This window comes from Saccostrea echinata, unplaced genomic scaffold (assembly GCF_033153115.1).
Source record: "Saccostrea echinata isolate AGI-Se365-2 ecotype Australia unplaced genomic scaffold, CSIRO_AGI_Sech_v1 ptg000054l, whole genome shotgun sequence".
Lineage (NCBI taxonomy): Eukaryota > Metazoa > Mollusca > Bivalvia > Ostreida > Ostreidae > Saccostrea > Saccostrea echinata.
Genome location: NW_026889803.1, coordinates 35765893 through 35837981, shown reverse-complemented (window position 1 = coordinate 35837981; position 72089 = coordinate 35765893). Strand labels below are relative to the sequence as shown.

Here is a 72089-nt window from a genome sequence, read left to right as displayed (position 1 = left end):
ACCTGTTGCTGAGATATTGAAATGCTCTAAATGATGTTTTTTTTAACATTACACTGTAGGCGGGATCAGTCATATTTACATTCTTTGTTGATGTTTGACAATTACCGAATTGACGAAGTTAAATCTGGAGTGTGAATAAAGGAAAATTACATCATGGAAGTCTGCGCAAGATACATCAAAATAACAAGTAAAAGGTATATTATTTACTGACTGTGTTCTCGGGCAAAATGCATTTTGTTCTATATAACAGTTCCCATGTAACTCTATATGAAAAAGGGTCTATCATTTTGACTTTTCTGGCAACTGTTGGAGTGGAACTGTTAAAATCAACTGTACAAAAAGACGTTGACTGATGTGATGTCATATGGCACTTAAACAGGTTATAATGTACGTCATTTGGTTTAAAAAAAAAATTGTCAATGTATGCTTCGCAGCTGCATAGGAGGAGGAAATTTAGGCCATTTTAGATAAAAAGTGACTACAAAAATGTTAAAAACTGGTGTGAAAACTGAATAAAACACTCTCAGTGATTGTTTACTAACCTGTGCCAGTCTATCCATTTCTTATCTGTGAAAAAATCATGCAGTGAGGTGATTGAAATGCATAAAAAGTCTGCTATCAGCTTGAGAATAAGATACACGCAGAAGTATATACATGTATGCTTAAAAATCTATGATATGGAATACCAATCTAAATTATTTGGAAAAGTACATGATGTTGTCAATAATATATGGTAAATGATGCAGGGTTTTAGACCACAAATGATGTTTTCTTTGTTGCAATGGTACAAATTTTAAAAATCATTATTTATTACAGTAACAAATTCTAATTTAAAGTTTTTATTATATGGGTTTGACAAAACAATTGCTGACAGGGGTCTCAAGCAACGGCTGATCTGTCGGACCGGTGTGCAAACTGTTGCCCCCAACCTTCAGTCTTGGGCAACACTTTGCACACTGGTCCAACAGATCAACTACTGCCCTCAACCCCAGTCAACAATTAACTGTATATTGCCGACCCCTCAAACCAAACTGTTTGCCTTTGGCCTAATAGACTCAGGCAAACAACAGTTTGATTCTTGGGTCCAATAAAACCCATGTTGTCCTTGAACCCGGTCAATGAATGTATGTTACTGAATTAGTATGCAAACCTGTAAATTTTACAGCACCATTGAATTCAAAGAAATATCATTCAATGTATTAGTATCGAAGCATAATTATAGGACAAGAATGTTTAAAAATTTCAAAATATGGCATTTGCCTTATGAGATATGATTAATAAAAATACATTATTGTATATACATGTATATTAAAAATGTATACTTGTATTCTTACGTTCTTACAATTTTTAAAAGTCTTGTACACCAAATATCATTTAAATACTCTGCCTGACAATACATGTAGTACCTGTGCCAGGTTACACTCCACTTTTCCTAGAAAGTCATCATCAGTCAGCTCACTGGTTGCATTGTCTAAATCATAAACTTCTATTTTTACTTTCTGAATTTCTTCAAAAAAGTATTCCACAGTGAAAGGCGTAGCAAATTTGGGATCATGGCAATTTTTGATATGCTCTGTTCTTCCAATCTAAATACAAGTTTTAAACATAGGTAATTAAAGATTACAAAGCTCACCTCAAATGTTTATATCTATAAGTAAGGCAAATCTCACACCATATTTTTCCTAGTTAGTGTGCATCCCGAGATTAATATCTATGCAAGTTTGGTTTAAGAAAGATTTCTAGTTCCTTGGGAATAGACCTGCTTCAAAAACTTAAACCTGATCACTCATCCAGAAAATGTAGGTCAGTTAAAGCATTCGAAGCAAGTCTGATAACGTGCATCCATAGATGCATCATCCATGCAAGTTTAATCATAACAGGCCATATAGTTATATACTAGAGGTGTAATGATACAGCAATACATCGATCGTATTGATCGCAAGGGTTCACGATACGCGTATCATATCGCCATGCATGTATCGTGATACAGTACAAGATAATTTTCATTATTTTGTTTGGAACTTCTACATACAACCTAACAAATTTTAATGTTTTAAAATGGCTGAAAAAAAGGTAGCAAAAAAAAAAAAAATACAATGTCAAGAATTATTATCTTTGGTCAGGGGTATCAAGATATTCTTTTTACATTTTCTATAACTGTGGAGGTTAGCAAAGAATAATATGTTAAGATAACGGTTAATTCAATTGTTGACAGCTGTATCATGATACATGTTGTATTGCATGACCGTATCCTGATGTGTATTGTATCACTAGGTACCTTGCAATACTCAGGCCTATTATATACCTATTCCAAAAATATTACCCAGGTCACTTATCTGGAAAATGTGGGTCAGATCCAGCATCTGAAGCAAGTCTTTTAGTGTCCATCCCTAGATACATCATCCATGCTAGTTTGGTTCTGGTAGGGCTAATATTCAATCATCAGGAAATTAAAGGTCAGAGCCAGCATCTGAAGCAGGTTAGGTAGTGTCCATCATTAGATGCATCATCTATGCAAGTTTGGTCCAGGTAGGGCCTATAGTTCCTTGGAAATGGACTTGCATCAAAGACCTTAACCTGGTCATTCATCTGAAAAATGCAAGATTCAGATTCAGCATCCAAAGCAAGTCTGGTAGTGTCCATCTTTAAATGCATCATCCATGCAGGTTTGGTCCAGGTAGGGCTTATGGTTCCTTGGAAATGGACCTGCTCCAAAAACTTTAACATGGTAACTCAACTGGAAAATGTAGGTCAGATCCAGCATCTGAAGTAAGTTTTAATGTATCCATCCTTAGGATGCATCATCCACACAAGCTTGGTCCAGGTAGGACTTATAGTTACTTCAGAATGGACCTACTCCAAAAACTTTAATCTGGTCACTCATCTGGAAATTCTAGGTCAGATACAGCATCCAAAGCAATCTGGTACTGCCCATCCCTAGATGCATCATCAATGAAAGTTTGGTCCAGGTTGGGCTTATATAGTTACTTGGGAATGAACCTGCTCTAAAAACTTTAATCTGATCACTCATCTGGAAAATGTAGGTCAGATACAGCATCCAAAACACACAGGTCTGGCAGTGTCCATCCCTAGACATCCCTAGATGCATTACTCATGCAAGTTTGGTCCAGTAGGGCTTACAGTTCCTTGGGATTGGACCTGCTCCAAAAACTTAAATATGGTCACTCATCTGGGAAATGTAGGTCAGATCCAGCATCTGAAACAAATCAGGTAGTGTCCATTGTTACATGCATCATCTATGCAAGTTTGGTCCAGGTAGGGCTTATAGTAACTTGGGAAAGGACTTGCTCCTAAAAGTTAAACTGGGATGCCACAGCTAACACCAACATCGATGCCGACGGTATAGCATAAGCTCATCTCAACTTCATCAAGGTGAGCCTAAAAGGCTGTTGGCCACAATGCTCATGGTCAATAGTATCCTTTCTTTAATTAACTCGGTATAATCTTTTCTGAAATGTGTTCATTATAAGAGAGTTTTACTGTGCATGTAGATCTATACAAGATTTAAAAACATATCTTAAGCCCCACCCTCATCTTACTGGCCAACCTTCACCACCCATTTGTTTTATGTTGAAAACTGAATATATGTCATTTATAGAGGTAAATCTGATAAATTTTATAAATGCCCAGCCTGTGTCCTTAGCATAAACATATTTCCTTACAATATGTTTTTGAAATACTCTACCTCTCGCCATGAGTTACTTTCCCTGGGCTGCATGTACAAAACAGCACAAGGATCAGATTTAGAGAACTCATCCTTTTTCTTCAGTCCAGTACATTCCACTCTCAACTCAACTTTAGAAACAGGACCACCTTGGTTCATTTCTCAATACTGCTCAGTTATCTACAATAATTATGCATATTATTTTAGTTTTAAAGGACATAGACACAGATCTGAAGTTAATATTTTCTCAAATTTTCTGAATAATATCATGATTTTTATGTTGCTATAGCATTTCCCACAGTAATATATGAAAAAAAATATTTTATCTTGAAATTATTGAAACTACAAATTTCAGGACACATTTGATCGACACATCCTTGCACTTTTACAAAGTAAACTTTATCTTTAATACTTAAGAAAAGTAGAAATTTTGTTGTATATTAATGAAAAAAATTAAAGATATAATCCAGAAAATTCAGAGTAGAAAAGTGAGAAAGCAAAACCAACTCACCAGTATTGTCAGTCTGTGCTCAGTGATGTGTGCAGAGTTCAACAAATTGAACACACCCCGTGAAAAGTAAACATTAACAATAACAGAGCTCGTGCCCTGTTTACAAAACAGTTTACGTACCACTGGGTGTGTTCAATTTGTTAAACTCTGCACACATCACTTATACCTGATTCTCATTTTATACATTATTTAGTTCTAAAGCTTTCAAATGTACATGACATACTCTCTTGGTCCTTACTAAATGGAACTTCCTTTAAAATAGTTCTATTTTAAAATAAAAATATTACCTGGCTGAATAAAAATGAACAGGTTTACAGATGCAAATTCGTAGCTGAATATTCAATGCTCATTATCAAATTACATGCTTTGCCATGTGTAAAAATTTATAATAGTAAAAAAAACTATTTGTAACATACACTTCTACGCAGATGAAAAATATCCCCGTCTGGGTATATCATAGGGACTATCTCAAAATACTGGTATCTGTCCAATCAGGAATATACTGAGAATTGCTTTATTTTGGCAATTCAAAGCAAATGATAAAAATACTATAGTAGTCTTTTCCTTCATATCATAATATGAGATGGTTTAATTCTAAAATGTACAATATTTGTTGAAAAAAATATATCCAAAAATCAGGGACCTATATACTAATTAGTATATAGGTCCCTGCAAAAATCAACCATTTGATTTTCATTAGGGGGCACATCAAAATGTCAAAATTTAAAAATTTTCCTATCAATAAATCGACCATCTGAAATATGCGATAAAGAAATTAATTGACCACCATATTCACACAAAAAATATCTGTCATAGCATTTTGTAAAGAATGCAAAACTATAAAAATATAACTTACAATGTGTGACGATGCTCTTGAGATTAACAAGGATTGAAATAAAATTGGATTTGGAGATAAAATTGTTTACATTATTTGGTATTTTTGAATCAACGATCCCGATTATATTCACCAAATATTTAATGCGTATTTTCGCATTGCTGATTAAAAAATTTACTAGTATGATCCATCAATTTAATCTCATATATTTAAAAAAATATATTATTATGACAACAGCTGACGAATATTATAACAGCAAGAAAATCTTGTATTCATATCGGGCTCGACATTTTGATAAAATTTATTACTGAAATAATGTCAAAAACATATTTTGCACAAACATGATAATCCTATGAAACAACAACCAACTACAAGTAAGTTGATTGAAAAAATTGTAAACATTGTAAATGTACCATTTCATGCTTCTTTGTTTTCTAGAACTTTAGTAAAAAGTTCATTGGTTCGTATTTAATCAATATCTGAGGGAAATATGGTGTATGGTGATGGAAGAACTTGCACTTAAGTGACTTAAGCCAGGCCCCAAGACCATAAGCTGAGAACAGACTTAAGTCAAAATTTCAAATCAATATAACTTTTGAAATAATCCTGATAACAAAACAAAATTTTTACCATATGCTTAAATTGGAATAATTTATACAAACCTGCAAACTTTTGATAACATATGCATTATAAATGACAAGCTGTTCTCAATTTATGGTCTCGAGTAGCTGCAGAACTGTAGCATTATTGTTTTATATTTAAGTCTTTGAATTCCGCCATCCGACAACAAATTCACAACAAGCAAGTTTATTGGTCAGTAGAGACAACTAGAAGGGGTTAGGAGATGGATAAAATTGACGGTGCGACTGTTAGGGTGAGCGCAGATACCTATATTCAGTTTTATTTAGCTCGGGCTCTTCAAATAGCACGTGACATTCAGTATGTCTAGACTCTGATGTCACATGACGTCGCTTGTAAGTTGCATTACCAAAACAAAGTCTGAACAGCGCTAATTTTAACAAGCATTCTGAGAGTATTGCATTAGCAATACTAGTCCCCTACCGGCAAGTGTAATCTGGTTCTGTTCCCGTTAAGAATTGAAAATGCCATAATTGCGTCAAAAATTAATGAAGCGAGACGAAATGCAAACTTGATCTGTAACTAATCAAGGTAAAGCCACATACCAAAAATCAGCTCAATATCTACAAGCGTTTAGAAGAAAATTGCAGAAAACCCGTAAAAATTGAAAAGGCCCTAATTCCGTCAGAAATCAATGAAGCGGAACGAAATGCAAACTTGATCTGTAACTCATCAAGATACACTCACATACCAAAAATCAGCTCAATATCTGCAAGCGTTTAGGAAAAAAGTGCAGAAAACCAAGTGGGACAGACTGACAGACAGACAGAGGGACAGACAGACAGACAGACAGACGGACGGACAGACGGACGGACAGACTCAGAGGAAACCTATAGTCCCCTCCGGTTTCACCGGTAGGGGACTAATAAAGAAGGTTTAATCTACTATTTATCTGCTATACATCCATCAAATCAAGGTGAATTAATTTTTTTCTTGGAACTTCTTGTTACCGCAAGAACGATGTTTGCGGCGAGATACAATACTCAAAGCATTATGGAACCACAGGTAAATGCGGAAAATTTGTTTGGATCAATGTGCAAAGTCTGAATTTTCTCTTAGCCCAGGCGTTGCTTTAAGAGCTTGCAGTGATGAGCAACGCTTCGCGCTTCTCACTGCGCTCGCTATAACAGGTTGATTACAGAATATGTCCAGAATTAGGGAATGAAAGGTCATTGATTGACCAAAGCTAAAAGGTGGCGAAATACATTCGAAAGTGTGCAGAAAATTTTGAGCTGTAAATTGCACAATATTTTGCATTACGGGATCTGTAGTGTTATGGTCTAAGACTAATATATAAAACCATAACACTACAGTTCTGCAGCTAGGTATCGAGGCCAGGAAAGTCTTATTCCATGTTTTGTTACAGCTAGACTAACGTAATTGAAAAATAAAATGACCTGTCTGGGCTGTTTTTTGATACTTTCTGGAAGTATATAATGGGAATGTTTTGGTCTGAAAATTGGAGTATTTGCATAAATAAAATTGCAGACTTCATAAAAAATCAAAAGTTTCTTTTTCTAGCAATCAAACCTTTATTTTGCTTTATTCCTAGACTCCTTGTGCAAAAGTCAAAAGACAAAACACATCCCCACCTAGGATGGGGCCAAGATGGTCATGCTTTGAAAACACATCTTCAGATATTTTTTTCTCTTTACTCATCATGTTCATGGGTGTTTGCTTGATTGTAAGTAGCACTTAAAAAAAAATTATTTCCCCTTGTTCAGGGTTCATGTTCCAAGGTGGGTCTTAGCTAGTTGATCATATCTTTTATATACATTTACCGGTAATCTCTAAATCTGAATTTTTTATTCCCTACAGTACTTTTGCTATAAGTAGTGTATAGTAATTTAGATCTGTCTGTCATTCTGTGTGTAACAATTGTTTCCAGATGATATCTAAAAAGTCTTTATTAATAAACTTTTGCAATGAAACTTCATATATAAATCCCTATGACTTAATGAAAATCCCTATTGATTTTGGGGTCAAAAGGTCAAAGGTCATCCATTCATATACACATGTATTGCAAAGTGATAACTTTAGTTCTCTGCAATGAAATTTTGTATCATAACCCCTTTTGACTTAAAAAAAAGAAGACCTTTATTGATTTTGAGGTCAAAATTCAAAGGTCAAGATAGGTTAAAAGGTCATCAATATATTGAATTAAATGGTTTCCATTGATTATAACTTAAGCACTCTGAGAGCTTTTGCAGTGAAACTTAAGGAAGGTGAAAACTCTCTCAAACTTTTGAAAATCCCTTTGAATATGAGGCAAAAAGGTAAAGGTGAAGGTCAAACTTTCTTTTCTTCTCCTGATGGGTTTTTTGGGGGGGAAGGGGGGGTTCACCCATTTATTTTGTCCTTAAGAGAGGGACATAAATTCTTTGAGTTAACTTGTCTCCCTCAGAGACAGCTAGCTGGCAAACTGTTTGAATGATTATGGTAAATACCAGGTAGCTAGCTGTTTGCCAAGATATCTTTAAAGATCTTTTCTACACCTAGTAACATTCAAAAATAAAAATGTGAACAAAGAGTCCTCACCAAATTTATATCACATGATTCCAGAGTTCCAGTACCAAAAGGCAGAAAAACTGATGACACTGGTGTGACTGTCAAGTCCCATGGGCCTCTTGATTTGTGGCACATAACTTATGTTAGTATACAGCTTCTTTTAAATGCAGATTAATTTTTACCAATATATATCTTTTAATGCACTGAGGTAATCATGAATTAAAAATTTAGAAATATGAACTACTAGGTAGAGTAAGTTTTATTCTTTCTATTTACAGACAAAACCATGCCACTTTCACCAAGGAAAATGTTGAGGCAACTAGTGCAACAACAAAACAATGCTGAACTTATCAATAATTTGAAAGATAGTACTTTACCTTTGATGGAAATGTCTTTAAAGGCTGGAAATCATTTTGAAAAAATTGTGAAAGGACTTGATGATTTACGACAAAAATCTTTACTCTGCGATTATACTTTGAAAGCAGACGATGAAAGCTTTGCAGTTCACAAGGTAGTCATGGTGGCATGCAGTGATTATTTCCAAGCAATGCTGACCAGTAATATGAAAGAATGCCATGAGAATACAGTAGAGTTGAAAGGAATTTCAGCAAATGGTTTGAAGATCATTGTAGACTTTGCATACACAGGGGAGCTTAAATTAAACACACAAAACGTTGAAGATGTTCTCTCCGCTGCAACACATTTACAAGTTAGTGATGCTATGGATTTATGCAGCACATATCTCGAAGCCTCGATCTCTGTGCGTAACTGTGTTGACATTCTAAACATTGCAGAACTGTATTCCTTAGAGCCTTTATGTCAAGCTTCCAGGCGATTCATGCTCCACAACTTTGAGGAACTGGCAGAATCAGAACAGTATTCAATGTTGAATAATGTGCAGTTATCACAACTTCTGGCAGAAAACAGTCTCCGTGTGTCCTCAGAGTTTATGCTGTTCAATCTTGTTCTGAAGTGGATTCGATATGACCCAGCAGAGAGAGAACAATTTGTGTCTGAACTGATTGAAAATATCAAGTTTCCCTTGATGACAGGTGAGGAACTTGTGGAGAGAGTCAGTAAGGTTCCTATAATGAAGCAGCATCCTGAATGCAGCAGTCTGCTTACTGAAGCCAAAGATTATCATATTGTTGTCAGTAAGCAACCATTACTTCAAAACAAGAGAACAAAGGTTCGTTCAGATGCACCAGTTCTAGTCATGTGCCATGCTTCCAATTTAGAGACCTTCAATTTTGGAAATACCAAACGAGGCTACCTAAAAGAGGCTATTGTTCCATTGTACAATCCATCAGTAGCTGTAGTGGATAACTTTTTGTATACATGTGGAGGAAAATATGAAGGTGCAGGAAGTAGCACAGACATTGCAACAGCTCGTTGCTTTAGATACGATCCAAGGTTTGACACATGGTTTGAGTTAGCTCCCATGAATGAGCCTCGGAAAGATTTTGTGATGCTAGCTTTGGACTCCAAGCTTTATGCCATTGCTGGACAGGATGAAAACAAGGTAATGCACACAGTGGAATGCTATGACATCATGAGCAATGAATGGGAAATGAAGCAGCCGTTGAGTCGTCATGTTTATGGCCATGCGGGGTGTGTGTGCAGTGGCAAAATCTATGTATCTGGTGGACAAGTGTTTGTGGGAACATGGAAAAAACTCTTTGCCTATACCCCAGAAGAGGATACATGGGAAGAGAGAGCCCCCATGCTGCAGAATAGACTGAATCATATCATGATGGAAGTGAAGGAAAAGATTTACGTTATTGGAGGTAACATTGAGGATGCCTATGGGTTTCCTATCCCTATTACAGAAATTGAAAGGTACTGTCCAAGAGCCAATCAGTGGACTGTCTGCAAAGCTAAGTTTAACATCCGTGAAGCAGGATCTTGTGTTTTGAACAATACAATTTTGATTGTTGGGGGAATAGGGGGAGAGCATTACCTCTCTGAGTATGTTCAGAGATATGACCCTGAGAAAGACAAAGTTGAGATTGTTGAACACTTTGCCACAAGAATCAATGGAAAAGCTTGTGCTATTTTAACTCTTCCTCACTTTATTTGATGAAGCCATAGTTAGTGTTTATTGTACATGTACAACAGTCAGGGAAAAGGTGGCACTATTACTTATTTATAGTTTTATAGTTTTTAAAGACAAAGGTACATTAATATTAGCACAACATGGGTATTTTTGGGGACAGAAATGATTTTGTTGAATTACATGTAGTTTTTGAATGATGTTTCTGTCTTTATAACTGCCCTTGATCATGTCAGTTTAGCACTTGTTCATCATTATTCACAGATGTTGTTATTTAATATGTGTATATACACTACCGGTTTAATTGTAATGAATTAAATTATGAATGAATATCATCAAAATTATTTATTGTTTAATTGAGGTGTACATTATTTGTTTATTCTTTTCTCTTAATTATAAAAATTTACAAGTAGTGTATCAGTATTCAGCAAAGTTTAAAACATGAGAGATATTTCACAATTTTAGCATGTTTAGACTAGTAAGCTAGTGTATATACAATTTTTTTTGTTTGAACATATCAGATACATGTAGTACTAAACATGTTTTGTGCGAAAAGACTTTGAAAAATGAATTCAACAGTGTTTTCAAACACTGAGATGATTCTAAATAACTATTTTTGAATGAGTCTGTAGAATTCTGATGGTTTCATATTTATTGACTTTGTTAGTTTTTATTACAAATTGTCATGTTTAAGTCTGAATGTTTTCTGTCTTTTGACAAGCAAAGCGGTAATTTTACTTCTATTGTTTTTACAGAAATGTAATAAAGATCAACTACACTTGAAATGTTTAAAATGTGTACATGTTGATTACCAGTATTGCTGAGGACTAGTCTCTATGATTAGGTTTACCATTTGTATGGTATAAGTAGTTTATGTATAAATTGTGATCAACATATGAAAGCAGTCTAATTATTAAAAATTATTTAGATGTTACAAATCCCCTACCTCTTCTTAAGAAGTGGATTAGGAATGTCTAATTTTAATTATGGTAAATTGATATGAAGGTTTCCATAACATGCATACAGATATTTATTATGTGAATAAATCATGTGTTGAGTGCATTTTCTTATATTTGTAAATGCAGATTCCATATGGAAATGAGAGAATAAGAGAGATATCAAGTATTTTTCTATACATGCATGACACTGTTATGCTAGAGTCTAATTTTAAATCCAGTCTTTGGTATTAGCTGCACCTCTCATGCATATTATCAACCAAATCTTAAATCAAAGACAGGTAAATTCTCAAAAATATGCAAAGCAGTAAGGGCATAAAATTAATTATTTTATTGTATCAAGGTTTAATTCATTTTGACGTTCAAATTTGGTCCCCCCCCCCTCCCCTGGAATTTGTAGAGTTGTTAAATATATATATACTGAAGCCAATGTCCTGGGTTTGATACATTTGGGAAAGGAGTTTAAGTTTTTGTTTTGTTTTTTGCTTGTAAAGAAATTTTTGGGTTGGATTTTTTTTGACTGGGGTGCTCCCCCCCCCCCCCCACCCCCTTATGATTTGGACAAACTTTAAAGTTATGCTATACAACTTGATATTGCTATTTCAAAAGTGTGGGGGGGTTTTGGGGGGTGGGGTGATTTATGGTTTTCTTGATGTAATCTTAAAAAATCCCACTCTGTAAAATATTGTTTTCAAACTATTTCTCTTGCATCATGGTGTGACTCTTCATTCCCAACATGAATGGACTTTATCTATAACTAAGGGGTGTGTTCCCCGAACCTCTACTGGACAAAACAAACATCTAATTATCACACTCAATTAAGGGGCCCTCTAATGGGGTACAGGTAGAGTTTACCTTTATGAACTAACTATACCTGCATTTATTGGAGGAGGAATTCAAGAGCAACATTTTATTTTTTTTATCTTGAAGGCATCTCTTTTGAAACATGGTTTCAACATGCAAAAATTATTTTTTTACATTTTTTTTTTTCGGAAGAAATGTAAAAATCTTGAAGATTTTATCCACTGGTTTAAAAAAAAAATAAAAATAATGTGTTTTATTTTCACAAATAATTTTTTATCAAAAATAAAAATTAAAAGATTATCTGACTTTTCTTGACGTTTTATTACATGTAGATATTTATATTGTGCATTTATTTACGGTAAACTTTGAACACCAAAGGGTCTTATTTGCAATTAAAACAATCTTTTCAGAAGAGATCTTAAAATAATTAATTTAGGTAAAAATTTATTTAGATATTAAAAATTTTTATAGATAAAATTTTTTTTTTTATTTTAACCCATCCCCGTTGAATTTGGATCTTAAGCAATATTTTTAAAAGTAAGTTGTCAAAAATTTTTCTGCCCCTTCCCCTTTTACAAAGCGATAAGTTACAATGTACGTGTCTGAACTTTGATGTAAATAAAACGGTGCTAACGTATAGATATTGCTTTCAAACAAACAGGTCGCTATGGTTTAAACAGTGGGGGAAGGGGCAACCTCCCAAAGAAATCTAACAAGTAAAATTAAAAGAATAAAAAAAACCCCTGAAAATCCTATTTTGTTTGTGTATGGGGAGGGATGGACTTTCTCCGACTGTTTTAGATTTTTAGATTTTTTTTTCAAGTGCTGGAATTCGCCAGCGCTCGACCTTACAGCAACAAAAAGTAGTGGGGGCAGCATCTAAATGAAAATTTACAGAAAGTTCAAATTGAGTTATCATCATTAATAACTTTTTCATTGACCAAATTAGAAGTTTTTTATGTTATTAAAGCTCTTTTGTTTTAAATCAATATATACAGATTTGGAAGCACACAACACTACTTTCTCTTTGTGCAGTTTGCCAACATGATGCTTATATTGGGACTGACCTTGGAAAACTATTTGAAATTACACTTTTAAAACAAAATAAAGTTTCAAAATAGTATTTTATTGCAATGGGCTGAGAAACAAAGCCATTTATTTGACATACTCCTCTTTAATACTTTGTGTGTTAAAGCAGGAAAGGAGAAATTTTATGGCTGGACTAGGAATCGAACCCAGGATCCCTGCATTAATAGTCAGGCACTCTAACCACTGAGCTATCCAGACTGATATCCATGGTCCATTTGGCCAAAACCACTCCATTCCTTCCATTTGAAATTGTCTTTACTCTTGGAAGACACACAACCCAGAATCTTTAGCCCCAGACAGGGCTTTCAACTGCAAGTCCCCCCCCCCCCCCCCCCCCGGAATTTGTAGAGTTGTTAATATATATATATATATATATATATATATATATATATATATATATATATATATATATATATATATATATATATACTGAAGTGAAATCATCTGTCTAGCTGCCTGTCTGTCTGTAAACTAGCATATTTGACCAAAGTTGGCACAAAACATTTATGGGTAATGGAGATTCTAAATTATTCAAATGAGGGACCAAGCCCCTTTCCAAGTGGAAATAATCAAGAAAACAAAATTAGGGAGGAGTCATTAAAAATTTTTCTTCTCGAGAACCACTTGGCAAGAAAAGGTGGAAATTACCTGTAATACATATGAAAGCTTAGTGAGGTAGTGTAGATTTGAAATTGTTCAAATCATGGTCCTCCAAACTAGGACGAGGACCCTATACGGGATCTTTACTTTGACCATGGAATATAGGCCTGTAGAACACCCACTTATTTTCTGAGTATAGTTTTTGCTATAGTACACTTTTCTTTATGTTTGTTTGTTTGTATGTTGTTTAACGTCCCTCTCGAGAATTTTTCACTCATAGGGAGACGCCACCACTTGCCGGTGGAGAGCTGCAAATTTTGTCCTATACTCAGCACTTATGGCCATTGAGCAGTAAAGGATCTTTTTCGTGCCAACACCTACTGCAACACGGGACCTCGGTTTATACGGTCTCATCCGAAGGACCGGTCTCCACGTCCCACAGTGGGATTCGAACCCGCGACGCAAGGATCAACTCCTTACGCCGCGACTCTAGAGCAGATGCTCTAACCACTGCGCCATGCGGGCGACCACTTTTCTTTAGATGCTGGGGTCATGATTTGAACAAATTTGAATCTAAATTTTGTTATGAAGGTATCATGTAAGTTTCAACTTTTCTGGCCCAATGGTTCTTGAGAAGAAGATTTTTTCACCAATTCTTAATTATCTCCCCTTGAAAGAGGGTGTGGCCCTTCATTTGAACAAACTTGAATTCCCTTCACACAAAGATGCTTTGTGGCAAGTTTGGTCGAAATTGGCTTAGTGGTTCTTGAGAAGAAGTTGAAAATGTGAAAAGTTTACAGACAGACACCAGACAAAATCTGATCAGAAAAGCTCACTTAAGCTTTCAGCTCAGGTGAGCTAATAAGGAATAACTGTCTGGGCTATTTTAATTATATGTATGATGTACTTTGTAATCATAGGCATGTAGTATTGGGGGACATTGCACCCCCTTTTCCAAACCTTATCTTTTACTGTTAATTTAGTATAATATTGATCACTGAAAGGCCAGCCTTCCTCCCAGTTTCTATTACAATATAATCAAAATCTCCCATGTTGATATAATAAAAAAATCCTTGTAATAAGTTAAACCCTTCCCCCACCCTACCCCTAAGAGGTCAGGGAGAGATGAAAGATTTCAGAGTAAAGGAGGGATTGTGATAAATCCTTAAAGACATCTTAGACTGCCTTTAGACTCAGTGAGAACTCAACAAGTTTAATTGCATGACAACGAAATAGTTTATTTTAATATGAATCATAAATTTTAACTCAAAACACAGCATCATGTACAACAATTGGAAAACATTTTTTTTCACAATTATTGCATTACTTGTCATGCTTATGAGGAAAAACTAGAGAAAAAAATGAATCTCTCTCTAGAAAACCAATCTCTACTACTTGTGTACTTAGTTGCACATGGTGCATATTGCATAACATTAAAATGTACAAAGCAAAGTATATATATAGCATCAATAAATTCTTTTGTAATGAAAAAAAAAATGTGGAGAGAGCATCCCAAACAATTGAAAATTACTGTTACATAAAAAGATTAAAATAATTTGTACATTAAGGCCTGTTGTGTAAATAAAAGAGAAAAAAAGAGAGAATATAGTAAGATCATTGGAATGTTTATGTTGAAACATATCAAAAGGTGATAATGCAACTAAGAGATCACTTTTTTTTTCAAGAATCGGTGCAGAAATTTTTTTTTTAAAAAGATGTATTGGCTAGCATATCAAAAAGTGATTTAAAATTTAAGAGGGCTGCAATGAAACTTGAGTTGATGACGCTATCTTAAAAACAATCGCAGGCCTGTTGATCTTGAGGTCAATGGTTAAAGGTCAAGATAAAAAAATTCAGGTCTTTGATGTAAAACATATTTTGTTTACACTGCTTTATAAAAATTTCAAACTTATGTGCAGTCTTACAATGTACACACCCTCTCCTACATTAATGTAAATCTACAATAAGGCTCATCATTTTTATATGTGTTTCTAAATACAATTAAAAATGCAGATAATACATGTACATGTATCTTGGATTCAATTAACCCTATGCACAGCTTCAAAATTTACAGCTTTAATGAGGAATACAGTATACAACTTATGAATAAAATTGCCAATTAATATTTTACCAATAGTGGATAAAATGAAAAAAAAAATGAAAGGGTAATTATGTTGACTTAAATATATCCACAACATTGTCATTATCAATATCAAATTCTTATATACAGTCAGAAATAATTCAGATATGTGAAGTTGCTAACATTTTGTTTATCTGATGTTATTAAGTATACTAATTAAATATTGCTTATACATGTACTATGAAGTTAATGAAAAAGTTAATTGGTGTTTTTACACAAAGAAATAAGCAGAGGGAGGGAGGGAGGTTTTTACTACATGTATATATTTCTCAAACATGAAATTAAAACTTATATATGCTTGACACAATGAATTGCTAAATATTGAAATATATTGTATGAAAGTGAAAAAAAAGTTAGAGAAAGGAGAGTTTTGAGATGTAAAATTTATATGTCACTACCCTTGAAAAATTAAAAGAGAAGAAAATATCCCAGAATATCTTACTAACTTGTAAAAAAAAAAACTTGTTTTTATATGTGCAATATAATGGGTATAATTTTTCTTGATTATCTGATTTTGCAGTTTTTGTAAAGTTATTTAAAAATACAATATCAAAATAAATATTAGTCTGAAATGAACTTGACATAAAGAATTAAAAATGAAACTGCAGAAATTTAAATCTACCGATACTGCCCTTCATAAAGTTACAATTCAAAAAGAAAATAAAAGAATTTCAAAATATATTACAATAAGCTCCTCAAGCTAAAAACTTGAAGTGACTTCTTTTTTACATTTCAAAATACCCGGTAAGTCAAAATTTCATTAAATATCAAAGTAAAAATAAGTTAGGGGAAAAATCAAAATGAAGCAAAATTGAGTTAGGGGTGAGACATAGCCTTGGAGGCATCCCCTGCCATTTTTTCCTGTAAATGTGAAAAGAGAAAGGACTGATCAGTCTTTTCAAGAGAAAAATAGAAAAGAGAACTAGCTTTATTACAAGTATCAGATTTTTTAACTAATTAAGTTTTCAAATTCATATTAACAAAAGAAAGAGAATATTCTTCTTAACTAAAAAAAAAAAAAAGGAAAGAGAAAGGTACAGTATTGTTAAAAAAAATTGCTGCATAATAGGTAATTTATCCATTTTTCAAATTCTTGCTTTATGTTCAAATTTAAAATAAATATTAAATAGCAAAATAGTATTGCTCTATGAAATTGCAAATTCAAACTTATAGCCTTTTATATGGATATAATAAAAAAATATAATAAAATATACATTTACTTCAAACTACATGTATGTGCTTTATGAGGGAAAATTTTTGCATGAACTTGACTTAATTCTTTTTATTTAGAAAGCAGTAAAAAAAAAAAAAAATTCATACTACATGTATTAATCAATTAGAAGGAGAGGAAGGGAACTGATCAGTTTTGTTTTCACAAAACTACCTAGGGTGAAATATATAACTCTGTCTGAATTTAAAAGAAAAAGAGAGAGTATTAAATCAAAATATTGACTTTTCAACAACAACAAAAACAACAAAAATGGAAGAAAATGGAAGGAAAAAAATACATTGAAGGAATAACAGTAACTGAAAGGAAAATTACTAAAAAGCTAACTCAGAAAGGTCATTTCTGTGCTTTTCAATTTTTGCATGATTTTGGCATTTTGAACAAAAAATGAAAAATTAAATAGCATTGTTTATTTACTGTTCAAATAGCAATGTATACTTACTGTTGAAAATGAAAAAAATAATCTGAAATAGCAAAAATTTTGAACAAAAGAAATTGTCAGTAAGATGCCTATATTTAACATACGAAAAGAATATATGCTTTATATGATGTATTTTCATATTTAAATTTTGAATGAGGATACTTTCCTTACAATTCAGAAAGAAGTAAATTTTTTGAATGATCATTAAAAAAAAATCAAGATTAAAGTAAAAATGAGTTAATATGAGGGAGATTATATCCCAAAAGATATTTCTTGTTATCTGTTCCTCTGAATGTAAAAAAGGTGGGGGACTGATCAGTCCTATCTTCTTAATTCAGCATCGTTAAAAAAATCTTTCTGCTGAAATTGTCATTCAAATAAACAATAAAATTGTTTTAAGTTAGATTTGGGGAAAAAATAATTGGAAAACATTACTTTTTGTTATGAATGAATTAAATCTAAGTGGATGAAAAATATTTTTCTCTTAATATATTTTAAGCCAAGAAAAAAAAATGTAATTAACTGCAATGAATAGTCCAATGTAATAGTTTGAAAAAAAAAAACCATGACACTTTGAATTTAAAATACATTGTATTTCAAAATAAATTATTAGAGACCTTACAATTTTTGTTGCAACAAGTACTTGAGGGAAAATAGAATAATATTGTCCTATTTGGTTAAGTTTCCATAAAAAAATACATTGTACTATTTTACACTGAATAAATAATAAAAAGAAAACTTTTTTTTTAATGACTCTTGTTTAAACATGGACAAAAATACCTCCCTTGCTTTTAATCTTACATATTCAGACAAGCACTGATTAAATATTATACCCCTTGGTTTTTTTTTTAAAGCTTAAATAACTGATCATTAAAAAATCTTTATAAGAAAATATATATTAAAAAACCCAGAGAAAATCACTTATAAACAGACAGACAATAGTTAAGTAACAGTCAGCCTTTTCTTCCATGGAATATCTTGTGATTTAATGCCTTTATGATAATATGAATTTCAGAGTCAAGTTCTTAATCCCTAAGTGAACTGCATTCTGTTGATATCGGGAGTAATCATTTGTTTTCTAAATCCTATGCAGTTGTTGATGATCAATAATTGCAAGCATGTGACAAGAACTTAAGAATAAGTCCAACAGGTTTCTAGTCTGTCCCTGATCTCTGTATGCCTGTCAGAAATTATTCAGTTACATCTGATGTGGTGGTGCAGATGGTACATGTATGAAATATGGAGATAACAAATAGTAATCAAGTTCAAAAGTCGACCATTAAAACAATACAAATCGGGAGACAGAGCATATATCCATAAAGGTCAGATGAAGTTTGTTGTTAATTAATGTACTCAGCACTGTCCATTGAATTCTGTGAGTTTAGCCGTTTAATGTACTCAGCACTGTCCCTTGAATTCTGTAAGTTTAGCTATTTAGTGTGTCCATCACTTAATTTGTTATAACAATGTACTCAGCACTGTCCATTGAATTCTGAATTTAGCTGTTTAGTGTGTCCATCACTTTGTTATAACAATGTACTCAGCACTGTCCATTGAAATCTGTGAGTTTAGCTGTTTAGTGTGTCCGTCACTTTGCCAATAACAATGTACTCAGGGCTGTCCATTGAATTCTGAGTTTAGTTATTTAGTATGTCCATCACTTTGTCAATAACAATGTACTCAGCAATGTCCATTGAAATCTGTGAGTTTAGCTGTTTAGTGTGTCCATCACTTTGTTAATAACAATGTACTCAGCATTGCATGTCCATTGAATTCTGAGTTTAGTTGTTTAGTATGTCCATCACTTTAATAACAATGTACTCAGCAATGTACATTGAATTCTATGAGTTTAGCTGTTTAGTGTGTACATCATTATGTTATAACAATGTACTCAGCACTACAGTCCATTGAATTCTATGAGTTTAGCTGTTTAGTGTGTCTGTCACTTTGTTAATATCAATGTACTCATCACTGTCTATTGAATTCTATGAGTTTATAGCTGTTTAGTATGTCCATCACCTTGTTAAAAACAATGTATTCATCACTGTCCATTGAATTCTGTGAGTTAAGCTGTTTAGTGTGTCCATCACTTTGTTAATAACAATGTACTCATCACTGACCATTGAATTCTGTGAGTTTAGCTGTTTAGTGTGTCCATCACTTTGTTAATAACAATGTACTCAGTACTGTCCATTGAATTCTGTGAGTTTAGCTGTTTAGTATGTCCATCACTTTGTTATAACAATGTACTCAGCACTGTCCATTGAATTCTGTGAGTTTAACCATTTAGTGTACCCTGACAGCACTGTCCATTGAATTCTATGAGTTTATAGCTGTTTAGTATGTCCATCACTTTGTTATAACAATGTAATCAGCACTTTCCATTGAATTCTGAGTTTAGCTGTATAGTGTGTCCATCACTTTGTTAATATCAATGTACTCATCACTGTCCATTGAATTCTGTGAGTTTAGATGTTAAGTGTGTCCATCACGTTGTTGATAACAATGTACTCAGCACTGTCCATCAAATTCTGAGTTTAGCTGTTCAGTATGTCCATCATTTGTTATAACAATGTTCTCAGCAATGTCCATTGAAATCTGTGAGTTTAGCTGTTTAGTGTGTCCATCACTTTGTTAATAACAATGTACTCAGCATTGCATGTCCATTGAATTCTGAGTTTAGTTGTTTAGTATGTCCATCACTTTAATAACAATGTACTCAGCAATGTACATTGAATTCTATGAGTTTAGCTGTTTAGTGTGTACATCATTTTGTTATAACAATGTACTCAGCACTACAGTCCATTGAATTCTATGAGTTTAGCTGTTTAGTATGTCCATCACTTTGTTGATTAATAACAATGTACTCATCACTGTCCATTGAATTCTATGAGTTTAGCTGTTTAGTATGTCTATCACTTCGTTAATAACAATGTTCTCATCACTGTCCATTGAATTCTATGAGTTTAGCTGTTTAGTGTGTCCATCACTTTGTTAATAACAATGTACTCAGTACTGTCCATTGAATTCTGTGAGTTTAGGTATTTGGTGTGTCCATCACTTTGTTAATAACAATGTACTTAGCAATGCAAATTGAATTCTTTGTGTTTAGCTATTTATAGTGTGTCCAATTTGAAAAAAAGGGTGACAAATGGATCCTTTTTATCCTGAAATTTTGGATCAGGTGAATCATCCTCTACATTTTCAATAGATGGTGACATAACTAGTTTCCTCTTGGCTAATTTTCTGTAAATGAAAAAAAATATTACTTGTAGAGTTCTCTGCCCTGAGGGCCATGATAAACAATATTCTGGTAGAGTTTCAAGCTCTTCCTAACCATATGCACTAAGTTTCTTCAAGATTTGCAGAAAAGATGAAAAGTTTCTAAAATTATGTGCATTTTCACTATATGACAATTTTGACCTTACCATGGAGACAGAATCCATCTTGAGGTTCATTAAAATACTTTGATAGAAGGTTTCTTCTTAACCTGATACATCCCATTTTCTCATGAACTGAGTAACCAAAAAAAAAAAGGAGTTTCTAAGCCCTTGTAAATCTTCACTATATAACATTCTGTTCTGGAGGTAAAACCTCAGCCCTTTGGGTCAAGATTTTTTCCCCAAATTGATAGAAGTCCTCAATGTTTTTCTTTACCATTCATTCAGATTTTCAAAGATGTGTAAATTTTTTGTTGTTGAAATTTTGTTTAATTTTAGCAGTTTTTGCCTCTTTCCTGAGATCCCAGAGGTATCATGATTAATAAGAAAACACTCTGTATTTATCTTATCCCTATGCTTTAAATCAAAATGCATCAAATAGGACAGAAAGTATTTAAGAAGTTAAAAATACAGTAAAACATTCTTATAGGGATGGGCAAAATTTCCATCCTTATGTTATATCTGTTTACTTCACAATATATTTAAAATCATAGGGATTCAAAAATCACTTCACTATAACCATGAATTCATTGTAAGCAAAACTGTTATAAGTTTGTTCTACTGTATTGAATTGTTACAATGTAATGGACAACAGACAATGCATAAAACATCATGAGAGACAAAAATGAATGGCAAAATGTCAACTGATAGACTGAAGTGACCTTAAAAGTCTCACAATGTGTAAGGCCTAGGTGTACAGCTGGCCCCTTACCATCACTTCCAGGTCAGGCCGCAGTCCATCCTTATTCTCTGTACTCTTGTTGATGCATATTTGTTTGCTCTTAGAAACAATATTGATGCCAGTCTGCCTGTAAATTAAGAAAAAGTCTGAAAGGGTCATCAAAAATATAAATAAAGCTTCAACAAATGAAAGAGCGAAAATAATGTCACAGAATAGAAGGAGTTTGTAGAGCTTGTGTCATACCTTCATTTTCAGGTCAGCACTTGTTGATCTCTTTGAACTCTTCCTGAATCATGACAACCTGCTCTTGGAATCAGGAGCAATGCCAGCAAAATCAACTGCCTACAAAAAAAAAAAAAGACACTAGGAATTCAAGAAATTAGAAAGACTCATAAAATCTAATGTACATAGTGGAATGCCTAGAGCTATAGTGTCTTACCATCAATTTATGGTTAGGCAGCAGTTAATCCTTATTCTCCCAAGTCTTGTTGTAGTATATAATGGTCTTATCCATGGGACTGAGATCTGCCTAATCTTCTGCCTGTTAACAAAGAACATCCAAAGGTCATTAAAAAGAATGAGACCTAGGTGCCACAATATTCAGCTGAGTCACCTTGGCCTTATTATCAGAAGGAAAATTCTTAATTCATATTTTTTGCCCACTCTAACCCCAGGGAGTTATAACGTTACCTAATTTGAATCAACTATTTCTGGGGTTGCTTCAACATTATTTCAAATAACATGGTCTTGCTGTTATGCAACAGAAATAAATCCTCCTGGGACCATGATTTGAACGAACTTGAATCTAAAATATGTCAGGATTAAGCTTCCATATCAGTTTAATCATCTCTGAGGGGTTGAGCAGAAGATTTGTAAACATTTTTTTCTTGTGTCTTCCTATGTAAAAATTTCAGCCCTTATTGTAGCCCCACCCTACCCCTGAGGATCATGATTTGAACAAACTTGAAAATACACTCTGACTGATAGTTTTTCAGATAAGTTTCATTTTTTCCCCCTAGCTCAGTTCTAATGCAGAGGATTTATTTTTAAAAAACGTTCCCATATGCTCCCAGGTAAAAATTTGATCCGGCCCCTATTGTGCCTAATTCCTACTACTGGGGGCCATAATTTAAATTTACTTGAATCCACACATCAGGAAGCTTCAATGTAAGTTTTTTTCCTTTGAATAATGGTTCATGAGAAGATGATATTAACTGACTCAACCCAATATTGACTATTTCTTAATTATCCCCCCCCCCCCCCCGAATTACAATCTAGCCCTTCTCCTTTTTCTCAAGTACCTCCTCATGACTTGGGGTGTAGCTCATCATTTGAACAAACTTGAATCCCCTTTGTACACATGGATGTGGTTGAAATTGGACCAGTGGTTCTGGAGAAGAAGATAAAATTGTGTTACGTTTACAACAACACTCATGATGACACACATGAACAAACTTCAATCTACATGTTCACTTGGGCTCAGGTGATCTAAATAAGAAATTAACACAGTACACGTGCTCAGACTTGAATCTGATAAACAATGGATTTCTACATTTCAATGGGATTGAGGTTTACCAAACCATTCCTCTAAAAATACAAGAGGCCCATGGGCCACAACACTTACCTGAGTAACTGTGACCACTCTTGTTCATCAGCAGATTCTTTTTCCAATATATTCCCATGTTTATAACTTGATCACCCATTGTAGCCCAACCCCATCCCCAGATGTGTCATGATTTAAGCAAACTTGAATCTACACTATCAAAGGATGCTTCTTCAGAAATATGACTAAACATCACTTTGCTGTTCCTGGGAAAAAGCTTTTTAAAGCTTTTTTCTGTGTATTCCTATGTAGAACTTTGATTGTCCATTGTGGCACTTCCAACCATTTGGGGTCATGATTTAAACAAATTTGAATATACATTACCCGTGGATGCTTCCTGTCAATTGAAGGTCAAGAGGTAAAAGCCTGATACAACCAACATCAATCAGCAAGGAAAAAATCAGGAAAGGATGCAAGAAGTAAAGTCAGAATCTAACCGTGCATGCTACTCATGTCTGCAGTTGAATGGGAGAGGGACTATTCCTCACTTCAGATCCTGGTCAGCCAACACGTTCTTCTTCTTCCATATAGCTTGGAAATGCACTATTCTTCATCTGTTGGTAGCCCTTAGTCCTCCTTCCTTCTTCCTCTTCTGAGCCACTGAAAGTATACAACCGACACAAGATTAGTAGAAATTCAAAACAAGAGGCATGGGCCACAACACTCACCTGAGTAACTTTGACCCTGCTGTTCTTCATCTGATTTTCCCCCTTGTAATACCTATTGTAGCCCCGCCTTACCCCAAGGAGTCATGATTTGTACAATTTAGAATCTACACTACCCAAGGATGCTTTCACATAAGTTTCAGCTTTTCTGGCCCAGTGGTTCTTGAGAAGAAGATTTTTCCTACATATTTCAATGTAGAACTTAGATTCCTTATTGTAGCCCCACCCTATCCCCAGGGGTCATGATTTGAACAATTTAAAATCTACACTACCCCAGGATGCTTCCACATTAGATTCAGCTTTTCTGGCCCATTGGTTCTTGAAAATAAGATTTTTAAAGATAGTTTCTACATATTTCAATGCAAGACTTGGATTCCCTATTGTGACCCCATCCTAACCCCAGGGGTCATGATTTTAACAATTTAAAATCTACTCTACCCAAGGATGCTTCCACATAAGTTTCAGCTTTTCTGGCCCAGTGGTTCTTGAGAAGAAGATTTTCAAGATATTTTCTGCATATTCAATGTAAAACTTGGGATTCTTTATTGTGGCCCTGCCCTACTCCCGGGGGTCATAATTTGAACAATTTAAAATCTACACTACCATAGAATACTTCCATAAAAGATTAAGTTTTTCTGCTAGGTGGTTCTTGAGAAGAAGATTTTTAAAGATATTTTCTACATATTTCAATGAAAAATTTGGATTCCCTATTGTGGCTCTACCCTACCCACAGGTGTCATGATCTGAACAATTTCGAATCTCCACTATGCCAGGAAACTTCCATTTAAGTTTCAGCTTTTCTGGTTCAATAGTTCTTGGGAAGATTTTTTAATGACCTAACCCTATTTTTACCTTTTCTTGATTATCTCCCCTTGGAAGGGGATTTGGCCATTTATTTTGGCAATTTAAACTCCACTTCTCCAAGTGATGCTTTGTACCAATTTTGGTTAAAATTGACCCAGTGTTTCTTGAGAAAAAGTTGAAAATGTGAAAAGTTTACAGACGGACGGATGACGGACAATGGGTGATCAAAAAGGCTCACTTCAGTGTTCAGCTAGTTGAGCTAACAATGCAACAAATCACAGAAATTCAAGTAAAAATAATCATTATACAACAAAATAAGTTGAAAAATCAGATAGAAAACAATGACAGTGAAGTCAGATCAGGAACAGGAATGTTGGGGAGAAGGCAGGATGGTGGTTAGTTTTGTTAGAGTAGTGAGGGTACTGGGAGAAAGAAAAGAGAGAAAATTGGAAAAACATAAAAAATACTTCCATATAAGCTTCCATGACTGTTGATGTGGCTCCTGGTGATGTTCCTTCTGAACTACCTCAGCATCTCTGCATCCTGTCAATTGAAGGTCAAGAGGTCAAAGCCTGATACAACCAACATCAATTGGCAAGCAAAATATCAGGAAAGGATGCAAGAAGTAAAGTGCTAATCTAACCGTGCATGCTACTCATGTCTTCAGTTGAATGGGAGAGGGACAACATCTCACTTCAGTATCCTGGTCAGCCAACACATTCTTCTGCTAACAAAGAAATACAGACACATCAAAGAAAGTACACTTGCATGTCATATCAAGTGAGAAGTTTAATTAAAAAGAAGCAGCTTGTTGCTTACCACTTCCGGCAAGGTTGGCTGCTGCATATAGCTGGGAAATGGACTATTTTTCATCTGTTGGGAGGCCTTGATCCTCCTTCCTTCTTCCTCTTCTGAGAACCTGAAAATATACAACTGACACAAGATTAGTAGAAATTCAAAACAATGCAACAAATCACAGAAATTCAAGTGAAAATAAGCAGTACAACAAAATGAGTTGAAAAATCAGTTAGCAACAATGACAGTTAAGTCAGGAACAGGAATTGGGGAGGGGAGGGCAGGATGGTGGTTAGTTTTGTTAGAGTAGGGAGGGTACTGGGAGAAAGAAAAGAGAGAAAATTGGAAAAACATAAAAAATACTTCCATATAAGCTTCCATGACTGTTGATGTGGCTCCTGGTGATGTTCCTTCTGAACTACCTCAGCATCTCTGCATCCTGTCAATTGAAGGTCAAGAGGTCAAAGCCTGATACAACCAACATCAATTGGCAAGCAAAATATCAGGAAAGGATGCAAGAAGTAAAGTGCTAATCTAACCGTGCATGCTACTCATGTCTTCAGTTGAATGGGAGAGGGACAACATCTCACTTCAGTATCCTGGTCAGCCAACACATTCTTCTGCTAACAAAGAAATACAGACACATCAAAGAAAGTACACTTGCATGTCATATCAAGTGAGAAGTTTAATTAAAAAGAAGCAGCTTGTTGCTTACCACTTCCGGCAAGGTTGGCTGCTGCATATAGCTGGGAAATGGACTATTTTTCATCTGTTGGGAGGCCTTGATCCTCCTTCCTTCTTCCTCTTCTGAGAACCTGAAAATATACAACTGACACAAGATTAGTAGAAATTCAAAACAATGCAACAAATCACAGAAATTCAAGTGAAAATAAGCAGTACAACAAAATGAGTTGAAAAATCAGTTAGCAACAATGACAGTTAAGTCAGGAACAGGAATTGGGGAGGGGAGGGGAGGGCAGGATGGTGGTTAGTTTTGTTAGAGTAGGGAGGGTATTGGGAGAAAGAAAAGAGAGAAAATTGGAAAAACATAAAAAATACTTCCATATAAGCTTCCATGACTGTTGATGTGGCTCCTGGTGATGTTCCTTCTGAACTACCTCAGCATCTCTGCATCCTGTCAATTGAAGGTCAAGAGGTCAAAGCCTGATACAACCAACATCAATTGGCAAGCAAAATATCAGGAAAGGATGCAAGAAGTAAAGTGCTAATCTAACCGTGCATGCTACTCATGTCTTCAGTTGAATGGGAGAGGGACAACATCTCACTTCAGTATCCTGGTCAGCCAACACATTCTTCTGCTAACAAAGAAATACAGACACATCAAAGAAAGTACACTTGCATGTCATATCAAGTGAGAAGTTTAATTAAAAAGAAGCAGCTTGTTGCTTACCACTTCCGGCAAGGTTGGCTGCTGCATATAGCTGGGAAATGGACTATTTTTCATCTGTTGGGAGGCCTTGATCCTCCTTCCTTCTTCCTCTTCTGAGAACCTGAAAATATACAACTGACACAAGATTAGTAGAAATTCAAAACAATGCAACAAATCACAGAAATTCAAGTGAAAATAAGCAGAACAACAAAATGAGTTGAAAAATCAGTTAGCAACAATGACAGTTAAGTCAGGAACAGGAATTGGGGAGGGGAGGGGAGGGCAGGATGGTGGTTAGTTTTGTTAGAGTAGGGAGGGTATTGGGAGAAAGAAAAGAGAGAAAATTGGAAAAACATAAAAAATACTTCCATATAAGCTTCCATGACTGTTGATGTGGCTCCTGGTGATGTTCCCTCTGAACTACCTCAGCATCTCTGCATCCTGTCAATTGAAGGTCAAGAGGTCAAAGCCTGATACAACCAACATCAATTGGCAAGCAAAATATCAGGAAAGGATGCAAGAAGTAAAGTGCTAATCTAACCGTGCATGCTACTCATGTCTTCAGTTGAATGGGAGAGGGACAACATCTCACTTCAGTATCCTGGTCAGCCAACACATTCTTCTGCTAACAAAGAAATACAGACACATCAAAGAAAGTACACTTGCATGTCATATCAAGTGAGAAGTTTAATTAAAAAGAAGCAGCTTGTTGCTTACCACTTCCGGCAAGGTTGGCTGCTGCATATAGCTGGGAAATGGACTATTTTTCATCTGTTGGGAGGCCTTGATCCTCCTTCCTTCTTCCTCTTCTGAGAACCTGAAAATATACAACTGACACAAGATTAGTAGAAATTCAAAACAATGCAACAAATCACAGAAATTCAAGTGAAAATAAGCAGAACAACAAAATGAGTTGAAAAATCAGTTAGCAACAATGACAGTTAAGTCAGGAACAGGAATTGGGGAGGGGAGGGGAGGGCAGGATGGTGGTTAGTTTTGTTAGAGTAGGGAGGGTATTGGGAGAAAGAAAAGAGAGAAAATTGGAAAAACATAAAAAATACTTCCATATAAGCTTCCATGACTGTTGATGTGGCTCCTGGTGATGTTCCCTCTGAACTACCTCAGCATCTCTGCATCCTGTCAATTGAAGGTCAAGAGGTCAAAGCCTGATACAACCAACATCAATTGGCAAGCAAAATATCAGGAAAGGATGCAAGAAGTAAAGTGCTAATCTAACCGTGCATGCTACTCATGTCTTCAGTTGAATGGGAGAGGGACAACATCTCACTTCAGTATCCTGGTCAGCCAACACATTCTTCTGCTAACAAAGAAATACAGACACATCAAAGAAAGTACACTTGCATGTCATATCAAGTGAGAAGTTTAATTAAAAAGAAGCAGCTTGTTGCTTACCACTTCCGGCAAGGTTGGCTGCTGCATATAGCTGGGAAATGGACTATTTTTCATCTGTTGGGAGGCCTTGATCCTCCTTCCTTCTTCCTCTTCTGAGAACCTGAAAATATACAACTGACACAAGATTAGTAGAAATTCAAAACAATGCAACAAATCACAGAAATTCAAGTGAAAATAAGCAGAACAACAAAATGAGTTGAAAAATCAGTTAGCAACAATGACAGTTAAGTCAGGAACAGGAATTGGGGAGGGGAGGGGAGGGCAGGATGGTGGTTAGTTTTGTTAGAGTAGGGAGGGTATTGGGAGAAAGAAAAGAGAGAAAATTGGAAAAACATAAAAAATACTTCCATATAAGCTTCCATGACTGTTGATGTGGCTCCTGGTGATGTTCCCTCTGAACTACCTCAGCATCTCTGCATCCTGTCAATTGAAGGTCAAGAGGTCAAAGCCTGATACAACCAACATCAATTGGCAAGCAAAATATCAGGAAAGGATGCAAGAAGTAAAGTGCTAATCTAACCGTGCATGCTACTCATGTCTTCAGTTGAATGGGAGAGGGACAACATCTCACTTCAGTATCCTGGTCAGCCAACACATTCTTCTGCTAACAAAGAAATACAGACACATCAAAGAAAGTACACTTGCATGTCATATCAAGTGAGAAGTTTAATTAAAAAGAAGCAGCTTGTTGCTTACCACTTCCGGCAAGGTTGGCTGCTGCATATAGCTGGGAAATGGACTATTTTTCATCTGTTGGGAGGCCTTGATCCTCCTTCCTTCTTCCTCTTCTGAGAACCTGAAAATATACAACTGACACAAGATTAGTAGAAATTCAAAACAATGCAACAAATCACAGAAATTCAAGTGAAAATAAGCAGAACAACAAAATGAGTTGAAAAATCAGTTAGCAACAATGACAGTTAAGTCAGGAACAGGAATTGGGGAGGGGAGGGGAGGGCAGGATGGTGGTTAGTTTTGTTAGAGTAGGGAGGGTATTGGGAGAAAGAAAAGAGAGAAAATTGGAAAAACATAAAAAATACTTCCATATAAGCTTCCATGACTGTTGATGTGGCTCCTGGTGATGTTCCTTCTGAACTACCTCAGCATCTCTGCATCCTGTCAATTGAAGGTCAAGAGGTCAAAGCCTGATACAACCAACATCAATTGGCAAGCAAAATATCAGGAAAGGATGCAAGAAGTAAAGTGCTAATCTAACCGTGCATGCTACTCATGTCTTCAGTTGAATGGGAGAGGGACAACATCTCACTTCAGTATCCTGGTCAGCCAACACATTCTTCTGCTAACAAAGAAATACAGACACATCAAAGAAAGTACACTTGCATGTCATATCAAGTGAGAAGTTTAATTAAAAAGAAGCAGCTTGTTGCTTACCACTTCCGGCAAGGTTGGCTGCTGCATATAGCTGGGAAATGGACTATTTTTCATCTGTTGGGAGGCCTTGATCCTCCTTCCTTCTTCCTCTTCTGAGAACCTGAAAATATACAACTGACACAAGATTAGTAGAAATTCAAAACAATGCAACAAATCACAGAAATTCAAGTGAAAATAAGCAGAACAACAAAATGAGTTGAAAAATCAGTTAGCAACAATGACAGTTAAGTCAGGAACAGGAATTGGGGAGGGGAGGGGAGGGCAGGATGGTGGTTAGTTTTGTTAGAGTAGGGAGGGTATTGGGAGAAAGAAAAGAGAGAAAATTGGAAAAACATAAAAAATACTTCCATATAAGCTTCCATGACTGTTGATGTGGCTCCTGGTGATGTTCCCTCTGAACTACCTCAGCATCTCTGCATCCTGTCAATTGAAGGTCAAGAGGTCAAAGCCTGATACAACCAACATCAATTGGCAAGCAAAATATCAGGAAAGGATGCAAGAAGTAAAGTGCTAATCTAACCGTGCATGCTACTCATGTCTTCAGTTGAATGGGAGAGGGACAACATCTCACTTCAGTATCCTGGTCAGCCAACACATTCTTCTGCTAACAAAGAAATACAGACACATCAAAGAAAGTACACTTGCATGTCATATCAAGTAAGAAGTTTAATTAAAAAGAAGCAGCTTGTTGCTTACCACTTCCGGCAAGGTTGGCTGCTGCATATAGCTGGGAAATGGACTATTTTTCATCTGTTGGGAGGCCTTGATCCTCCTTCCTTCTTCCTCTTCTGAGAACCTGAAAATATACAACTGACACAAGATTAGTAGAAATTCAAAACAATGCAACAAATCACAGAAATTCAAGTGAAAATAAGCAGAACAACAAAATGAGTTGAAAAATCAGTTAGCAACAATGACAGTTAAGTCAGGAACAGGAATTGGGGAGGGGAGGGGAGGGCAGGATGGTGGTTAGTTTTGTTAGAGTAGGGAGGGTATTGGGAGAAAGAAAAGAGAGAAAATTGGAAAAACATAAAAAATACTTCCATATAAGCTTCCATGACTGTTGATGTGGCTCCTGGTGATGTTCCCTCTGAACTACCTCAGCATCTCTGCATCCTGTCAATTGAAGGTCAAGAGGTCAAAGCCTGATACAACCAACATCAATTGGCAAGCAAAATATCAGGAAAGGATGCAAGAAGTAAAGTGCTAATCTAACCGTGCATGCTACTCATGTCTTCAGTTGAATGGGAGAGGGACAACATCTCACTTCAGTATCCTGGTCAGCCAACACATTCTTCTGCTAACAAAGAAATACAGACACATCAAAGAAAGTACACTTGCATGTCATATCAAGTAAGAAGTTTAATTAAAAAGAAGCAGCTTGTTGCTTACCACTTCCGGCAAGGTTGGCTGCTGCATATAGCTGGGAAATGGACTATTTTTCATCTGTTGGGAGGCCTTGATCCTCCTTCCTTCTTCCTCTTCTGAGAACCTGAAAATATACAACTGACACAAGATTAGTAGAAATTCAAAACAATGCAACAAATCACAGAAATTCAAGTGAAAATAAGCAGAACAACAAAATGAGTTGAAAAATCAGTTAGCAACAATGACAGTTAAGTCAGGAACAGGAATTGGGGAGGGGAGGGGAGGGCAGGATGGTGGTTAGTTTTGTTAGAGTAGGGAGGGTATTGGGAGAAAGAAAAGAGAGAAAATTGGAAAAACATAAAAAATACTTCCATATAAGCTTCCATGACTGTTGATGTGGCTCCTGGTGATGTTCCCTCTGAACTACCTCAGCATCTCTGCATCCTGTCAATTGAAGGTCAAGAGGTCAAAGCCTGATACAACCAACATCAATTGGCAAGCAAAATATCAGGAAAGGATGCAAGAAGTAAAGTGGTAATCTAACCGTGCATGCTACTCATGTCTTCAGTTGAATGGGAGAGGGACAACATCTCACTTCAGTATCCTGGTCAGCCAACACATTCTTCTGCTAACAAAGAAATACAGACACATCAAAGAAAGTACACTTGCATGTCATATCAAGTAAGAAGTTTAATTAAAAAGAAGCAGCTTGTTGCTTACCACTTCCGGCAAGGTTGGCTGCTGCATATAGCTGGGAAATGGACTATTTTTCATCTGTTGGGAGGCCTTGATCCTCCTTCCTTCTTCCTCTTCTGAGAACCTGAAAATATACAACTGACACAAGATTAGTAGAAATTCAAAACAATGCAACAAATCACAGAAATTCAAGTGAAAATAAGCAGAACAACAAAATGAGTTGAAAAATCAGTTAGCAACAATGACAGTTAAGTCAGGAACAGGAATTGGGGAGGGGAGGGGAGGGCAGGATGGTGGTTAGTTTTGTTAGAGTAGGGAGGGTATTGGGAGAAAGAAAAGAGAGAAAATTGGAAAAACATAAAAAATACTTCCATATAAGCTTCCATGACTGTTGATGTGGCTCCTGGTGATGTTCCTTCTGAACTACCTCAGCATCTCTGCATCCTGTCAATTGAAGGTCAAGAGGTCAAAGCCTGATACAACCAACATCAATTGGCAAGCAAAATATCAGGAAAGGATGCAAGAAGTAAAGTGCTAATCTAACCGTGCATGCTACTCATGTCTTCAGTTGAATGGGAGAGGGACAACATCTCACTTCAGTATCCTGGTCAGCCAACACATTCTTCTGCTAACAAAGAAATACAGACACATCAAAGAAAGTACACTTGCATGTCATATCAAGTGAGAAGTTTAATTAAAAAGAAGCAGCTTGTTGCTTACCACTTCCGGCAAGGTTGGCTGCTGCATATAGCTGGGAAATGGACTATTTTTCATCTGTTGGGAGGCCTTGATCCTCCTTCCTTCTTCCTCTTCTGAGAACCTGAAAATATACAACTGACACAAGATTAGTAGAAATTCAAAACAATGCAACAAATCACAGAAATTCAAGTGAAAATAAGCAGAACAACAAAATGAGTTGAAAAATCAGTTAGCAACAATGACAGTTAAGTCAGGAACAGGAATTGGGGAGGGGAGGGGAGGGCAGGATGGTGGTTAGTTTTGTTAGAGTAGGGAGGGTATTGGGAGAAAGAAAAGAGAGAAAATTGGAAAAACATAAAAAATACTTCCATATAAGCTTCCATGACTGTTGATGTGGCTCCTGGTGATGTTCCCTCTGAACTACCTCAGCATCTCTGCATCCTGTCAATTGAAGGTCAAGAGGTCAAAGCCTGATACAACCAACATCAATTGGCAAGCAAAATATCAGGAAAGAATGCAAGAAGTAAAGTGGTAATCTAACCGTGCATGCTACTCATGTCTTCAGTTGAATGGGAGAGGGACAACATCTCACTTCAGTATCCTGGTCAGCCAACACATTCTTCTGCTAACAAAGAAATACAGACACATCAAAGAAAGTACACTTGCATGTCATATCAAGTGAGAAGTTTAATTAAAAAGAAGCAGCTTGTTGCTTACCACTTCCGGCAAGGTTGGCTGCTGCATATAGCTGGGAAATGGACTATTTTTCATCTGTTGGGAGGCCTTGATCCTCCTTCCTTCTTCCTCTTCTGAGAACCTGAAAATATACAACTGACACAAGATTAGTAGAAATTCAAAACAATGCAACAAATCACAGAAATTCAAGTGAAAATAAGCAGAACAACAAAATGAGTTGAAAAATCAGTTAGCAACAATGACAGTTAAGTCAGGAACAGGAATTGGGGAGGGGAGGGGAGGGCAGGATGGTGGTTAGTTTTGTTAGAGTAGGGAGGGTATTGGGAGAAAGAAAAGAGAGAAAATTGGAAAAACATAAAAAATACTTCCATATAAGCTTCCATGACTGTTGATGTGGCTCCTGGTGATGTTCCCTCTGAACTACCTCAGCATCTCTGCATCCTGTCAATTGAAGGTCAAGAGGTCAAAGCCTGATACAACCAACATCAATTGGCAAGCAAAATATCAGGAAAGGATGCAAGAAGTAAAGTGCTAATCTAACCGTGCATGCTACTCATGTCTTCAGTTGAATGGGAGAGGGACAACATCTCACTTCAGTATCCTGGTCAGCCAACACATTCTTCTGCTAACAAAGAAATACAGACACATCAAAGAAAGTACACTTGCATGTCATATCAAGTGAGAAGTTTAATTAAAAAGAAGCAGCTTGTTGCTTACCACTTCCGGCAAGGTTGGCTGCTGCATATAGCTGGGAAATGGACTATTTTTCATCTGTTGGGAGGCCTTGATCCTCCTTCCTTCTTCCTCTTCTGAGAACCTGAAAATATACAACTGACACAAGATTAGTAGAAATTCAAAACAATGCAACAAATCACAGAAATTCAAATGAAAATAAGCAGAACAACAAAATGAGTTGAAAAATCAGTTAGCAACAATGACAGTTAAGTCAGGAACAGGAATTGGGGAGGGGAGGGGAGGGCAGGATGGTGGTTAGTTTTGTTAGAGTAGGGAGGGTATTGGGAGAAAGAAAAGAGAGAAAATTGGAAAAACATAAAAAATACTTCCATATAAGCTTCCATGACTGTTGATGTGGCTCCTGGTGATGTTCCTTCTGAACTACCTCAGCATCTCTGCATCCTGTCAATTGAAGGTCAAGAGGTCAAAGCCTGATACAACCAACATCAATTGGCAAGCAAAATATCAGGAAAGGATGCAAGAAGTAAAGTGCTAATCTAACCGTGCATGCTACTCATGTCTTCAGTTGAATGGGAGAGGGACAACATCTCACTTCAGTATCCTGGTCAGCCAACACATTCTTCTGCTAACAAAGAAATACAGACACATCAAAGAAAGTACACTTGCATGTCATATCAAGTGAGAAGTTTAATTAAAAAGAAGCAGCTTGTTGCTTACCACTTCCGGCAAGGTTGGCTGCTGCATATAGCTGGGAAATGGACTATTTTTCATCTGTTGGGAGGCCTTGATCCTCCTTCCTTCTTCCTCTTCTGAGAACCTGAAAATATACAACTGACACAAGATTAGTAGAAATTCAAAACAATGCAACAAATCACAGAAATTCAAGTGAAAATAAGCAGAACAACAAAATGAGTTGAAAAATCAGTTAGCAACAATGACAGTTAAGTCAGGAACAGGAATTGGGGAGGGGAGGGGAGGGCAGGATGGTGGTTAGTTTTGTTAGAGTAGGGAGGGTATTGGGAGAAAGAAAAGAGAGAAAATTGGAAAAACATAAAAAATACTTCCATATAAGCTTCCATGACTGTTGATGTGGCTCCTGGTGATGTTCCCTCTGAACTACCTCAGCATCTCTGCATCCTGTCAATTGAAGGTCAAGAGGTCAAAGCCTGATACAACCAACATCAATTGGCAAGCAAAATATCAGGAAAGAATGCAAGAAGTAAAGTGGTAATCTAACCGTGCATGCTACTCATGTCTTCAGTTGAATGGGAGAGGGACAACATCTCACTTCAGTATCCTGGTCAGCCAACACATTCTTCTGCTAACAAAGAAATACAGACACATCAAAGAAAGTACACTTGCATGTCATATCAAGTGAGAAGTTTAATTAAAAAGAAGCAGCTTGTTGCTTACCACTTCCGGCAAGGTTGGCTGCTGCATATAGCTGGGAAATGGACTATTTTTCATCTGTTGGGAGGCCTTGATCCTCCTTCCTTCTTCCTCTTCTGAGAACCTGAAAATATACAACTGACACAAGATTAGTAGAAATTCAAAACAATGCAACAAATCACAGAAATTCAAGTGAAAATAAGCAGAACAACAAAATGAGTTGAAAAATCAGTTAGCAACAATGACAGTTAAGTCAGGAACAGGAATTGGGGAGGGGAGGGGAGGGCAGGATGGTGGTTAGTTTTGTTAGAGTAGGGAGGGTATTGGGAGAAAGAAAAGAGAGAAAATTGGAAAAACATAAAAAATACTTCCATATAAGCTTCCATGACTGTTGATGTGGCTCCTGGTGATGTTCCCTCTGAACTACCTCAGCATCTCTGCATCCTGTCAATTGAAGGTCAAGAGGTCAAAGCCTGATACAACCAACATCAATTGGCAAGCAAAATATCAGGAAAGGATGCAAGAAGTAAAGTGCTAATCTAACCGTGCATGCTACTCATGTCTTCAGTTGAATGGGAGAGGGACAACATCTCACTTCAGTATCCTGGTCAGCCAACACATTCTTCTGCTAACAAAGAAATACAGACACATCAAAGAAAGTACACTTGCATGTCATATCAAGTGAGAAGTTTAATTAAAAAGAAGCAGCTTGTTGCTTACCACTTCCGGCAAGGTTGGCTGCTGCATATAGCTGGGAAATGGACTATTTTTCATCTGTTGGGAGGCCTTGATCCTCCTTCCTTCTTCCTCTTCTGAGAACCTGAAAATATACAACTGACACAAGATTAGTAGAAATTCAAAACAATGCAACAAATCACAGAAATTCAAATGAAAATAAGCAGAACAACAAAATGAGTTGAAAAATCAGTTAGCAACAATGACAGTTAAGTCAGGAACAGGAATTGGGGAGGGGAGGGGAGGGCAGGATGGTGGTTAGTTTTGTTAGAGTAGGGAGGGTATTGGGAGAAAGAAAAGAGAGAAAATTGGAAAAACATAAAAAATACTTCCATATAAGCTTCCATGACTGTTGATGTGGCTCCTGGTGATGTTCCTTCTGAACTACCTCAGCATCTCTGCATCCTGTCAATTGAAGGTCAAGAGGTCAAAGCCTGATACAACCAACATCAATTGGCAAGCAAAATATCAGGAAAGGATGCAAGAAGTAAAGTGGTAATCTAACCGTGCATGCTACTCATGTCTTCAGTTGAATGGGAGAGGGACAACATCTCACTTCAGTATCCTGGTCAGCCAACACATTCTTCTGCTAACAAAGAAATACAGACACATCAAAGAAAGTACACTTGCATGTCATATCAAGTGAGAAGTTTAATTAAAAAGAAGCAGCTTGTTGCTTACCACTTCCGGCAAGGTTGGCTGCTGCATATAGCTGGGAAATGGACTATTTTTCATCTGTTGGGAGGCCTTGATCCTCCTTCCTTCTTCCTCTTCTGAGAACCTGAAAATATACAACTGACACAAGATTAGTAGAAATTCAAAACAATGCAACAAATCACAGAAATTCAAGTGAAAATAAGCAGAACAACAAAATGAGTTGAAAAATCAGTTAGCAACAATGACAGTTAAGTCAGGAACAGGAATTGGGGAGGGGAGGGGAGGGCAGGATGGTGGTTAGTTTTGTTAGAGTAGGGAGGGTATTGGGAGAAAGAAAAGAGAGAAAATTGGAAAAACATAAAAAATACTTCCATATAAGCTTCCATGACTGTTGATGTGGCTCCTGGTGATGTTCCCTCTGAACTACCTCAGCATCTCTGCATCCTGTCAATTGAAGGTCAAGAGGTCAAAGCCTGATACAACCAACATCAATTGGCAAGCAAAATATCAGGAAAGAATGCAAGAAGTAAAGTGGTAATCTAACCGTGCATGCTACTCATGTCTTCAGTTGAATGGGAGAGGGACAACATCTCACTTCAGTATCCTGGTCAGCCAACACATTCTTCTGCTAACAAAGAAATACAGACACATCAAAGAAAGTACACTTGCATGTCATATCAAGTGAGAAGTTTAATTAAAAAGAAGCAGCTTGTTGCTTACCACTTCCGGCAAGGTTGGCTGCTGCATATAGCTGGGAAATGGACTATTTTTCATCTGTTGGGAGGCCTTGATCCTCCTTCCTTCTTCCTCTTCTGAGAACCTGAAAATATACAACTGACACAAGATTAGTAGAAATTCAAAACAATGCAACAAATCACAGAAATTCAAGTGAAAATAAGCAGAACAACAAAATGAGTTGAAAAATCAGTTAGCAACAATGACAGTTAAGTCAGGAACAGGAATTGGGGAGGGGAGGGGAGGGCAGGATGGTGGTTAGTTTTGTTAGAGTAGGGAGGGTATTGGGAGAAAGAAAAGAGAGAAAATTGGAAAAACATAAAAAATACTTCCATATAAGCTTCCATGACTGTTGATGTGGCTCCTGGTGATGTTCCTTCTGAACTACCTCAGCATCTCTGCATCCTGTCAATTGAAGGTCAAGAGGTCAAAGCCTGATACAACCAACATCAATTGGCAAGCAAAATATCAGGAAAGGATGCAAGAAGTAAAGTGCTAATCTAACCGTGCATGCTACTCATGTCTTCAGTTGAATGGGAGAGGGACAACATCTCACTTCAGTATCCTGGTCAGCCAACACATTCTTCTGCTAACAAAGAAATACAGACACATCAAAGAAAGTACACTTGCATGTCATATCAAGTGAGAAGTTTAATTAAAAAGAAGCAGCTTGTTGCTTACCACTTCCGGCAAGGTTGGCTGCTGCATATAGCTGGGAAATGGACTATTTTTCATCTGTTGGGAGGCCTTGATCCTCCTTCCTTCTTCCTCTTCTGAGAACCTGAAAATATACAACTGACACAAGATTAGTAGAAATTCAAAACAATGCAACAAATCACAGAAATTCAAGTGAAAATAAGCAGAACAACAAAATGAGTTGAAAAATCAGTTAGCAACAATGACAGTTAAGTCAGGAACAGGAATTGGGGAGGGGAGGGGAGGGCAGGATGGTGGTTAGTTTTGTTAGAGTAGGGAGGGTATTGGGAGAAAGAAAAGAGAGAAAATTGGAAAAACATAAAAAATACTTCCATATAAGCTTCCATGACTGTTGATGTGGCTCCTGGTGATGTTCCCTCTGAACTACCTCAGCATCTCTGCATCCTGTCAATTGAAGGTCAAGAGGTCAAAGCCTGATACAACCAACATCAATTGGCAAGCAAAATATCAGGAAAGAATGCAAGAAGTAAAGTGGTAATCTAACCGTGCATGCTACTCATGTCTTCAGTTGAATGGGAGAGGGACAACATCTCACTTCAGTATCCTGGTCAGCCAACACATTCTTCTGCTAACAAAGAAATACAGACACATCAAAGAAAGTACACTTGCATGTCATATCAAGTGAGAAGTTTAATTAAAAAGAAGCAGCTTGTTGCTTACCACTTCCGGCAAGGTTGGCTGCTGCATATAGCTGGGAAATGGACTATTTTTCATCTGTTGGGAGGCCTTGATCCTCCTTCCTTCTTCCTCTTCTGAGAACCTGAAAATATACAACTGACACAAGATTAGTAGAAATTCAAAACAATGCAACAAATCACAGAAATTCAAGTGAAAATAAGCAGAACAACAAAATGAGTTGAAAAATCAGTTAGCAACAATGACAGTTAAGTCAGGAACAGGAATTGGGGAGGGGAGGGGAGGGCAGGATGGTGGTTAGTTTTGTTAGAGTAGGGAGGGTATTGGGAGAAAGAAAAGAGAGAAAATTGGAAAAACATAAAAAATACTTCCATATAAGCTTCCATGACTGTTGATGTGGCTCCTGGTGATGTTCCTTCTGAACTACCTCAGCATCTCTGCATCCTGTCAATTGAAGGTCAAGAGGTCAAAGCCTGATACAACCAACATCAATTGGCAAGCAAAATATCAGGAAAGGATGCAAGAAGTAAAGTGCTAATCTAACCGTGCATGCTACTCATGTCTTCAGTTGAATGGGAGAGGGACAACATCTCACTTCAGTATCCTGGTCAGCCAACACATTCTTCTGCTAACAAAGAAATACAGACACATCAAAGAAAGTACACTTGCATGTCATATCAAGTGAGAAGTTTAATTAAAAAGAAGCAGCTTGTTGCTTACCACTTCCGGCAAGGTTGGCTGCTGCATATAGCTGGGAAATGGACTATTTTTCATCTGTTGGGAGGCCTTGATCCTCCTTCCTTCTTCCTCTTCTGAGAACCTGAAAATATACAACTGACACAAGATTAGTAGAAATTCAAAACAATGCAACAAATCACAGAAATTCAAGTGAAAATAAGCAGAACAACAAAATGAGTTGAAAAATCAGTTAGCAACAATGACAGTTAAGTCAGGAACAGGAATTGGGGAGGGGAGGGGAGGGCAGGATGGTGGTTAGTTTTGTTAGAGTAGGGAGGGTATTGGGAGAAAGAAAAGAGAGAAAATTGGAAAAACATAAAAAATACTTCCATATAAGCTTCCATGACTGTTGATGTGGCTCCTGGTGATGTTCCCTCTGAACTACCTCAGCATCTCTGCATCCTGTCAATTGAAGGTCAAGAGGTCAAAGCCTGATACAACCAACATCAATTGGCAAGCAAAATATCAGGAAAGGATGCAAGAAGTAAAGTGCTAATCTAACCGTGCATGCTACTCATGTCTTCAGTTGAATGGGAGAGGGACAACATCTCACTTCAGTATCCTGGTCAGCCAACACATTCTTCTGCTAACAAAGAAATACAGACACATCAAAGAAAGTACACTTGCATGTCATATCAAGTGAGAAGTTTAATTAAAAAGAAGCAGCTTGTTGCTTACCACTTCCGGCAAGGTTGGCTGCTGCATATAGCTGGGAAATGGACTATTTTTCATCTGTTGGGAGGCCTTGATCCTCCTTCCTTCTTCCTCTTCTGAGAACCTGAAAATATACAACTGACACAAGATTAGTAGAAATTCAAAACAATGCAACAAATCACAGAAATTCAAGTGAAAATAAGCAGAACAACAAAATGAGTTGAAAAATCAGTTAGCAACAATGACAGTTAAGTCAGGAACAGGAATTGGGGAGGGGAGGGGAGGGCAGGATGGTGGTTAGTTTTGTTAGAGTAGGGAGGGTATTGGGAGAAAGAAAAGAGAGAAAATTGGAAAAACATAAAAAATACTTCCATATAAGCTTCCATGACTGTTGATGTGGCTCCTGGTGATGTTCCTTCTGAACTACCTCAGCATCTCTGCATCCTGTCAATTGAAGGTCAAGAGGTCAAAGCCTGATACAACCAACATCAATTGGCAAGCAAAATATCAGGAAAGGATGCAAGAAGTAAAGTGCTAATCTAACCGTGCATGCTACTCATGTCTTCAGTTGAATGGGAGAGGGACAACATCTCACTTCAGTATCCTGGTCAGCCAACACATTCTTCTGCTAACAAAGAAATACAGACACATCAAAGAAAGTACACTTGCATGTCATATCAAGTGAGAAGTTTAATTAAAAAGAAGCAGCTTGTTGCTTACCACTTCCGGCAAGGTTGGCTGCTGCATATAGCTGGGAAATGGACTATTTTTCATCTGTTGGGAGGCCTTGATCTTCCTTCCTTCTTCCTCTTCTGAGAACCTGAAAATATACAACTGACACAAGATTAGTAGAAATTCAAAACAATGCAACAAATCACAGAAATTCAAATGAAAATAAGCAGTACAACAAAATGAGTTGAAAAATCAGTTAGCAACAATGACAGTTAAGTCAGGAACAGGAATTGGGGAGGGGAGGGGAGGGGAGGGCAGAATGGTGGTTAGTTTTGTTAGAGTAGGGAGGGTATTGGGAGAAAGAAAAGAGAGAAAATTGGAAAAACATAAAAAATACTTCCATATAAGCTTCCATGACTGTTGATGTGGCTCCTGGTGATGTTCCTTCTGAACTACCTCAGCATCTCTGCATCCTGTCAATTGAAGGTCAAGAGGTCAAAGCCTGATACAACCAACATCAATTGGCAAGCAAAATATCAGGAAAGGATGCAAGAAGTAAAGTGGTAATCTAACCGTGCATGCTACTCATGTCTTCAGTTGAATGGGAGAGGGACAACATCTCACTTCAGTATCCTGGTCAGCCAACACATTCTTCTGCTAACAAAGAAATACAGACACATCAAAGAAAGTACACTTGCATGTCATATCAAGTGAGAAGTTTAATTAAAAAGAAGCAGCTTGTTGCTTACCACTTCCGGCAAGGTTGGCTGCTGCATATAGCTGGGAAATGGACTATTTTTCATCTGTTGGGAGGCCTTGATCTTCCTTCCTTCTTCCTCTTCTGAGAACCTGAAAATATACAACTGACACAAGATTAGTAGAAATTCAAAACAATGCAACAAATCACAGAAATTCAAGTGAAAATAAGCAGTACAACAAAATGAGTTGAAAAATCAGTTAGCAACAATGACAGTTAAGTCAGGAACAGGAATTGGGGAGGGGAGGGCAGGGCAGGATGGTGGTTAGTTTTGTTAGAGTAGGGAGGGTATTGGGAGAAAGAAAAGAGAGAAAATTGGAAAAACATAAAAAATACTTCCATATAAGCTTCCATGACTGTTGATGTGGCTCCTGGTGATGTTCCTTCTGAACTACCTCAGCATCTCTGCATCCTGTCAATTGAAGGTCAAGAGGTCAAAGCCTGATACAACCAACATCAATTGGCAAGCAAAATATCAGGAAAGGATGCAAGAAGTAAAGTGCTAATCTAACCGTGCATGCTACTCATGTCTTCAGTTGAATGGGAGAGGGACAACATCTCACTTCAGTATCCTGGTCAGCCAACACATTCTTCTGCTAACAAAGAAATACAGACACATCAAAGAAAGTACACTTGCATGTCATATCAAGTGAGAAGTTTAATTAAAAAGAAGCAGCTTGTTGCTTACCACTTCCGGCAAGGTTGGCTGCTGCATATAGCTGGGAAATGGACTATTTTTCATCTGTTGGGAGGCCTTGATCTTCCTTCCTTCTTCCTCTTCTGAGAACCTGAAAATATACAACTGACACAAGATTAGTAGAAATTCAAAACAATGCAACAAATCACAGAAATTCAAGTGAAAATAAGCAGAACAACAAAATGAGTTGAAAAATCAGTTAGCAACAATGACAGTTAAGTCAGGAACAGGAATTGGGGAGGGGAGGGGAGGGCAGGATGGTGGTTAGTTTTCTTAGAGTAGGGAGGGTATTGGGAGAAAGAAAAGAGAGAAAATTGGAAAAACATAAAAAATATTTCCATATAAGCTTCCATGACTGTTGATGTGGCTCCTGGTGATGTTCCTTCTGAACTACCTCAGCATCTCTGCATCCTGTCAATTGAAGGTCAAGAGGTCAAAGCCTGATACAACCAACATCAATTGGCAAGCAAAATATCAGGAAAGGATGCAAGAAGTAAAGTGGTAATCTAACCGTGCATGCTACTCATGTCTTCAGTTGAATGGGAGAGGGACAACATCTCACTTCAGTATCCTGGTCAGCCAACACATTCTTCTGCTAACAAAGAAATACAGACACATCAAAGAAAGTACACTTGCATGTCATATCAAGTGAGAAGTTTAATTAAAAAGAAGCAGCTTGTTGCTTACCACTTCCGACAAGGTTGGCTGCTGCATATAGCTGGGAAATGGACTATTTTTCATCTGTTGGTAGGCCTTGATCTTCCTTCCTTCTTCCTCTTCTGAGAACCTGAAAATATACAACTGACACAAGATTAGTAGAAATTCAAAACAATGCAACAAATCACAGAAATTCAAGTGAAAATAAGCAGTACAACAAAATGAGTTGAAAAATCAGTTAGCAACAATGACAGTTAAGTCAGGAACAGGAATTGGGGAGGGGAGGGGAGGGCAGGATGGTGGTTAGTTTTGTTAGAGTAGGGAGGGTATTGGGAGAAAGAAAAGAGAGAAAATTGGAAAAACATAAAAAATACTTCCATATAAGCTTCCATGACTGTTGATGTGGCTCCTGGTGATGTTCCTTCTGAACTACCTCAGCATCTCTGCATCCTGTCAATTGAAGGTCAAGAGGTCAAAGCCTGATACAACCAACATCAATTGGCAAGCAAAATATCAGGAAAGGATGCAAGAAGTAAAGTGGTAATCTAACTGTGCATGCTACTCATGTCTTCAGTTGAATGGGAGAGGGACAACATCTCACTTCAGTATCCTGGTCAGCCAACACATTCTTCTGCTAACAAAGAAATACAGACACATCAAAGAAAGTACACTTGCATGTCATATCAAGTGAGAAGTTTAATTAAAAAGAAGCAGCTTGTTGCTTACCACTTCCGGCAAGGTTGGCTGCTGCATATAGCTGGGAAATGGACTATTTTTCATCTGTTGGGAGGCCTTGATCTTCCTTCCTTCTTCCTCTTCTGAGAACCTGAAAATATACAACTGACACAAGATTAGTAGAAATTCAAAACAATGCAACAAATCACAGAAATTCAAGTGAAAATAAGCAGAACAACAAAATGAGTTGAAAAATCAGTTAGCAACAATGACAGTTAAGTCAGGAACAGGAATTGGGGAGGGGAGGGGAGGGCAGGATGGTGGTTAGTTTTCTTAGAGTAGGGAGGGTATTGGGAGAAAGAAAAGAGAGAAAATTGGAAAAACATAAAAAATATTTCCATATAAGCTTCCATGACTGTTGATGTGGCTCCTGGTGATGTTCCTTCTGAACTACCTCAGCATCTCTGCATCCTGTCAATTGAAGGTCAAGAGGTCAAAGCCTGATACAACCAACATCAATTGGCAAGCAAAATATCAGGAAAGGATGCAAGAAGTAAAGTGGTAATCTAACCGTGCATGCTACTCATGTCTTCAGTTGAATGGGAGAAGGACAACATCTCACTTCAGTATCCTGGTCAGCCAACACATTCTTCTGCTAACAAAGAAATACAGACACATCAAAGAAAGTACACTTGCATGTCATATCAAGTGAGAAGTTTAATTAAAAAGAAGCAGCTTGTTGCTTACCACTTCCGACAAGGTTGGCTGCTGCATATAGCTGGGAAATGGACTATTTTTCATCTGTTGGGAGGCCTTGATCTTCCTTCCTTCTTCCTCTTCTGAGAACCTGAAAATATACAACTGACACAAGATTAGTAGAAATTCAAAACAATGCAACAAATCACAGAAATTCAAGTGAAAATAAGCAGTACAACAAAATGAGTTGAAAAATCAGTTAGCAACAATGACAGTTAAGTCAGGAACAGGAATTGGGGAGGGGAGGGGAGGGCAGGATGGTGGTTAGTTTTGTTAGAGTAGGGAGGGTATTGGGAGAAAGAAAAGAGAGAAAATTGGAAAAACATAAAAAATACTTCCATATAAGCTTCCATGACTGTTGATGTGGCTCCTGGTGATGTTCCTTCTGAACTACCTCAGCATCTCTGCATCCTGTCAATTGAAGGTCAAGAGGTCAAAGCCTGATACAACCAACATCAATTGGCAAGCAAAATATCAGGAAAGGATGCAAGAAGTAAAGTGCTAATCTAACCGTGCATGCTACTCATGTCTTCAGTTGAATGGGAGAGGGACAACATCTCACTTCAGTATCCTGGTCAGCCAACACATTCTTCTGCTAACAAAGAAATACAGACACATCAAAGAAAGTACACTTGCATGTCATATCAAGTGAGAAGTTTAATTAAAAAGAAGCAGCTTGTTGCTTACCACTTCCGACAAGGTTGGCTGCTGCATATAGCTGGGAAATGGACTATTTTTCATCTGTTGGTAGGCCTTGATCTTCCTTCCTTCTTCCTCTTCTGAGAACCTGAAAATATACAACTGACACAAGATTAGTAGAAATTCAAAACAATGCAACAAATCACAGAAATTCAAGTGAAAATAAGCAGTACAACAAAATGAGTTGAAAAATCAGTTAGCAACAATGACAGTTAAGTCAGGAACAGGAATTGGGGAGGGGAGGGGAGGGCAGGATGGTGGTTAGTTTTGTTAGAGTAGGGAGGGTATTGGGAGAAAGAAAAGAGAGAAAATTGGAAAAAAACATAAAAAATACTTCCATATAAGCTTCCATGACTGTTGATGTGGCTCCTGGTGATGTTCCTTCTGAACTACCTCAGCATCTCTGCATCCTGTCAATTGAAGGTCAAGAGGTCAAAGCCTGATACACCAACATCAATTGGCAAGCAAAATATCAGGAAAGGATGCAAGAAGTAAAGTGGTAATCTAACCGTGCATGCTACTCATGTCTTCAGTTGAATGGGAGAGGGACAACTCCTCACTTCAGTATCCCGGTTAGCCAACACATTATTCTGCTAACAAAGAGAAACAGACACATCAAAGAAAGTACACTTGCATTTCATGTCACGTTAGAATTTTAATATTTAAAAAAGTGGTAAAGAAGATTTTTGAATATTTTCAATGTATAACATTATATTCATCTTCACTACAACATACTGATATTGACTAGTAACAGAGTGTAAATCTTTTTATGTTACCGGATTCACCAATTGGCGATAAACAGTTTTTTTCCACGGCTTAAAAATACTTTGCCTAAAACACTATCAATTCATGCATCTGACTGCAACAAATATTTTTTTTCTTCTTCATAGAAGGCTTTTTCAGGAACTTCAACAAACTCATCTGATCGAATTTGTTGTTCGCGCCACATTTTCAACTCATAATTTCGATCCCGATGCAAATTTGACGGAATATAAACAAATAAAAAATATAAATTTCTTTGAACCTCCAATTATAGACAATTTCTGCAATTAACCTAGAATATGTTCTGCCATTAAATAGGATACAAATATTCATATCTCAAGTCCGTCTTGCTATATGAAGGCCGTCACTAGGTTTCTTGGGTGGGGTGCGGGAGTATCTGAGCTAGACCTTTTTTTTAATGTGTACCTTTCTGATGGATTCTGGTGCATTTTTAGTCTTTTTTTCACATTTTAATTTATGAATTCAAGCAGTATACCTTAAAACAGAAGATTAATTAGTTTGTTTAGTCTCAAAAATCTTTTTTTTCTAAAAGGGTCAGATTGTTAGCGGTTTTCTTTTAAGAAACTTAACTAATTTGCAAGTATTTATTCATTTAAACGTTTACCTTAATGTTTGTTTATCTGGACGCTCCCGTAAAGCATTTTCCATAAAAAATTGTATATAAATTATTCTGCGGCGTTAACTTGCCTGGTATTGTTTGTTACTGCTTTGTGAATTCAGTGGTGAATAATGGTCAAAGACCAAGCTCACGTGATTTAAGTACTATTCATTATCTACTGTGGTCATCAGAGTTTAAAATAGTAAAATAATGAGTATACAAACAAATTTTTTGTTTTATAGTGAATTTTAACTGAAATTCAGGTTAACTTTTGTATTATTATGTTTTAATTTTTCGGCATTTACACGGTAGTAGTATACATAAACGAATCTTGCAGGTATTTTAATAAATTACTTTAAAATACACTGAAAATTACAAAAAATTTAAAGTTATTAAACTGATATCCAAAGAATGACCTTAGACCTCCATAGAAAACAAGGATACATAGTAAATTGGTATGGAAAGTCACAGATATGAAAAAAACATACCATGCGCGGATCCTGAAAGGGGGTCCAGAACCCCGTGGGATTTTTGAGTTTGGACAATTTTCTTTCTTTAATTCTTTTATTTTTTTTGTTCTGTTCTGTTCGTTTGTTTTTGTTTTTATTTTTTTTTTTTGCTTGCTTGCTTGTCAAAGTTTTTTTCAGCTGATTTTTTCCCTGGCTCCCACCTTTCAAATTCAATCTGTTATCTACCCATTTAACTCAAATTATTTTACTCGTATTGCCTTTTAATGGCATAATGTACTAACCGTATGCTACTGGTCCTCTACCCCCCCCCCCCCGGAAAATTGGCTCTAGAATAGGATTTTCCACTGGAAAATGGGCTAAGAGTGGGATTCCCCATCCCCCCAACTGGAAAATGGGCTCTAGAGCAGGATTTCTCCAATGAAAACCACGCACCAGATTCATGCAATTTTCCAAGGAAAAATCTTATTCTGTTTGGTACATGTAGTTATAGCATGCGATTTCTCTGTTTGTTTTTTTTTTCTATCTGCTTACATAACTATTTAAACTTTTAACCCACAGTTTCAAAATCATGTGAAAATCAGATCTTAACAATGCACGAGGCTGTGACATTTAGGCAATAATATTATAGTGTAATACGACTAGTGGTATGCTTGAGTTTGCTATGTAAGTATAGAGTTGTGCATGCATTTCTCTCTCCAATTCCTAAACATCATGCGTAACCCTGATTGTTTTGTCGAAGTCGGGTTCCAGAGTCATTAAAGAGTTTTCCAAAAATTGCTTATTTTCACTTCAAACTGTTCTTAAAATATCCCTTAAATATGTTTGAACATTATGTTGGAACGAGACACTTTTTCTTTCTATCCACACAAAGTTGTTCGTAATTATTTACTCAGTAATAATATCAAAAGAACAAAGATTTCTATTAAGTACAATGGTCAAAGTAATTTCTTTAAACATTTTCTGCCACGTAGAACATTCTATCTCCTTCATTAAATAAAGAATTCCTCTGGTCATCTTTCTCCATCTCCTGCTTAACTTTTTGTCCTTCGTAGTGCACGATCTTAAAGCTGACATGAATTCTTAAAAACACACCATTTGCATCAATGTACGTCTTGTTTCATACCAACTAGCGTTATTCCGCCATATTTCTTTCAGATACCTTGTCTAATTGTAACGATATATACCCCAGTGCCCCCGTTACACTTGAGTGAATTTTTGGTTTGGCTATCGACGCGTGCACATCTCCGATAGTAAAGTATTTGGGAACACATGAATTGTTGAAAACATTTTAAATCATAACAGATAAAAACAGTCATAAAGATATTTATGAATAATTATCGTTTTGAATAATATAAATGCAAGTTTGGAAGAAAAAATAAAGTTGCGCGTGTTTTTTTTTTAAATATATGCATAATAAACTTAAAATGATACACAGTCAAATCGTACAAACAATTTGCAAAAATCTATCTTAAGAATGGAACAAACAACTAGCGTATTTGCAATGCACGTCCGTATGCTTTGAACACAAATACAATTGATGCATATCGAGAAAACACGTCGAACGCTGTAAACTTATTCATACCTGGAAATAGACCACTGTACCCGTTCGAAGATGTACACATGTGGAGTGATTTACACCTTGTATTCCATTTATTGAAATATGCATCACAAAAAAGTAATAAACTCCATAAATACTCAACAGTAAACACGTTGTCACTTCATCGTACAGTCTAGTACTCAAATACACTTAGTCCGTGCTGATCAGATTTTGGTCAGGGAAAATATCAAAAGTGAAAAAGGGAATTAGTATTTGCTGATTATCTAAAACTAAACTGAGTAATTTGATGTAAGAAAATGATTTAGAGCACGACATGAAAGTATTTAACCAGAACACAAATTAACAAATATACACAACCGTGGAGCAGGGGTGGGGTGGGGGTGGGGGGTTATTACCCTCTTTTCTGAGAGTGTGTTTCAGACACGTAGCAACTAAGAAATCATTGACACTTTACCTGAAAAATCTTTGACAAGCCAAAAAATAAATAATAAAAAATATAATAGTAATAATAAAAAAAAATAAATAAAATTAAAATAATAAAAAAAATCACCAAAATCCTATTTTGTGGTAGTGGGGGGGGGGGGGGGCAACTTTTTCGACGATTTGAGTATAGTGCAACAAAAAGTGAAGGGGGGCAGCATTTTAGTGTGCATTTCATACTAAACAGTAAAACATTATACTCGGAAAAAAGTGGGAGGGGGCATCCCCCGATGCGTTCTAGAGGCCTGTCTTTTATGGTTGATTTTGTAAGGATTTTTTTTATTTTAAGACTGGTTGCCCCCCTCCCCCTTTCCCACTCACATCCAACACTACTGTACATTGAAATCAAATATTTTTCTGCCGAAAATGATAGTATAATTGAATGGAATCTGTTCTTCTACTGATTACGGATTTTTTTTAAATGCTTGTTTTTCTTCTTCACTTCCCCCAATTTTCAAGTGCTTCAAGTTTTTCTTTTGCTTGTCAATCATTTTACTACCCCCACCCCCACCCGCTCCCCTTCGCATACACACATTTTGAGAAACGGTGCTACTTGCCTGTTTTATATGTTTGTAAAGGAAGCCTTTCCAGACTGGAGAGTTTCCGCAGGCAGTCTAAAATTTGGTATACCTATTCAATTTCTTGTATTTTGAGAAAATCTTAAAAGATAGTTTGAGGATTACTTGAAACCCTTACCGCAAGACTATGGATAAATATTGTTTTGCATTTTCAATACAAGTATACTCTCTTCCTCTCTCATGTGTAGGCATTCATAAGAGCAATAATGCATATAAAATCCGATGTAGTAAAAATCATGGGAAATGTTACAGTCTTTACAAGGGAAATTAAGGAATTTTTCTTGGGCAGGGTGGATTAAACCTGCTTATCTACTTTTTTGACAAGCCAAAAAGAAAAAAAAAAGGAAAAAAAGAAGAAGAAGAAAACATACACACCCAAACGAAAGGGGGACTTAACAATTGTGAAAACTATATTTCACGGGAATGGAAACGTGGTCCCTTCTCACGTACTTTCCAGATCAAACGAAGTCAGTTTTTTGTTTCTGTTATACCTATTAGAAGCTCTGAAGAGCACAGAGGGTTCCTACCAGAAATTTTTAGATAAGAAAAAAAATAATAACCAATATCAAAATATTTTGGGGGGATGGACACTCTCAGGGGCACGTTGTTTTCCTTTCCTATAAACTTTGACTATTAATTATATAATATAATTTAAAGAAATAATACACATGCACGCAACCATATTTTAATCATTCAGTCACATTACAAAATTTCTTTAAATATCTAGAACATAGAACATGTAAATATGCGTAATTGTTTAAAAAAACAACACTTTATGTAATGTAATAATTAGTACTTTTGCATCGCCTCGTGGTATCTTTTGCAATGCAAGGATTGTTGAATCTCCCACTTTACATTTGGGTACACGGTAGAACTATTTCAATCATGGGCGGATACAGGATTTGTGATTGGGGGTGTGTGTGGATAACTGCGTTCAGGTAGGGGGTCTGGGGGCCGCCTTAAGGCCCCCAGTGGGTCCAGGGCGAAGCCCTGATAGGGGCCCAGGGGGCGAAGCCCCCGGAAGCTCCTGGGTTTTCGTGCATTTTAAGAGTAAAACCAGGCACAAAAATAATGGTATTGATTAGTTATGTACCCTATGATATTTCACTTTCTAAAAGAAAACACACACACACACACACACAAACAAACCAAAAAACAACGAACAAATAAGATCAGATTTTAAAAATAGCATTTTACCTAGATATACAAGAAGTCACAAAAATCAGAATGTTTTTCAAAGTACGTTGTCACTTAAGAGGGCTGAGTGGTTGTGCCCATTTTCAGACTATATTGATCTCCTTCAGAAGAAGAGCACTATATAAAGATATACAAAAATGATCAAATTTTAAAAGTAAAATGTATGAAATTTTTGTTTTCCAAATGATGGTTGACAGCTTAAGATATCATATCTAAAAAATTAAGTTTTAAGGTATTTATGAACGGTCGAAATTAACCAGGTGGTCGAAGTTACACCATACTTACCTATATCCTGGCGTTAAATTCCATTTATATGGAAAGATTATGAGATGTGTGTAATTAAAAAAAGTCTTCTATCTATGTAAGTAAATTACTGCATGGTTACACCATTTGATAAATAAATACATCAATCAGTGGACGGGTTTGTAACGTAGACCGTCTGACTTTAAATTCATTTATTTACCTTCGACCAGCCTTTAAATATTTCAGTAATTTTCCTTGCATCATGATAGGAAATTGACAAGTGCAGTCTACCCTTCAAACGAAATCGGGAGACGTTTTCCGGTTTGAATAATTATGAGATAATATTCAGAACCTAGGGAATGCAAGGTTTTCAGACTTGATTTTTAAGAAAACCGATACTTGGTCCTCAAATAAAATTACCATTTTTTAATTGACCATTAATTATAAAAACAAAGTATGGCATTATTAATATTAGTCATGTCATACTTTGAAAATTTTAGGGGGGGGGGGGGGGCGTGGGCCCCCCACGCCCCCCCCCCTTAAATCCACCAGTGTCGATTATCTTACTTTCATATATAATAATAGTGTAATACTTACCCAACTTCAATGTATACAAAAGCATGTACTGTAGATTATTTTATATACACATAATTATGTCCGTGCTTGTTGGTAATTGTATCAATCGTGTTTGTAATTTGTAAGGCCTAAAAGGGCCCTGATTTGAAAATAATCTGTCTACAGAAACAAATTGTTCAGTGTGTGTAAATTTAAGATATATCAGTTTTATATCTAAAATAGTTGAAACCAGTTCATTGTACGTATTTAAACATATTTGATCAGGGAAAATTCGACCTTTTTCCTACGTTTGTTTAAAATATATTGAAAAATGTATTATACATATTCCACCCCCCACCCCACCCCCACTTTCATTTAAAAGATGTAAGATCAGTAACTAGAATGTATATGTAATAAATTTGATGTTAGTAATGAAGCCACATTCATGAACATATTTACTTCATGTAAGACAATAGTTAGTTCGATTTCTGAAACGTTTTATTTGCTAATCAGGCAAATACCAGTGTCGTTTCCACCTTCGATATTTTCCCTGACCAAAAATATCTGATCGGCAGGGACCACGTGTGTTCAAGTGCTAGTGACAATGTGTTTACCGTTGACACTAAATTCACAAATTGAATGATTATGTAACATCGGCATTTCCCACGCCTTGTTTGCACATCTCCTTTCTATAGCATTTGAATTGAGTATTATATATAAACTTGCAATTTTTAAAAAACGTTTCCTTAAGAAAAGTCAAGATATTCAAAATATGTTTTTGTTTTGTCTTCTTTTGTTTTTTGTTTTGTTTTGTTTTTTTTTTTTTGGGGGGGGGGGGGGCGAAAAAGATATAACTTTTACTTTCAAACAACATTGACTATCATAAATTTATTATAATATAATTTATCATAAATAAATTAATTCAAATCAAATTCAATGAAGATAATTGGATACTAGTCTTTGTAAAGTGTCATGCAATGAATTACTGTAGTTCTTTTTTCTCAATAGTTATTTATTTACAGTTTACTATAATAGTGAACTGTATTCAACTAAATCGTAAGGGGCTTAAAAAGCTATGGTTGTTGACACAAAATAACAACCAGTTTTTAATATATATTTATTTTCAGGACGGATGCTTAACTTTTTTCAAGAAGACTTGTATAATTTTCTCATCTGAGTTATTAAAACTTTCACTAAAATTGTCCTGAGAAATGATAAATCATGGAAATATTGCTAATTGAATTTCAAAGGTACATGTATTAAGTATTGATAGAATTTTTTGATGACCATTTGAATTCTTAAAATTGGTATGTTGACTCAAGGCACTTGACTATTGGAACCCTGTCGTTCTTCTGTCGCCAGGATACGTTCCTGATAGAGGGATCCCCAGACTCGTAGAACGCCCTCCTCTTCCTGGGTATAGTATTTTTCTATTATAGTAAATTCTCCTTTAGATGATGGTTGGCGCCCCCCCCCCCACTTTTTGTTGCTGTATTCCAGGTTTTGGACAGGTAAATAGGTTTTTTTGCTTGTCAGATTTTTTGGGAAGTTGCCCCCCCCCTCCCTTTTGAGACTGTTGCTACGGGCCTGGATCCCTAAGAGTTTTATTAATAAATAAGAAAAGTTCTTAAAATGAATAGTTTGAAAAATATTTGTGAGATTTTGTCTAGGGAATGAGGGAAGCTTTCATCTGAAATAAATATCCATGCAAATCAACATCTCTCCATAATTTTTTTTTTCATTTTAGATATTGTTTGTCACTGAATGTTTACACCAAGAAAATGTTCAAGCACATGCACACATGGCAATTAAAAAATAAAGTACCTTCAGACAGAAGTAAGATATTTTTCAATCAGAAAAGATGCTCATTTTTGGCTCAGATGAGCAATTAAATTCCTATTTAAAAAACCTATTTACCTGTCCAAAACCTTGAACATGACAATGTTAAAAACAATGCACAATTTTAAAAGAAAATTTGAGAGTAATACAAAATGAAAATTTGAGGCTTTCACTACTCGTGTAACTTAATTGTATTAATTCATTTCTTTACCTTTAGAATTGAGCCAATTCTTAATACATATACTTAAAAATTCTATATCTCTGCTACTGAGAACTATGTCTCATTTTGGTTGGAAGATAAACATTTGCAAGGAAAGATAAAGATATGGAGTCAAGACTCTCAATTTCAGCCTTTTTTCCAAGTTCCAACAAAACATTGAGTTCCTTGTACAGAAACTGTGATTCAGAAACATACGGTCTTGCCAAAATGTTACTTATTTTACTTTTGTCTGATGGCTTTAGCTCTATAAGACTATTTTCTTTCAGTTGTAGACGTTGAATGTCGCTTGGTAAAACCCCCAGCCATTCCATATCAGGCACAGTCAACATGGGGGCCTCAAATGACAAAGAACGGGATCCAAATTTGTAAATGGACATAATCTCTATTCCATAAGGATCTGCATCCACAAGAATGAAAAATCTTGGAGAAAACTCTCTCCACAATCTGTTTAAAAGCATTCTGGTGTTCATGTCAGGAAAACCTTTTCCTGTTACAATTATGCAAGGACGCATTATTTCACAAAATCCCTCGCTTAATAAACGCTGGAAAATTGCATCCTTCTCTATGACTAAAATAAAATCAGCATCCGTTTGAATATGCTGCATTCCTGCAATATGACTAGGAACTTGGATCCCTGACATGGTCTTGCTACAGTCTACGTAGTTACCATCTACATCATAAAAAGACAAATTTCCTGCAATACATCCTTTTGAGGTAGCCAGCACATGTAGACGCCACCTTGGTACTTGTAGCATGCAGGAGATATTTTCTAGAGCCTCGTCTAATGCTGTTTGGTTTCCAAACAATGTAGTGTCTTGGTAATATAAATCACGCTTGGTACAGAATCTGTCAGTCTGAATAAGACTATATACCATTGACAAAAGTTTTATCATCAAAGTGAATTTCTTTAGGGATAGTTTGGAATCAAAACGTACTGATGTCATTTTCATGGCATCATTGACACAGAGACCTACATTTTTGTCGTATGTAATGTTTTGCCAGGTTCCTCTGTTGAAATGGCTCAGAACTGGTGGCTTGTTGTCACTGATTTGCTGAATGACGGACAATATAACATCATCAATTAGAGATAGGATGGAATTATCGTCGATGTCAAAATCATGAGATGCCATCTGAAAAAAAGCGTTAATGCCTTTTTTTAAAAAGCATTCCAAGAGTATAAGGTACGGCCTTTCGAACGACATGCACATACATTTACAGAGGCTGATTCATGAAACTACCAATCTGAAAATGTTGCAAATTTACAATAATATGCTAGTCCTCAGATGATGCTCACTCTGTGAGTTGTGTTGTGGGATAAAATACCCCACTCACTTTCATATACTACCCTAGAAAGCTAAATCTACCTATAATGTTCTATATAAATGCCGAAATATAAAGATGAACATTTATGGAATGTTTTTTTAAATAAACTATTAATTCAAAGGCACGGCTAACAAAATTATTCTCTTAAGGACACATTAGTGCACTTGAAAGAAAATATAAGAATTATCCACAAACGGTATCGTTAACTTTTAACAACAATTTTCATACACCCACGGTCGTAAGGCAGATTCTTAAACATATCTCATTTTTATAAAGATAAACATGAATTTTACATATTTTTCGTTTTCTAATGTTGTGTATAGATAGGTACAGCAGTAATCTTGAAGTCTGGTACCAAGTTCAAATTCAGGAGGAAATTTTTCGTATACAGGGCATCCCTACTTATCTTTAAAAATAAGTAGGGATGCCCTGTATACGAAACAATTGCATATCGTTGCGGAAGTTAATTTTCTGCAATTGAAAGTTGAAATTCTCGTCAAAGATATAATTCACGTTTGTTTTAAGATTTTTATCAGAAGTCTTAAGTATTTCAAATCAATATAATAAATGACATATTTTTAAGTGCTCAATATTGTTTCATACCTTCTATTAAATATCGTAAAAAGTTCGAACTTCGAGTCGTCTGCTAGATAATTATACATACCGGATATTTTACCTCAAATGTAAAATATAAATTAAACTGGAAGCTATAGATAGTCCGGAAAATAAACTATGCTTAAAAAAATGTAAACTCTCCGTTTAGTAAAGCATGGTCAAAGGAACGGCGGGGCTATAATTTTGCCGATATATACATGTATAGTATACTATAAAAACAAAGCTACTTTATGCTGTGTCCCTTCAATGACCCCCATTTTTTTGCTAAAAAAAGAATTTTTGCTTTGTAATGCCCCCCCCCCCCAAAAAAAAAATTATAGTAAAAATGTTTGCCCCCCCCAACTGAAATTCTTCCTAAAAAGACATTATTTCCCCTCTCCTTTAAAAAAAATATTTTAAATATCAAGCTTTCACACTGTACTTGAAGCTATATAGACCGGCATAGTTATAGGCTGATATTGGGCCTAAAATACACGCCGTGGTACAAGGGCAGTTAAATGAACCCTTGTCTGGTGCCTCCCACTTTCTCCCCTTCTGGTTGAACAAATAAAGTAAATATTTCATGCCAAACCCTCGCAAGAAACATTATTGGCTTATCGTCAACATTTCTACAAATCCACGGAAAAGCATACCGATTTTGGCGCGCATTGATCAACATCACCTGTGACGTAAAGCGCATAGGTAAATTTAACGTCATTTGATATGAATGTGTTAGGAATTTGTTAGGTTCATATGACCAGGTAAGTAAGCAAGTATATTAAATATAATAGGAGGAGGGCGTTGATTTGATCTTTTCTAAAGTAAAATTGCAATAAATTCCTCATACCGGAATTCTACAATACTAGTTGTTCCATGCGTTTCGAATCTAACCTCTCGCAGATATTTGCTGATAATATATTTCTTTTTCTTAAGAAAAAAAACCTTCAAATTATTTCAACAAACAGCAATTTTTTAAGATAAGAGATATGTAAAATTAAATTTGCAAAAAAAAAAAAAAAAAAAAAAAAAAAAAGATGAAAAATGCGCGTTGCTATGGGGGATGCAGGATGAGGCTGTTGCGTTGTGGCAACAGCTCATAGTTACGGCGCCATTCAGTAGTGAACGGACGTGCAAAATAATCTCTGCGATAAAACTAAAAATTGACAATGAAACGACGACTTTCATTGGAGGACTCTTGTACAGAGCTGGATGCAATGGTATCAGTTACCTACATAAATACAATTTTGATTTAATCATTCTCGAAATATGAAGTTAATCACAGAAATTAATTCTATACAAGACAACCAGTGGGTCGACCCTGCAAAAAAATCTTGCTTAACTAACATTTCATCATTTCCCTTGTAAAATATAACACCTTTCCCTTTCCGAATATGTGCAGTTAGTAGTAGTCAACACAGTAAGTTAATTTGTATTGAAACACCACCGCATCCCCTTGTAAATCGTAGGTCCTGTTTATATGTAGCGATATGTCACTGCTGGAATTATTTTGGTTGAGACAAAAGAGCTTTCGGACATTTGAGGTATCATTTAATGCCTCCAAATAAAAATATGCTGTATATTGTAGGCAAAAAGAAGAAAAATTAGACGAGGAAAGAAGGGCGGGAGGAAACATCGTCCTCATCAGCCCATCACCTCGTCTCACGTCAGTCCTCAAAATGAACAGTGTACGTCTACAAAAAACACATTTCACTGCGACAGTGAGACTGCAGACAAAATGGTTACTGAGGACTTTGCAAATCTCCAGAAAGTATGTGATGCAGGGACTGTCAGTGAAGTTCCTGGGTCGGAACCATCTGCTGCTAACACGCTTTTTATAGACACTCTTTCAACCACTGACTTTCTTGGAGAATTGAATGACTTGAGCAGTATTTATACTCTAACAGAACTGTCTCCCAAGGATCAGCCTTTCAGTGTAGTAATGGATGGCTCTTCCATGTATCTTGTTGGTCTTCAAAACCAGGTGTACCTATCTATGGTTCAACAGCCTTCTAATTCAGACGGACAAATGTTCTGCACTGTGGAACACAATACTGACCATCTTCGTCATCACGGAGACAACACCAACTGTTCGGTAAGTCTCTCTCTCTCTCTCTCTTTCCTTCTCTCTTTCTTTCTCTCTCTCTCTCTCTCTCCTTGCGTTTGTATTATATGTATACAGATCTGTTTTCTATCCCCTCTCTTCTCGTCTTTATTAGCAACAGTTCACGTCCAAGTCTTTTCCTGATAAAATGAAGGAAAGGATTGAGAACTGGGTAAGAATCGTGCAGACAAACTGTTTTGAAATTAGTAGTAAAAGCGACCTCACAGAAATATTTTAACAGCAATATGCAGGCTAGCAATATTTCAGAAGTTGTCATTTTAAAAATTTAATAAAGATTCTCACCAAAATGCATATGCTGTTTTTTTCAGTATTATGCGACCATGGATGTTGATCGCAGAGAGGTTCATCAACTGAAATTCCCCTCTCACTTGGTAAGTGGTTTTCTTTATCATGCAATTGTCATATTGTAATTTTTGAATTTACTGGGTGGTAGTAAATACAAAAATTACAATATGACAACTTGTTGTCATATTGTAATTTTTGTATTTACTACCACTCAGTTAATTCAAAAATTACAATATGACACAATCATCTTCGGAAACCAAGATGTTCACCTTAAAGTCCAGAAATAAATTTATTAAAAAAAAATAATACCTAATTTCTCTGACTGTGTGGAAGAGCAATATAAACCGATCCTTGTATATTTAAACTCACCTGGAAAAAAATATCATTTATTTTCTTTTTAGCTGGAATGGTCAGAGCGAGTGAAATTTAGCCATGAGCGCAAGTGGAAGCCGCTAGAATACCTAGAGCCAAACTACAGCAAGTTCAGTTTCTAGTGAGGAGATTCCTCGAGTGTTCAGAGACAAGTGTCAGACAATTTTGGCTCAGCTGAGTCATTAATATGACTATTATGAGTATTCCACTGCTTTTTTTTAATTCTTAAATCAGATCATGCATGTATTATATATATATACCAATTTTGTCAGGTTTTAAGCATGAGGTACGAGAGTCCATTCGTGTCATTTTTATTCATCTTGCATGCCTGACCACGTTCTTATACACGGAACCTTGGCGATTACTTTGTTTTGAATAACTAATTGAAGACAAGTTTCTTTAAGACCCGTTGCAGAAAACAATGTCAAAGTCATACAGAGGAAAAGATACAACATTCTTTGTATAAGACCGAGAGCTGAATTAGGAACTAAAAAAACTGGACAAAAATCTCTCTCTGGCCAAAGAGTGGCGTCATGAAATCGCCCACACACGAGTAATTTAATCTAGAGTCTGAAAATGAAATGGCTTACTGCCAGTTTATGAGCTCTATTCAAAAAGGTCTTTTTTTCCAGATGTTTGAGCAGTATTTGTATCTATGAAAGAAAGTCGCGTTCTTTTTTTTTTTAGCATAGTAACTGCATCTCACTGGGGTAATTCTTTTCTTTATTTGCAAAGGCATGAACATGAAATTTTTTGATACGTTCGTTTAGGCCAAGGTACCTCTTGCATCTGCATGTTGTAATTACTTGTAAATATTTGATTGACATAATAAATTAGATATTGACATAACTATTTTGTTTTTTTTAAATCGTCTTTTGTACTTTTCAAATTAACTACATGTACTTAATTTGTGTTATAGAATGACACAGGACATTTTCCAAAGTCTTACGATTTACCTTTGGTTTTATCATGTTACAATGATATTGGAACAAGCTTCAATGAGGGGTCTATAGAAATACATTTGTAATTTACCTAGAACAACAAACTTCTGAGTGTTGCTTATGATAAGCAATATTAACTTCCATTGCTCGTACTTTGAGTGAAATGTAGAGATCTTCGCTAGGCAGGGCCCGCGGGGTTTTCAGTCCGCTCTGCTTCCCATAAATGAGCGACAGAAAACCCTTGACTAGCAAATATGTGTATAGATATATTAAAAAATGTGCTTGCTTCTCTAATGATCAAAATGTCTACAAGATATGCCACACGATCGTCACCAGCAGTGTTCTGGAAAGGGGTGTGTGGGCCTAAACCCAGTTTTATTTAAATTCTTTATAACCACGATAGGGCACAAATTTGCATAAGATGAACTTAAAGAAGCCTGAATGCTTTGATTTGTTGGCAGTATAAAATACTAACAACCTTATGATAGATACTTTTATTTGTTTCAATAGATGTATAGTCTGCCAATCTAATTAAAATTAGATCTTGCATCCGCTCCCCAATTTTCCACGCGACATACGGAAAACCGGGGAGAAAATGGAAGATCTGAATTTATTTAGATTTGTAGTCTGCATGTCTTTTTGTGTGAAGGATTTTGCAAAGTAAAACAAGTTACAATATTTCCCAATGTATAGGTTGGTCCGTCATTGACAAGTGTTTGGTTATAATTCTAAGGTGTAAATACATAGGTGCTTGAGGACAGACCCCCCCCCCCCGATATAGACCCCGGGCTGTTTCGACTTTTTTGTCATAAGTTATCATATTTGTGATATAATCCATACCATCAATTCGAAAGATTTATACCTAAAACAAACATTTCATAAAAATTTCTACACACTCTCTAATTAGATAGAAAAATCTACAGGATTAGCTAGTGGGTAGAAATTTTCATAAAATGTTGGTTTTAGAAAAATTTTCGAATTGATGGTATGGATTATATCACAAATATGACACTGGCAGATAATTCATGACAAAAATTTCGAATCGGTCTATATGAAGGGGGGAGGGGGGGGGGTTCCTATGAAGACAAATGCAGGAAGAGGGAGAAAACCTATAGGCTCCAATTTCTGGGATCAGATAATTCAATGTGAATCACGGCCAGTTTTACTGGGAACTTGGTGTAAAATAAGCTATTAAGTATGGTTTTTATATTTGTTAAGTTTTATTCTTATGAACAGGGATAAGTACGCAGTATGGTCTCTGAATTGCATTATATAATATGATTTCTTCATACATCTGAATATGAAAATTCATTGTGAATCACGGCCAGTTTTACTGGGAACTTGGTGTAAAATAAGCTATTAAGTATGGTTTTTATATTTGTTAAGTTTTATTCTTATGAACAGGGATAAGTACGCAATATGGTCTCTGAATTGCATTACAATAATATGATTTCTTCATACATCTGAATATGAAAATTCTTGAAACTGACGTTTCTTTGACAGCTTGACTTTAATTCATTGGCTAAGTTTAAGCTGTGAGATGTAACCTTGATACATTTCAAGTCTTGAGTAATAACATACAGCATTAAAGAATTTATTCCAGCCAAAAATTCCGAATTAATGGTCGAGACAAAGTTTCACTACAATAGTTAGCCATTGCAAAAACAACGTTCTTCATCCGTAGAACTGGAATGGTTTCAAATCTAAAAATCCGTACTTTTGTTATTCTAAAAATTGTACATTTCTAAGCATTTTCCAGTTCTCTCAATAATTTTTTAAGAATTAACAAGTTTTAACTCCTCCATCAAATCTACCCCTCCTTGGAAAATTTGGATATTTCTGGAAGCATGCTACCCACTTTTTGTAACAGGAGAACCTTGCCTTACCCATGTATTTTTAACTGATCATTGGTACTGATCTTACGCCATTAAAAACACTTCAAACAATCCCTCAATCTGATTAAAGCTGGCAGTCTCCAGGTGGCATATAGATAAGGCTGGACCTCATTGCTACGGTGAACCAATTCAATCTGATCCCCAGAGCCATATATAGATAAGCTGGGGTCCCTGTCACATTACAGAGAATAGACCTCTATCATTTATATGAATAATCTGGCTAAACAATCTCTGTTGATAATGTTTATTAAATTCTTTTATTATTTCAGTTATAAGTTAACAATAATGCTGGACTATATTAGATCAAGATAATTGATAAATCATTACAATCAAACTTTTTTTTTAAACTTTAGTTTTACCCACGCTCCACAGTGTTAACACCTCTTAAGCACAAATATATGTCCATTTGTTGATGGTACCATAATCTTATCTGGAAAGAAGCTTATTTGAAAATTGTCATTGATGAAACATATGGCTAATAATTTTTTCACTTGTTGTTCAAATCCAGGTAGGTATGAAGTACATCTGTTTGATACTGTCAGAAATGTAGAAGACATAAATTACAATGTACTAATATTTATTCACCATGTACTTGATTCATTCTGTTTTGTTGCAGTAAATGTAAAACAGTTTAGTGATATTAGAGGGCTAATATTTCTTCCGGACATGTGTAGCCTAGAAGATTATAAGTACTTTTAGAACAACACCTGAGAGCTTAAGGGTGGTTGTACTTCAGAGCAGTTGGAAACCATCATTGTGCTGTTGACAGGGTCGCATTCTATTTGGAATGGCATCGATAAGGTGGCATCTCTTCCATTTTCTCAATATTGATCTGTCGATCACTGTTGGTTAGCTGTGATATTGATAAGCTATATAAGAACAAAAATAATTTTTATCACAGAGAATGTTTGAAAAAAGAAAGAAATGTGTAATTTGACATTAAACAAATCCAAGATCAATCAAAGATTTTAGCTGAGACTTTAAGGTATACAGTTATTCAATTTCAATGAAAAAAAAATCTTAGATTATTTTTCTGAAAGGCCTGTTATTAGCTGATAGAATTAAAGATCTTTATGTTATCAGTTGTTTGACATGACTTAGGAAATTAAAGACCAAGTAAAATTAATGGGCAATTATCGTAAATAATGTGAGTAAATGCTTGAGTAGGTGTTTCATACGTCATAATAATAAGGGAGTTATTTTTCTCCAATTAGACTTTTCTATATAACTACTTTATGCATTGCACATTTCAATTTTTTAGAATATTGATAATATAAAAACTGACAAATTGCCTGCCATTACTAATATTAAGAGCATCCAAATAAATATGGCACAATTTTAAATTCAAAGACCAAAGAAGAATTGAAACTATAATGATAATTTGACAGATTTTGAAGGATAGTTCAATACATTCCAATTTTAATATCCGATAAAATCTCTGATATGTGTATAATTTTATATAATTGTCAAACTCTAGTAAGCAATTTGAATAGACAGACAAATAACCATAGTGAGGGAAAAGCATTAAATTTTCAGTTCTTGTCCAACCTAATTGTCCGTTGTAAAAACCGAGAAAATAAAATGGCACTGAGATACACCTCATTGAAATACAGTCAACTCTCAATATCTTGAACATGGTTGGACTGTCAAAAACTGAAATATATCCTCAGGTGTGGGATATCAATCTTGAGATGCTAACTTGTGTATTCAAGACCAGTGGGTGTTCACTTCAACATATCCCAAGTTTTGACAGATCGAGGTTCCAGATACCAAAATCCCTGGTTTTACTAACATTAATGATCAACAACAATTTATACTTTAGCTTTAGTGGATCCTGCTAGTTTGGATGTCAGAGTTGAAAAATATGAAATTCACCATTACAGCATTTATTTCCAAAATTGAAGAAAAACAGCAGATTTTTGCCAGATTACCATATTTGTCCTTAAAAATTCTCAAAATTCTGATGTAAACTGAAAGGTTCTTCTTAGTGCTACTCAGTGTTTTACAATCTAAAATAAAATTGACTTCATCTGCTAATTGACCTGAGTTATGTAATTTACGCAGTCTTTCATTTAATGGAATTACTGACCATATACCAGTCTTAACATGTACTTTGATGTGTTTAGTGTAAATCTAACCATTTCAGTCAAGTTATAATTTACTAGACTAATCTAATAAGCCTCTTCTTTTAACCCATTTTCAAATATCTTGGGTGCTAAGTAGGGTGAATATGGTATTTTTCCTTTTTCTTTAAGAACCTATTCTCTGTTTTAGTTTATTGCTGTTTTATTCTAAGCTTAAATATTTAATTTTTAGACTCTTAATATATACTTTATATTGACAAAGAGTACAAAAAAATGAAATTAACATTTACTTGAAAAATCTCCCCCACTTGCATTCTGACATTGATCAAACTAATCAAGATGTATATTAATTCATAATGTTCACTCCAAGTTAATTATCACATACATTTCTTTAGAGTACATTGCACTCTTCATTTATCAGGCAACAAAAAGTCCTAGCATTTAATTACCTACTTTAAAAAGCAACTTGAAAGCAAATGTAAATTGGGCTGATCAGGTGAATTGATTCAGATATGGCTGACTAGAGCAAGAAATTCTCCCTTTACATATTTTCATGTCCTTGCAGAGAAATGGCTTTTCCCGATGATTGATTTTGCCCATGTACTCCTGAGAGCCGATCATTGAATGGAGACTTTTAAAAATATGTTGTTGCAACATATCTATTGTCACAATGGAGATAGGATCAACTTTCTAAATACAACGACAGGCAAATTCTTAACCAGTGTGTTAAAGCTTCAAAAAGACAATAGAAATGCAGAGAGAAGGTGATTTAATTCAAAGACTGTCAACTTTATCATGGGTCACAAGTTTGTTTTAGAGAGGTTGTGTCCTTTCTGAACTAATGATTGGACAAAGATCTCATTCTGCAGATGATACAGTGTTTATATGACAGTGCTGTGACAGCAGTTCTATTTTGCAACATGGAAAACCAACGGATTACTTCAAAGAGGATCGTGGAAAATTTTACCTAATTAGAAAACATTATTCAGATGGAAGTAAAAAGGTTTGTTTTCATTCCACTTTAAAAAAGAATAACTGTGATAATCTGTTACTAAAGTTCTGTTTCATGTCTAGATAAGGTTGTTCAAAGAAGTTGTTTCTAAGAACTTAATAAAGTAAAAATTGAATTTGTGTGTCCAATTGAGCTTTGCATCAAAAGTTTATAACTAAATTAACATCTATTAAAAAAATCTATAAAAAAAATGTCTCTTTGAACATTAATAATTATATAAAATTTCTATAAATTCTTGGACTGAAGCTTTTACAATTTTACATTCTTCGTACTGTGTAAAGAATTTTGATAAAAACTAGTACAACTCAACTAATTCAGAACAAAATTTTTATTTTTCCTTTTTAAAATTTTGTTCACTTTTGACCCTTCATCATTTTCATATAACAGACACTTGTAGTTCATTCTTGGACATTATGTTAGGAAAAAATAAACCCTTGATATAGCAATAGCAACCTTGAAGTCAAAAAGCATGTAATTTAATTCCATTGTCCAGTTTTCATTGAAACGCAATAATGTGTTTTTGTTTCTTAACCAAATCTTGTCACAGTAATCTTGTCTTAAATGTAGATTTTATGGTTACCCATGATCAGCTTAAAATTTAATAAGATTGACAAACAAAACTAAATTTTTCTGAGGCTTATATTTCAACCTGTTTCTTCTAAAAGGGGAATGTCAATATGAGAGTATATATTTAATTGATAGATTCTTCATTGATTGTAGAAAATTTTTCTGAGCAGAGTTTAGAGAGATAAGTATCTTTTAGGAATGGAAGAAATTTAATTGCCATGACTTTGTATTCTTTTCTTAAGTTAAGATGGCGGGATGCTAATTATGTATAGCCTTGAAAAAGAATTTATTTCCACATTTTAATGTCAGATGGAAAACAGACAGACATGAGCATATACATAAATATGTGCTTGCATGCATTGCATACATGTATCGGTATTCAAAAAATCAACTTTATGATAATTAATTTTTTGAAAATTTGAAAAAATATTCCTTAATCACAGGTAGTGACCTATAATGTCTTTTTAAAATAATATTTCAATACTCCTTTCTGAACTCAAAATGAAAAATAAATAAAATTTTGTGTCCATTCCAGTTATTACTGGTACATATCAGTTATCTATCATTTAGAATATATCTTTGAGAGATTGTTTCACTGCTATTAGTAAATAAAGCACCAGTAATGTTGTCTCACCGACACTGTGAAGTCTCTAAATAATGCAAAAAGTTTTCCTTTTGAGTAAACATATTAAGTTTAGATATATTGATCTACTTCTATATACTCTTAAAATGGTAATTATGACCAGTATTCTACTGATTGTAAATACATGTTGAGTACCACAGATCCTGTATGTACTAGTATACAGTAAAACTTGTTAATACATAGTACGAACATGGATATATCAAATTAATGGAAATAAATTTTTTTTCAATCCCCAACAAAATTCTTAACAATTTAATTCCTTCAAATTTTATGGTTATAATGAACTCAAATAAAACAAATTTAAGGATATAGTGAATTGATTTTGTGTCCTGTAGAGGTAAAATAACAAAATAAACCACTTTTATAACAAATCTTTTACGATCACAAAATTTCATTATTTTTTGCAGGTATTTTTTATTGAAATTTAATTCATGCAAGTTTTGCATATAATACAGTAACTTCCCTGCTTGAACATATTTGGTTATACTTGAGGAGAAATTGTGCATGTAAATTCCCTATAAATATACTTGAACAAATTTGTAATACAGATATAAAGAATTACTGATATAGGAAAGTAATTAGGCCTTCACTATAACCGGGTTTTACGGTAAACATGTTAAAGAAATGATTTGACTATAAGCCACTGGATTAAATCTAATCCTACTGATTTAAAAGTCAATTTCTCATTATTGTTTTCTTTGAGAAACATGTCAGCATGGCCTCCACCAGTAATTTTAAGCCTTATTAGGGAAATTCTTTTTTTCTTATCAAATCTCATGTAAGAAATTAAAAAAAAAAATTACCAGGTACAGAAAGAGGAGAGTTCACAACCGTAATTGTTTCACTGTTTTTCAAGAGCATTGTATCGTTCAATGTGCATAATAATGAAAATATTCTGTTCATTATCTACAAGTAGCTAGGTGTACATTCTTTTGATTTTATGCAAAACTTCATTTCTCTTTTGACTATTGTATTCACTTATTTCTCTTCAAAAAAAAAAAAAATATATCCTTTTAAAAAAAAAAATGACATTTGACCCTTCTTCACTTTATGTGCTCTTTCTGAATTCTTGATTATAAAGAAAAGGGTACCATCTTTATGTCTTAATTAATAGGAAGACTTGATCTTCCGTTATCTCTTTCCAAGTTTATTCCTTCTAGTATATAACCCAATGCAATCTTTTTTGTTCAAAAAAGGGGGATTTGTTCCAACCAAAATCTATGATTGCAATAGCAAAAGAAAAGGTTTGTATTTTTATATTTGTGTTTTTTGCAAGTCAATAACTTGATAATTAGCATTCATTGTCTAATTCTGCAACATGTCAACATGAGGAAAAGCAATTATCCACAGGAAGTTTTAGTTCTGTTAGATTAGTTTTGTTACATAAATTCATAAAATCTATCTTAAATGATCAATAATTTTCACGGATGTGAATAATTGATCACCCACCCCTATACAATCAAAATCATCTTGTTTGTCATTTCTATTTCAGAAATGTTGTTTAAATATTGACCATTCATCAAGTGCTCATGATCAATACATAGTACAATGTATAACAATAAATATTACCTCAAACTTTTTCTTTGGGAGAATTTAGCGATTCTTTACAGGTATAAAACAAATATTGCTCTTGATAGATAGACGAAAGACATACAAGTTTGTTTACGTAATACCTGAAACATAAGAAAATGATATTTTGTCAAGATTTATTTTACAGCTATTTTGAACCCTATCAATATTTTCTCTTCTGTTTTTAAAGGCTTAAGCAGGTATCGAATTTTAGTGCCAGCCAGTCAATTTTATTTGAAGAACGTGGTAACGGATATTTTAAATGACCATTCGGGGCCCAATTCATATCACTTCTAAGGGATAGATTGACAGTGTGCACCTTCAATTCCCAGCACTGGCATTTACCTGTGCAGTTTGAAACTGAGACTATACCTTTAAAAGAATGTCAAAGGGGGGTTTAAGTCTGACAGGAAAAGAATAAACTCCTGCTTTTGGCAGTCATTTGGAACTTTGAAGTTTTGAAGTTACTGAAAGTAGATCTTATAATCAATGAAATTGGACAAGTTACAAGGAAACAGTTGAGTGGTGAAAGTACCTGGGGGAGATTTTTTTGTGTTGATACAAACTCATAGGAATTGTTCAGTAATCTCTAAGGTGCTTTCTGACTTTTTAAATTTTTTCCCAAGGTGAGGCTTTATGCATTCTGAGTGTGCAGGATCTGATGAAATTTGTCCCACTATCACCTAAGGTGATCAGTGCACCATATATATATATTTAGATAGTTCATTGGGAATTTAGAATGCTAGTGGCTGAAGAGGAACTTTGTTAGAGATTTTTGACTTCGGCAGATATGATTGAGAAGCGGTATGTTTTAATCTTATACGTCATGTTAATTTGAACAAATTAAAAAAAAAAGGATAACATTTATTCAAACATTCGATTCTTATTATTGCATTATGGATGCAGAAACTTCACTGAATATGATGATCATCCATCTTATTCTTCAATATTTGTAATTTCTATAGATATAAAAGTTCTCTCATACATTTACTTATTGAAATATTAGTATTAAACTGTTTGTGCTGAAAGCCTTGTAATAGAGTAAGGAAGATAGTTAATCTCGGAATCTTTTAATTAAATGGTGAGGGATCATATGTACACATTCGTAAATCTCCTTCGATTTTTGTTGTCAATGAATGTCAATTTTACTAAGGGCGATAGAATTCATGGCTTGTAATTCGCACAATGGAGGCAATTTTGTGAATAAAAAAGGCATAACACTTAAGTCTGCATGTTTTAGTTAAGATTGTTGGATGAATTGGGATAAAGCTTACTTTTAAAATCAATATTGTAATGAATAGGTGATAAATTATAAAATTCATAATGGTGGTTGATGGTATTGTACATACATGAACGTGAGCTTTCAAAGAAATCAAACTGTGTTTAAAAGGTAAAATGATTTGTGGGAACATAAAATTGAGAGAATTTTATAAAAATTAGTCAGATCAATTCAATGATGACTTCATGCCCTTGATAAATAATCTGTTTAAATACTGTTGCCAGAATTTGCATGGTCTGACTTGAAGTTTAATTTTTTTAATACAATGTATAATCTTTGGGATTACAGTTATTGGAGATATTTTGCAGGTTCATGTATTTTCTTACTTAAATTTTGCCCTAAATATATGATTTACAGACCAAATGAATTTATTGCCTGGTATTCATTTTTTTCTCACGTATTTTTGTTGGATTTATGTGTAATTGGTCAATGAAAAATCATTCATAAGTGTGCATGCATGCTCATTAGAACATTATCAGTCAAAAAGAGCTTCACCTGGCAGTCTTCATTTAATTTGCCAAATACGTAAATTCAGCATCCTTCTTTTATACAAAACTGAATGTTTAATTTCAGGCCAAAAAGCAGCCGAGGCAGGGCTAAGTCTGCTACTGCAAATAACAGAGGCCAGTTAAGGATGGGGAAAGGTAAACCCCAAAATGGCCCCACTAAAGTGGCCTTTAACAAGGATCCTCTGGCAGTGCCTCGTCCCCACGTACCTGAGAGGCAGAACCTAATTTCACAGACAGACATGGTGATCAACTCTCCACCAAATGACCAACTCCAGAGGCTTCTAAAAGAGAAACCTGATATTCATCCAAACACTAGAGACTTCTTTGACCTAATGATAGAACGTCAATATAGTAAGATTAAGAAGATGCTTAAAGAGGGAAAAGTGGACGTAAACTCTCGTGATACTGACAATCATTTACTTCCGACTCCGTTACTTATTGCTACAGAACTCAACGATGTAGAGCTTGTAAAGTTACTACTGAAAGCAAAGCCAAAACCTGCCAATGTTAATGATGAAAACATCAAAGGAAGAAGACCCATCTGGTAATTGTTCTAATCATTACAAATCATACAATTCATTAACACTGAATAAAATGTTTCCGTTTTCTGTATGTAATTGTGAAAATACTTTAATTGGCAAATCATATGCAGTTGCAATGACAGAATTCTCCACATTCTGATCAGTAGCTTGATCTAATTCTTTTTTTTTTTTATCTTGAATCTTTAATTCCTTTATTGCTGCATCCTTTGTGTACATTTTTAATCTGTAAAAAGAAAAAAATTCATTCTGAATATCTATGTCTGTGAATGTCTAAATTCATACATTGCCTTAAATTACTTCTTACACTGTTGCAAATAGATTTATTTTGAAATAGTGAACAGTACAGCTGTGTATCCTGAGGAAAAAAGTATCATATTTCAAAAAAATATCACAATATATCATATATGATATATCCAGTTTTTACATTTGGTGGTTTTTCCATAACTGTTTTTTTTTTATATTAAGGAAGGAAAATTTAATGCCAGCATTTTTTTTCCCCAAAATTATCTTATTCTAAGAGTCTTTTGAACTTTCTAAAACCCAACTATTTAAGCTAAATAAAAATTTGAAATTTTTCTTTTTAATTGCTAGAGAAAGAAATTTTACTTTTCTTTTGGATTTTTAACGAGTTCCACCATATCGTTTACGCATATACTCTCCTTATAAGGCCAAAACCTGATCATTGTACTTTTGGAAAGTATTGTAAAACATTGATACTTCGATATTGACTCCTTCTGCATCACAGTACAACAATGTACTGATGTAGTGTTACACCCCTGGTAAGCAGTTTGACTAATTTTCAGGTGGGCAGCTAGATGGGCCAATGAAGAAATCACAGATCTGCTACTGAACTGCAGTAAACAGAAATGTGAAGTCAATTTTGTTGATAAAGAGTCAGGTACGCAATATGCTGATCATTATATCCCATAAAATTGCTGTAAATACTTGGAACAGTATGTTGTAGAATTTAAAGTCAAACAGCATCATTTAGCCTTTTGTGTTCTAAAAGAGTTCCTACCCATAAATTGCTGCAACTAAAATTTGGTACATTTCTGACCTTAACATATTACATGTAATGGTTATCAATAGGCATATTAATCAATTTCATATAGTATTTGTACAAAAGTACATATATAATGTATTTTAGCAATTATGTAAAGTACCTGATTGAAGAAGACCAGTATTTTAAAATTAAAAGTCACTCAAATACAGATTACTAATTGTATACCTGTATTTTGGATGTCTATACAGCAACCTTCGACCAGAGTTAGTACATGTAGTACATGTATTACTATTTGGTACACATATTCTTTAAAAATACTAATGATTTTCCCCACAGGATGTGCTCCCCTTTACAGAGCCATTTTGTCCAATGCTGTCAAAATAGTCCAGCTTCTGATTCACGCTGGAGCGGACATAAATCTCAGGATTCTAGGACTAGGTGTTGGTGCTGAAACTCCCCTAATCAAGTAAGACTCTGAGGAGATCTTCTTTTCTGAAATTACTCATTTTTCTATATGGAAGTAAAGTATGATAAATGCATTTATATATTTAGAATAACAAAATAAAATTATTCATTTTTCAGAGCTATTCAAAAGGACAACAAAGAAATTTGTGAGTTGCTTATAAATTCTCTTTGCAAACTACATGCCAAAACAACAAGTGGACTGAATGCCTTACATTATGCTGTAGCATATCGTAGATATGATATCTGTGAACTCTTGCTGGAAAATGGAATCAAGATCAACTCCAAGAGCCCATCTGGAGTGACTGCCATGACAGTTGCTGTGGAGCAGCAGATTCCTGCAATGGTGAAATTACTTCTGGAGTATGGTTATCGCATAGACAAAAAGTACAAATGGAAAGAGACCCCTCTCCAACACGCCATTAATATTCATTCTGAGGAATGTGCAGTTACTTTGATTCATTATGGTTGTAGTTTGGTCCCTGATGCAAAATGGAGAGGACCATCATACTTTTTCATGGCTGTAAATGAAAATCAGATGAAGGTACTCAAATTCATGGTGGCATTAAAACCAACATTTCTCAATGAAAAATGGCTACAGCGAAAAAAGTGGCCTGTTTCTATATACAGAAGGCCAGATATAATTGAGTGGTTAGAAAAAGAATCTCAACGAGTGCAATCTCTTAAGGAACTTTGCCGTGGACGCATCTTTCATTATCTTGGTAAATTTGGCATTAAAAAAATAGACAGTCTTCAGTTGCCAGAAACTATGAAAGATTACCTTAGATACAAAGAATTCATCAAAGAAAAATACTATGTTCGTAAAAAATTGGACTTGAAATGTTGCCCTTTTGAATGCCCATCTTACTGTGCCAACAAACGCTGCCTCCCAATTGAGATATCTTCTTCAGAGGAAGATAGTGAATCCAGCTCAGGGGAGGAAGAACCCAACAAGGGAACTTTCTGCAAGATCTGCATGATAACACATCCCCCTGACATGACAGATAACCTACACCATCAACCGATTGGTTACAATGGTAGGAAGTGACATCACATGGCAAGATAAACTCCACCATCAAATCATTGGTTACAGTGGCAGGAAGTGACATCACATGGCAAGATAAACTCCACCATCAACTCATTGGTAACAGTGGCAGGAAGTGACATCACATGGCAAGATAACCTCCACATCAACCCATTGGTTACAGTGGTAGGAAGTGACATCACAATATGGCAAGATGAACTCCAGCATCAACTCGTTGGTTATAGTGGCAGGAAGTTACATCACGTGGCAAGATAACCTATCATCAACCTATTGGTTACAATGGTAGGATGTGACATCACATGGCAAGATAAACTCTACCATCAACCCATTGGTTACAGT

The 72089-nt window shown here is 35.5% G+C and overlaps 5 protein-coding genes and 1 non-coding gene across 8 annotated transcripts in view; 3 read left to right on the top strand and 3 right to left on the bottom strand.

Moving 5' to 3' along the window:
- Nucleotides 1-5098, bottom strand: part of LOC133171600 (copine-3-like) — a 13287-nt gene extending 8189 nt beyond the window's left edge. Inside the window, exons 1-3 of the mRNA XM_061306388.1 lie at nucleotides 5053-5098; nucleotides 3707-3865; nucleotides 1407-1586 (exon numbers count right to left, since the gene is read on the bottom strand). Of these exons, the coding sequence (XP_061162372.1) occupies nucleotides 1407-1586; nucleotides 3707-3844 (318 nt within the window). The 5' untranslated portion in view covers nucleotides 3845-3865; nucleotides 5053-5098. The remainder of the gene's footprint in view (nucleotides 1-1406; nucleotides 1587-3706; nucleotides 3866-5052) is intronic.
- Nucleotides 5099-5373: 275 nt separating this feature from the next.
- On the top strand, nucleotides 5374-11291 carry LOC133171597 (kelch-like protein 26). 2 transcript variants are annotated; one of them, XM_061306384.1, is made up of 3 exons: nucleotides 5374-5405; nucleotides 8233-8320; nucleotides 8457-11291. In XM_061306384.1, exon 3 carries the CDS (start codon nucleotides 8465-8467, stop codon nucleotides 10256-10258), a length of 1794 nt encoding a protein of 597 aa, XP_061162368.1. In that variant the 5' UTR covers nucleotides 5374-5405; nucleotides 8233-8320; nucleotides 8457-8464; the 3' UTR covers nucleotides 10259-11291. The 2 variants fall into 2 exon arrangements, with proteins under 2 accessions (XP_061162368.1, XP_061162369.1); XM_061306385.1 differs by lacking the exon at nucleotides 5374-5405 and adding an exon at nucleotides 7336-7354.
- A 1914-nt stretch (nucleotides 11292-13205) lies between these two features.
- Trnan-auu (transfer RNA asparagine (anticodon AUU)) lies at nucleotides 13206-13278 on the bottom strand. The gene has a single exon. It is a non-coding gene; the product is annotated as a tRNA-Asn (tRNA).
- A 40269-nt stretch (nucleotides 13279-53547) lies between these two features.
- LOC133204839 (meiotic recombination protein SPO11-like) lies at nucleotides 53548-54633 on the bottom strand. Its single transcript, XM_061340583.1, has one exon. It carries the CDS (start codon nucleotides 54631-54633, stop codon nucleotides 53548-53550), a length of 1086 nt encoding a protein of 361 aa, XP_061196567.1.
- A 1834-nt stretch (nucleotides 54634-56467) lies between these two features.
- LOC133171603 (uncharacterized) lies at nucleotides 56468-58402 on the top strand. Of its 2 annotated transcripts, XM_061306390.1 has the most exons (4): nucleotides 56468-56637; nucleotides 57006-57512; nucleotides 57851-57913; nucleotides 58229-58402. In XM_061306390.1, exons 1-4 carry the CDS (start codon nucleotides 56587-56589, stop codon nucleotides 58319-58321), a joined length of 714 nt encoding a protein of 237 aa, XP_061162374.1. In that variant the 5' UTR covers nucleotides 56468-56586; the 3' UTR covers nucleotides 58322-58402. The 2 variants fall into 2 exon arrangements, 1 of the variants encoding a protein (XP_061162374.1); XR_009718821.1 differs by lacking the exons at nucleotides 56468-56637; nucleotides 57006-57512 and adding an exon at nucleotides 57633-57693.
- A 5268-nt stretch (nucleotides 58403-63670) lies between these two features.
- LOC133171599 (putative ankyrin repeat protein RF_0381) lies at nucleotides 63671-71766 on the top strand. Its single transcript, XM_061306387.1, has 5 exons — nucleotides 63671-64122; nucleotides 68763-69242; nucleotides 70044-70138; nucleotides 70580-70709; nucleotides 70826-71766. Exons 1-5 carry the CDS (start codon nucleotides 64109-64111, stop codon nucleotides 71751-71753), a joined length of 1647 nt encoding a protein of 548 aa, XP_061162371.1. The 5' UTR covers nucleotides 63671-64108; the 3' UTR covers nucleotides 71754-71766.
- Nucleotides 71767-72089: the final 323 nt, after the last annotated feature.

Coding starts and splice junctions, on each gene's coding strand:
- LOC133171599 (XM_061306387.1), top strand. Junction 69,243..70,043: donor AAAGGAAGAAGACCCATCTG/GTAATTGTTCTA, acceptor ACTAATTTTCAG/GTGGGCAGCTAGATGGGCCA. Junction 70,139..70,579: donor TTTTGTTGATAAAGAGTCAG/GTACGCAATATG, acceptor TTTTCCCCACAG/GATGTGCTCCCCTTTACAGA.
- LOC133171603 (XM_061306390.1), top strand. CDS start 56,587: ATGAAACGACGACTTTCATTGGAGGACTCTTGTACAGAGCTGGATGCA. Junction 56,638..57,005: donor GTACAGAGCTGGATGCAATG/GTATCAGTTACC, acceptor TGTATATTGTAG/GCAAAAAGAAGAAAAATTAG. Junction 57,513..57,850: donor GAGACAACACCAACTGTTCG/GTAAGTCTCTCT, acceptor TGTTTTTTTCAG/TATTATGCGACCATGGATGT.
- LOC133171597 (XM_061306384.1), top strand. CDS start 8,465: ATGCCACTTTCACCAAGGAAAATGTTGAGGCAACTAGTGCAACAACAA.
- LOC133204839 (XM_061340583.1), bottom strand. CDS start 54,633: ATGGCATCTCATGATTTTGACATCGACGATAATTCCATCCTATCTCTA.